Genomic DNA, 72,089 nt, shown 5'->3' with positions numbered 1-72,089 from the left:
TACCCTAGCTAAAAAAAAAAAAAAGAAAAAAAGGAGAGGAGGAAAAGAAGAAAGAATCCTAACATAACCAATCTGAAGCAGGGCTGCCTAGTTGGCTCTATGCACACTTAATTTTGCACTGTGCTAGGGATATATTATACTGGAAGACAAAGTGTATGGGGTCTGAGAATAATCCTAAATCTATGAGACCTTGACCAAGTCATTTAATATTCTAGGAATTGTTTGCTCAAGTGGAAAATGGAAAAACCATAACAATGCATATTCCACAGGGAAATGGTGAAGTCCCAACTGCAGAGGGTACAGGAGGCATTCAGAAGCAGCTGCCTCGCATATGTTGTTTCTTCTGTTTGCCCTGCTTTGGGTAAAGTAAACAGATCTGACCATAAACAACATTGTGAAGTTCATTTATCACCTGCTTTCCTGTACTTTTCTTATCCCTCTTGATGGTAACCCGTCCTGGCAGTTTTTTAGTTTTGTCCACTTATTCTTGCATTCAACTAATAGCAATTATTGGTATCAAGTAAGATGAATAATATTTAGCCGATGGCCTTCGAAAGCATCCATATATATCCTGCACAACAATAATCACGTACATGGCCTAGAAAATCATTTAGAAATTTAACTAATTTCATGTCACTCATCTTTATAATGGAAATAATTACATTCATCTCTTTTCAAGGTTATTGAGAAATTCAAAAAGTTTTTTAGTAAGATCTTTAAATCTTTAACTAAATAGCAAATGGAAGTATATGGTTTATTTTGATAATTTTTATTTAACATTGTATTAATATTAAAACTACTTTGAAAATAATATATAGACAATTGATTAGAAGTTTCAAGTAGTTCAAGTGAACTCTCAGAGCTGTCAATTAGATTCATTTATTTGTCTCTATCTGCTTACCTACATATTTATTTCTTCCCTCTTGCAAAAATTAAACTGGAGCAGCAAAACTAGCTCACATAGGCAGCATTTAGAAACCTGGCCCAGGTTAATATATATAGACTTAAAAGGAGAAAAAACTTCCTTTCTTTAATTTATACTTTCATTAATGTCATTCTTCTACCTGGTGTGTTTTGTGTTTTGCTTTTATTTTTTATAAGATAACCTGCTTAACAAGCTGCAGACAAACCACATAGGAGTATTCTATTCATTATGACAAAGTACAACAAATCAGATTTCTAGTTTCTTTCATATAAGTGCATTTACAAAACAAGTAACAAAAGATGCTAAATATAATTCAGAGGAGTTAATGCTCATGTGGAACATTATATTCATAGGAAGAAATAGATTTTTTATAAATTTTTAATTTGTTGTGTTTTCATACAACAGCATAATTAGCCAGGCTTTTTGACATAGAGTATTGGGATGAATGAAAAAGGATTGTTTTTACCTTCCCAGGGCCAAAACAATCTAGGGATTAGAACTGGCATGTGATGCACCATTAAATAATATTTCAACCTACACTTTATTCTACTAAGATCCATCACTTATTTTTTTAACTGATTTGAGACAAGAAAGGTTTCATTAACTTTCACCAATATTATTCCAAAGAAGAGTCAACTTCAGAAAAAGTCATATATTTTTAAAATTATGTGTAATTGTGCCAAGGTGTTCTTAGAGATGAAAAATAAAAAGCTCCCTCATAATCCTTGCTAAGAATCTTATCATGGAGACTTTACTCTTTTTAAAATTAAGAGTCAGTCCTTTATTAAATATATTCTAACTAGCTATTACTATTATAGGGAAATCACCTTTATGAATGAAAAATTTCGGGTTAGGAGAGGCAAGGAGAGTCCAAACTGGACTGCTTGTTCTTTTACAATTAATCAACACTTCAGAGAATTCTTTGTAAAAATATAAAGCATTATTTTACATTTTAAGCATTATCCTACACTGAAGTATGCAGTAAAATTTTGTGCTAGATCTTATAGATCTTAAACAAGGACTACATGAGCTCACTAGGGAATGAAATGAAGTTTTTGATAAATAAATTGGAAGTTTGTTTTTTTTAATTACAGAAGTGTTTAAAGAATTTACATTTGAGTTCTTTAAATGAGTAAAAGTGTTTTCCTATTTTGATTATTATTTATTCTATTTTTTTATTTGTTTTGTTGTCAAAATTATAATCAGATAAGATTTACAGGAAATGTTGATATATAATGTATATATATATGTGCATAAATATTTATACATACGTTTATATGAAGTGGCCTATTTAAACTCATAATGCTTTATGTGGACCTATTGGTTATATTTAAACATATATTCACTTCTTTATACATAGAATAAAAAGTATACACAAAGAATATAGTCATAATTATATGATTCTTTTAAACTCTTTTTAACTAAAAAAAGCTAAAAATTAACTGAAACAAAACTTGCATAATGTTTACTATTTTGCTTCTAAGTAGGATAGCGATCTTATTTTACTCTCTTAGATGTTTTATGACAGATGATTTGTACTTTTTATAGGTATGAAGTCAAATATAAAGAAAAAAATGGGTACAAATAAAAACCTCCAAAAAATTCATTGTTCAAAATAATGAAAACCACAGCCAATGATTTCCAAAACAGTGAGATATTTTTCAGCTCAATAGTAATATTTATCAACTAAAATTTAACAGTAGTAAAGAATATATGGCTATTATATCATAGTTCTCTTGGTTATCAGTCGTTCTGAAGGTTTAGGTTTACATCAATTTCATAGAATTTTGTCCAGACTAGTAGTTCATCTTTATTTTCTTATTCTCACAAAATGATACTACCTTTCTTCCCATGAGAAAATATAAATTTTTAATTGCCCCTTTATTTTCCAGAACCACTTCAAAATTGTTAAAATTGTTAAAGATTTCAGAAATAAAGTTTTCCCCCAGACACTTGATGCTATCTGCTTACTGTCTCCCTGAAGGTGGAGGAATAATCATTTTTAATTTTTTGTGCAAGATTATTACGCTTACTTCAAGTTAGTAGTGAGGAAATTATATTTGCCCTGTAAAAATGATTTTAAATGTGATGCTGACACTACTAGCTTGGGTTGCTTACTAGACTAAAGAGTTTGGTAGTTGTAAAGTTTTATTCTAAAAATACAATATTGAGAGACCAACCATGAAAATTTTACTCAACAAAAGAACTTTTCCACAAGTGGGTCCCATCCTTGCCTTTCTTTAATCATTAATAAGATAGGACTTTTTTTTTTTTCCTGGCTTAGTAAACATTCAATTTCTTCTTTTGTGGATGGTCTATTTATAACTTTGGGCATTATTTTATTAGAGTATTCATGTTTTTTGTCAATTTATACAAGCTTTTCTATATCAATATTATTAGCCCTTTAGCTTCATTTTAGTAGCAAATATTTTTCTATAGTTCCTTTGCCTTTTAATTATATGTTATGTTTAACTTGCAAAGTTTAACTTAAAATTTAGTATCAATCAAACATTTACTTTCTAACTATGGTGGAACTATTAATTATACACTTATTTTCAATGTTAATTTGTGGAAAATATGTTTGAGCACAGTTTTGGATCATATTTTTTTTATCCAAAAATCAAAAGATAGAAAATATAGCTGAATAGGCAAGTACAAGTCATGCTGGGGGCTTTGAATTCTCAGATAAAGAGATTAGACCAGTGTATATGTGCTTCATATCAACTTGGATGCAATTATGGATCATGAAGTGGTAAGGCATCAATGTATGTTAATATCTATGAAGGAGTAAGGTAGATTCCAAGTTACCTGGATACTGTCAGATTATTTCACTCATTTTTTTTAACTCTCATAGGAGCTCCCTCTGGGGTAGATCTTTTTATGGACTTATCCATATTACATCTAAACCCATGATTATATCTAAAAGGCTTAATATGTGAACATATCTCTTAAAGATACTTATTTAAACTAAAAAACAACAGTTCACTCATTTCTTTCACCCTCCAGCCCCTCTCCCAGCTCTGGTAACCACCAATTTGTTCTTCATACCTATGAGCTTGTCAGGGATGGGGGAGATTTTTTTTATATTCTACATATAAGAAAGAGATCGTATGGTATTTATCCTATTTTAGAAGTACAGTAGTCCCTCTCTATATTGTGGTTCACCTATCGTGGGCTCACTGTATCATGGAATTTTTTAAAATATTATATTTAATTATTTATCGCAGATTTTTTTGCTATATCACGGGACTTTGTGGTACTGTATACGTATGTTGTTAAAGTTACGTAGGTTTAAGAGTGTAGAATAAATGTAAGGTTCCTACTTTGCGGGGTGGGAGTCTAGAACATAATACCCACAATAAGTGAAGGAATCCTGCAATTAATTTTGTTTATTTCACAAAGAAATGTTAATTTTTATTGTTTTCTCTCTATTCTTTAAATCTACATATCATGTCTATGTTTCTACCTATAGGCCATAGTCAGGCCAGCTTAGGCCAATGACCATTGATAAACATAATACAGAAGTAGGTTCCTGAAAGGCTGCAAAAATTCTTATACATGGTCATAGAGAGAAACTTTGAAGGTTTCTACCCCAACATCTGACTCAAACCTTCTCTCCTAGCAGACTTCTCCTTCCACATATGCTGTATGTATGACCACCAAACCTGGAACTTCTAGGACATACCCTCTTTTGAAGAATTCTCATAAATATCCTTATTTGTGGGAGATTCAGGTTTGATAGTTTGGTAGTAAAGGAAAGTGAGAGCAACCTTGAACCTGGTCCAAATCCTCATCTTTGCCTTCTTTCAAACCCTGGGAGCCCTATGAGGTTGGAACTAGCTTACTGATATTGGGATAGCTTTTCAGTGGAATAATCCTTAAAAGGGCCAAAAAATAATGTACTTTTCCAGTTTTCAAATCTTCAAGCAGTATGTTTAAAGGAAAATACTAAGATAGCAACATTTAAACCAAATCACAGCAGTTTCTTACAGTTTAAATGATTGTAACAAAATAGTTAAGAGGGAATGAGAAGTTAATTTTATCTGTAATTAGAAGTAAATTTTCAATTTAAAAATGTAATACTATTCATATCCAATATGGGAAGCACTGTCCTCAAGTCAATCTGCAAACCATTCTACTTTCTATTATTCTCTCACCTTTCCCCAACCCTGCAATTTACATCAATTTAACCATCTTTCTTTCCTTTTTCTGTGATGATTTGTATATAATTAAAAGATCCAGTTAGTATTTCTTTTTTTTAATTCAACATATGCCCAGTAAAGATCTAGATATATCATATTCATTGCCCAGAACTTAGTTTTAAAAATTACATCAAAAGGAATCTACCAAATTAACTGAATCATCTTATTAGACCACTATTCTAGCCCTGCTACTGCCTTTTTTTCCCCCTCACTTTAATTAAGTCATTCCTTTTCCTTTCTTGATTTTTTTTCTCTCTTTTTAATATATTCTTGTGGATTTGAAGAGGGTGGAGGATAAGGAGGGTGGTGTATGATTTATGTACGCTTTCTAAAATACAAGAAAGTAATAAATAAATATTTCAAGATGAAAAGCATTATTTTTATTTTTATTGACTTTTGTAGATCCTACTTTATTTTTGTAAATCAGAAACTAATAGGATGTCAATATGTTAGGGAAAAAAGAATGAGTTCTTGACTATCACAAAAAGAAGGAAAAGCTGTGGGAATGCAGCTTTAGCCTATACAATTTGCAACTTCTCCTATAAGAGATAATGCAAAATACTCTCAGTGAATGCATCTCTGAGAAAAAAGAAGAGATATTTCAGGGAGAATAGGAGAATAAATATCAACAAAGAAAACAATAACAATTATATTACTTTTGATTCATAAATTACATTCAGTAAAAAGAACTTCTCAAAAAAATTGGAATATGTGAATTTGAAAGAAGAAAAAATATTTATACTCAGATAAGAACAATGTATATTTTTCCATGATTACTCCCATATTTTGTTTTCAAAAATTTAAAACATATTACCATGGATCTGTGACTTCAGTTTTTTGAAGTTAAGCTTGGGAAACAAACTAAAAATACCTGTAAGGAAACACACATGTAAATGAAAAGCAGTTGTTACAACCTCAAGAGTGACATGAACAAAATGATCAACATCTTCCTAACAGGCAGCGTAAATGTCAAAAGTACAAATAAGTGGAGGCTTCCCCCTGTAGATAAGGTGTGGTATGTGTACAATTTCCAGATAAGAACAAAACCATGGCACTTAAACAGTAGCAGCACTGTTAGTTACGTGTGATATCTGAAAAATATGACAACCATCTCAATCTGCTCAAGTAGCACTCGTGGTAAAGATGAAATTTTATCAACAATGGTTAACTTATTGTGTATTAGAAAAATAGCAAAGAGATAAATTGATGGATTAAAAGATAAACTACCCATAGGCAGACAAACAGACGAACAGATAGAATTACAATCAAATGTGTACTTTACTCAGGCAGAAAGTTAATAACCAGCCCCAAGAAGTGACACATCTGCTAGAAAAGCCTTGAACAGTTTTCTGACTTTTTTTTTTTTTTAATTTAGTTCTTCTGGAGCCATGTTACTTAAACTTAGGTATAACTTTCTAAAGTTTCTATGACATAGTTACCATCTGTTAAATGAACTGTATTATATTTTCATATAATTTTTGAGGGTAAAAGACATATGAAATATTTGGAAGATTGGAAGAAATACTCTCTATTAATTGGTACTCTGACATAACATCATTTTCTTCAGTAATTGGAGTTCAGTCAATACACAGTTCCACGATGTATCTGTGAAGTTATGAAGCATCTCAATGCATTACCAAGGGACCTTAGGGGACTCTTGGCTGAAAAGGGTAACTGGCTATCTTTCTGGGAATAATTTAAACATAGACTGAGGGTGGGGACATCTTCTAGATCCTTTCCCATTTAGAAAAATATTAAATCTGAGACCCATGGGATAGAAATGAAAAATCTGCTCTCAAACTTTTACTTTCAAAAATCCCATAGCATTTGGAGGAGATAGTCTGGATTCCTGTGACAGCACAGGTTGAGATATCCCTTGAAAGGAACCCACCTGCCATTTTTCTTTATATGAGCCCTTCCTCGTGTTACCTTATTCTACATACAGCACAAAGGAATAAGAGGGTTCTTTTTTGTTGTTGTTGGAGTTTTTTGCCAGAAAACAGGAAACTGAGTTTATTTTTTCACTTCTTCTCCTGCACTTCATAAAACTGGGAAGTTATACCTGCACATAGTTATCTAGCCTTTCTGGAAAAGGCCAAGATGGAAACAATTTCAGATCATTTTCTACAAGGGAGGCAAACCTGAATGTGGATAACCTTTGGGATCAGTAATCTGCCTGCTATGGTGAAATGGACGTCTTAGAAGGCTTGCTGGCATTCTCTCCTGGCTAACATTCTTCTACCAACAACTTGCATATGATTCAGAGCTGCTCCCCACACACTGTGTCCTTGAGACCTTTATCTTTCCCCTTCATTTGTCTCCTGACACCTGTCCACCCGAGGTTCCTTCTTCAGCAGAGAGGTGATCTTACTTACAGTTTTAAATGACTTTGCTATAGTAACAGAGATAGATATTAGAGTGTAAACTAAATAAGTAAGTAATAATAGGTAAAATCTCATTTCTCCTTTGAGCTTGGCATGGTTTAGCACCATAACCAGATTCCTAACAGGTTTTTCTAGATTTTATTCCTCACTCAACTTGCATGATCCTGCAATATGGCTGTTCTTATACTTGCATTTCTCTTTCGTCCTGGGATAAAACTACTCAAACCACAACCTAGATGTTTTATTCTCCCTTGAAAACTTTGGGAGAGAATCCTTATAAACTAGATTCCTAAGATTTTATATTAGGATCAGGCCAACCTAACAATCTATGCATTAACTTTCTTACTGCTCAAAAATGTCCCTGAATTTATCTTTCTCTTTTGTGGAATGACCTGCCCAGGGTAAATACTAGAGATTTGTTCTTCTGCTCTCTTTAATTCAATCATTTCTCCTTTCCTTCTCTCTAACACTTAAAACATTTCTGACTTTCTCCAAACCCCAGTTAATATATTTGCTTCTCTTGTCTCTGCATTTTCCTTATCTTTTTGAAATAGTCCACATGGAGGGTCTATATTTCTTTCCCCCAGAAGATTCTGACCATTCCATTATTTTCACTACCAGGTCAGTGTACTAGTTAACATTTGGAACATTAGACAAACCTGAATTCAAATTCCCACTGTGCCACTTAACTGCCTGTGTGATCTGAAGTAATTTCCCACTCAGTCTGCACTCCAGTGATTAGATGCTAATGCTCTTACCAGTTGGGTGACCTTGGGCCAGTGACTTAACAATGCCAAACTTCACTGTCCTCAGTTGTAAATGACAGTACCTACCTTATAGCTGATATAAGGAATAAATGTGATGATCAATATAAAAGTGTTTAGCACAATGGCTAAATAGACTAAGTCGTCGTCGGCAGCCGTCCGTCTCGAGAGACGATGGTGTAGCTTCCTAAGTGTCTATCTGCACCGCCGAGAATGGCTGTGCAGTCCGACTCGGGAGTGACACGGCATCTGTCTCCTCCCGTGTTGAATCGACATCTTGCGATGACGCTGGAGTGTCCTCTCCAGTGGAGCTGAAGCTACAGAGCCTGGGCAGGGTGATATGGAGGGTCTGCTGTTGCCCATGCAGCAGACCCCCCCTCTCTTCGCAGCTGAAGGGTCCAAGGGAAAGACGGAGTCGATACAGCTTGGCTTCAGGTGCGCCGCAGGAGTTGCCGGTGTTGACTACAACGTCAAACCGCCTTAGGGACTCCGGCTCCGGATTTTCTGTCGGGGTTTACTCCCTTAGCCTTTCCCCAGAAGAGGTATGCCGCAAGGCAGCGGAGGTTTTTTGGAGTCAGAGTTTTCCTTCTCTGATGTACCCTGACTGGAAGATCGAACCAGCGACACTTAGCTCGCAGGCCGACGCTCAATCCACTGAGCTAAACCAGCCAGGGCATAATAGACTAAGTACTCTATAAATATTAGTTGTTACCATTATTACTAATTCAAATTACCAGACTCATTTTGTATATACCAAGCTTTCTGACTGCACTTTGTTTTTAGTGCAAATGCTACGATTTCTTAAACCCAGACTTTATTATTCCTTATTAGGCACAGGCTTTCTCTCATAGTCCACATAAGTTTAGAGAAGAAAGCTTGGGGAGCCAGAAGCAGAAGCATTGCTAGACATTTTACACAATCAAAGCCATTTAAACATGTCTGAATTTGAGTTTTGGTGAGTCTTTACTTGTCCCACCTCTTCTGTATGCTACAGCTTGCTAACAGAGCAGCTGTCACCTGAATGCATCAAAACCTAAACATTAAGATTATTATAAGTATGAGAGTTACAACCACAGAACATCACTGAGCCAGAGATCTTCTATGAAACAACATGAAGAAGACCCTGAGGAGGAAATCAACATACATGCCAAGTGCTTCCCAATGCCATGGTGGGGAACTCAGTGCCTCAGTTAAGGAGAAACCCAGGCTGGGACTCTGACCACTGCGTTAGTCACTTCACTGAACTCCAGCTTGTTTCAGCTGAAGTGGCTGACAACCTCCAATGTCCCCTTCCTTCTTCATTGCTCCAAAGTTCATTCTTCCAAACAATGAGAGCCCATTTAAGAGATTATCTTCCCAGAAAGAAGTTGTTTCAGTTGCTGCAAACTCTTGCTAGAAATTCCAAGAAAGTTTACAAGGTACATTTTTAGGATGACGTGGAGTATGTTGGAAGCATTCCAAGTATTAATTATTATACAAGAAAGAGCTTAGCTTTTAGATTTTGTTTGTTGTTTTTGCAGTGGTGGTGATGGTGGGACCGAACCTACACCCCCCCCCCAAAATAAAAAGAATACATACAGTGATGCAAATTATTATTACTTGCAACAACTAAAAGGGAAGTTCTGTAGAAAGTGAAAACTGGCAGATTTGTATATTAAACTAAACGTTTTGTGTTTGAAAATGAAGATTATGCTGGCAAAAAAAAAGGCATTTTAAAATCAAAACAGTAATTGAATTTACCTGTAATGAATGTAGATTCAAACAATGATGTCAGGTCTGATAAGGATTTGCAAACCCTCACAGATTGTCAAAAAAATAACAATACAGAAACAATATTATACTCCTGAACTCACAGAAATGTTCGACTCAGTTTAGGGTGTCTCAATGGCTTTACTTTCTGAAATTGCTAATCAGAAGTTAAAAGAAATTCTGTATAGCTACTTTTAATGGAAGCTCAGATTAGTCAAAATACATAAAATATTTAAAGCAGCTTGTGTCCTATTTATTCCCACTACTGTAAGTGAAGTTAAACCATAAAACTATGTAGACTTTAGGGGTCTTTTTTCATTGATTAACCCAAAGTATTTCTTCTCTCTAATACCAATGACCATGTTAACACATTTTTTTCCTAATTCCAGATGTACTAAAATGAAGTGGTTACAAACAAAACCCAAAAACATAATTTTCATTCTAATGAAATAATCCTGAAATTATTCTACTTTTTACTATGGCTTTACCTGTTGTCCCACCATGCAGGTTCCTGAGGGCTTCCTCCTTGGAATGCCTCATTGTAGATAATAGTCAGAGTTGATTGAGGAGTCTTTGATTGGGGATTCTGATTCATGAGGCAATCTATATACCAATCTACTGCCTTAGTTTGTCTTTATTTACAGTTTGGTAAAGATGTTGTGGGCACATTTGCACACTCATTCCAACTACTTTAAAAAGGAATGATCAAAAAAAAAAAAAAGAAAGAAAGGAAAAGGAATGATCAAGGGAGAGTATTATCAAAGTAAAATCAGGTAGGCATTTCAGATTGCAAGAGACAACTGAAGAGGGAATATCTGTAAGATCCCCTGGGTTTGAGGGTAGTCTGTGTAAGTCTTCACATCTCTAAGTGTGTGCACATAATGGAGAGGGTAGGCCTTCCATCCCCAAATCAAAAAAAAAAAATCATTGAGAGATTTTGAAAGGCCCAGGTGTGCCAGAGGTCAGAGGGATCAACATACAGACCCTGCCATAGGAAAGAGGGTGAGGGAGAGGATTCCAACAGAAAGCTGCTGCAAAAAAGGGAGCCAATGGAGGTAAGGAAGTTTCTGAATAATTAAAAAGTTAAGAATAAGCAAACTCAGTTGCCATGGGGGAAGGAGGTGGGGTGTGAAATAAAAAAGTAGTTGATGTGGTAATTAAGAATTTGGTGAGAGCCTAGGCGGGTCACCTACTTTCTGAGATCAGAGCCCCATCAGAAATTCTTTCAAGTGTCCTTCTGCGTCGCCAAAGATGACAACAGGAAATCAATAAGTGCTTGAAATGAAAGGGGATGTTGGCGAGCCCCCAGGCTACAGATTTCCTGCCGACAGTCTTTTCTGAACTCCTAGCGTGCCTTTGCACCGCCTCTCTTAAGAGCTACCTTTTATTCCTATCCTCAGGACGAAGGTAAGTGCTCAGTTAGCATATCTATTAAATGTCGGCTCCAGTTCCAGCTTTCGGATCTTGCGCAGAGCGCGCGGCCGCCGCTGGTCCAGCCAGCCTGCGAGGCAACGGGAGAGGGGAAGGCTGGCCAGACCGCCAGCGCCACACACCTCCGGGCGGCCCAGCTGCTCCAGGATTTAGCGCTTCTGGGTTAGAGCTGGAAGATCTCTGCCAGACCAAAGGGCCTGAGCGACCTCGGCTACCAGAGCGCTCCTTCGACTTCGTTTACTTACAAGCACAAAATCATTAACAACAGGGTAGGACCAGTGCTCCAAAATTGAAGCTCAGAATCACCAAAACTCCGTTCGGAGTTCCAGACATTGGTCTGTTATCCTTCCAATACTCATCCCTCCCTAAAATGTCTTGATTGAAGAATCTTTTCAGAGCCTAACATCCCCAGGACTTTTTAATTAGCTAATTCATTAGTAAGTCAATACAGACATTTATATATTCTTTTAGCTCTTGTGGTTAAGTATTAATTTCAAAATGATTATAAGATACCGGAATAGGCAACGTATAATAATTTTAATTTATATGCAAATCAATTGGTTCATCTTAAATGCCTTTAAAAAAATTATTGTATTGTTACATCGGAAATTCGGATCAAACCGTCTGAAGAGACAGTTCGGAAACAAGACCTGGACTGGCGAGAAAATTTAGAACGGCCAACAAATCAATAATGTTTGAGGCAGTTAAACATCTCTAGCCATTGGTATTTACATACTCGCTTGTTGTCAGATAAGGAGCTGGGGAAATTGCCTGCCAGGGCTGAGATCATAATCCAGAGTGAAGAAAGTAAATGGTAGCACGCAGCCGGTCGCGCGGGCTGTAAAATAATACTGTACCTTTCTCAAATCCTGACGCTTGGGTGAGAGAGGGCTGGCCGAGGTCACCCACATTTGTCCTCGGTCTTGCCCCGCTTTGATCAGGAAATTTTATGTCTTCCCAGAGCTTCACAGCTGATTCTTGTTCTAACATTTCTGTCACTTGCTTCAAAATATTAGAGGGAAGGGTATAATAAAGAATCTCACTAAAAGTTATCTGATTCTGTTCAGCCAGTACCGCTCTTCTCTTCCTGGGTTGATTTGGGGGAAACGGTGCTTAATTCCCTGTGTCCCCGCACACACACCTTAAATCGGATAGTCGAAAAGACAGAAAAAGGGGCTAGGGGAAATGGTTATTATCTTTAGACTTGGTTCAAATTTTTGGAAAAGTAAAAAAGATGTATACATCCAAGGAAAATTTTTAAAAGGTAATCTAGAACACTTAGTCTCCATCAAGGATTACCAGGAGAACCGACTAGCGTTATTTATGCTGAACTGTAACATCCTTGAAATTCACAGATACATGAAGTCAGCGTCTCCCCACTCGGAGCTCCCAGCCCAGGCGACCTGGTCCTTAAGGAGCTTGTGGTACCTTTGATGCTGCAATTCTATTTACAACTGCAGGGCAGAAAGTGTTTGCTTTGCTTGGACGCTTCCTTCACCCCTTTCTAACTTGGAGTAATCGGAATCTAAATACAATTGCCACAGCCAGTCGCCAGGGCCCACTATTCCATTTCTTCTCTGACAGGGAAAAACCTGAAATCCACGTCTTACATCTGCTCTGTGGTTTGTAGCCCCCCAGCACCCTGCCTCTCTGCTGCATGCCTAATATATTCCCCGGTGGTTCTGGGCATTAATTAGTTGTTTAATAGGAGTATGACTAAAAATGTAAAAGAAGGATTAGGAGCGTGAAACGTATGTCCAGCTCCTTCCACACACTCGAGGAGGGAATGAGAATCATTCTGTATCTTCTATTTCTCCAGGAGCCATTTGCATTTCCCACCAGCTGCTCACTTCAGCTGCACTGGTGCTGGGCGAGGCGAGGACCCAAAAGCTCAGTGCGGTGTCTGCGACCGCCGGACTGGGGTTAACCAGACCCTGGCGGGCGAAACTCCAGACAGAAAGGGGGCGAGGGGACGAGAGCTTCCCGAAGCCCCTACATCCCTGTTTGAGTTTGCAAACCTCTGAATCCAGAGGGGGAGGGGTCTGCACACTCAGATCTGCGCTTCTTCCCAGCGAAGCCCCGTTCTCTTTCCCTTGCCTCTCAGGGTCTCTGAATCTTCCTGTCTCTGATTTTCTCACTCTTCCCACTTTTCCGGGAGATCTCCCATCTTTGCCACCAGATGAAGATGAAGCCATACTGTTAGGGTGTTTCTTAATATATATAAAATGAAAAGAAAAGAGGGGAGACATTAACCCATTACTCAGGAGGGGTGGGAGAAATCCTTGATAGGCAGAGATGAAAATGTTTCCCTTGGACAACATTTGCCTGTACGTTGTGACTTTAGATTTCAGTTGTAGGACTTGTTAATTAAATTTTATTTTCTTGTCAGCAAGATTTCAGAAATCGGAAATAAAAATTACCAGAGAGAGAGGGGAAGTAAGAATAAAACAGCACGTGGGCATTTTCCCCTCACGTCGCGTCCCTCAAATAAAACTGCCTTGAATTTTCACCTGGTAAAGAGAGAAAGTTTGAGTTTTCACAGATGTTATGTGAAGGTTAGTACACTGTAATGGCTTTAAAATGTAGACCTCTCCTCAGTTTTCTTCATGGCTGAAGAGGCTAACCCTTTCCATAAAATGAGTCCATCTGTCGACTGTTAGCTATTTCAAAGTGAAGGGATTTAACATTCAAAACAAATTGAGCAAGTTTGTTTGCCTGTTTTTACTGCTAACTCAAATGAATTCAAAACACGGAGTAATTCAAGAAAACACATAACATGTTCCAGACAGCACCGAAATGCAGGGAAAAAACCCACACCTATGTGGTGACCTGAGTTATTTTAAACGATAAGCCTTTTAAATGTACACAGTTCACACAAGTTCTCCCAACACGTCGTTTTTATTTTCTTAAAATTGCAAGAATTGGTACATTGATTTAGGAAGAGCAATACAACTTTTAGAGAGAACTTTATTCTCTATTGAGGGCCAAAAGGGAGGGCTCTTGAATGGAGGGCCTGGCTGAGTTTTGCTCATATGTAGGAACTGATATTGGTGGGAAAACCCAAGCAAGAGCTATGGCTGTTTTCCAACACTTTCCAAAAACATATATTAACAAGATGCCCTTGAGACTGGAAAAACTGTCCAATATGCCTGGCTGAAGCCTTCACACATGGTCTTCCAGGAGAATCATATTTATAGTCCTTCCATCAAAGGGCAGGACACAGCATAAGTACCCAGCACACTACCAAAACACATACCCTTGCTCTAGTCAAGAAATCGAAAAATCAAGGTTTAGAAGTAAGGCACACTTTCTGGGTGAAAATTACCTCTCTAACATCACATGTTCTTCGATTTTTAAGAGAAAATGTGGATTTGAGGGGAGCTTCCTTTCCCACCCCCAGCACCATCCCATGCAACTTAATACCGTGCTCGACAGGAACCTTAACCTCGTCATTTTAAAAAATGAGATATCCATGACCCAGGGTGAACTCTTGAGTGTAGGTACAGCAGAGGAAATTCTAGACTCTATGACGGCCTTAGCCTGTCCAGCGCAATCTCTTCGAGTACACTGGTCCCTGTGCGTCAGTGCCCACTTTCACGCAGACACTGGGTGCCACGGACCTGTTCCCTTTGCCTTGACCTCGGGTACCTGTGTCCCAGCCCTCAGTGATGGACCGAGGGGCCAGGCCTTCCCCGGTTGACAAGTCTCGATCGCTCTAAACTGCCCCCGTTCACCCCACTTTTCCATATTTCTCCTCCATCATCCTCTCTCAAATCCAATTTGCCAACCTTAACTCCAGCCTCCTGTCAGTCTCTCACTTCTCTCCGCATCCCCATCGCCACCCCCGCAATCCCTCGTTTCTGTGACCTCTTCCCTCAACCTTGCAAGCCTGAAAGAAGGTCACACACCCGCACACTCAAACTCACACCCTACAGGCCTCGTCTCAAACAATCTCTTGCACACTGTCCTTTGTTCCATTTCTTGGGCCCCACTTTCCCCGTCCCTTCTTCCCTATCCGTCCTGGCTTGCTCCCCAGGAGTACCTTTCTGTCTCCCCGCCGCCCTTGCCCTCTCTGTCTGATTTCTTCGAGCTCCCAGTTTGGCGCAGGTTCCTTTTTCTCCTCCTCCCTCCCATTTTCCCTTCGTGTTCTCCTTTCCACAGTGGGAGTTCGTGCGGCTGCTGCTTGTCTGCTCCTGTCTAAGCACCCTACCCGACTCCCTCTCCTTCCTTCGCTCTTCGGAGCTCGTTCTCCGTCTCCCGACTCCTCGGCCACCTCCTTCCCCTGCCTCGCTTCTCGGAGCCCCTGCTTGCTCCCCCCGCGCTCGCCCTAGCGCTGTGCTGGTTCCTGCTCGCCCGCCGCGCAGCCGGGCTCAGCCGCCCGCCCGCCTGCCCGTCCGCCACTGTGCAGTGGAGTTTGGTGGAATCTCTGCTGACGTCACGTCACTCCCCACACCGAGTCGGAGCTGAGGGAACAGAGAAGGATGAGAGCGAGGGAGGAGAGAGAGAGTGCGAGACTGAGCGAGAAAGCTGGAGCAGAGCAAAAACAAACTGCCAGTGACGACTAGACACCGGAGGCCCCTGTGCTCCAGTGGACTCCCTCGGAACTTGGCACCCTCGGGAGCCCTGCAATCTTCTAGGCCCGGCTTTCGGGAGCTTGCGGTGCAGCCCGCGCCTGGCTCGCTGGAAATCTCCCCGGGAAGCTGTGGGACACGGAGACAGCAGCTCTCTCCCAGTAGCCGGTAAGTGGAGGCCGTCTGTCCCTCAAGGATGTGAGATAATGTGAGTTTAGAAATTTGTTCCACTTTGTAGAATCTTCACTGTAGGTGATTTGTAGCTCTTGGGGATGCCTTCCCGCCCCCCCCCCCCCCCCACCGCTCCTGCCCCAGAGGTAACACAGTTGGCAAACAGAACTTGCAAAGCCTTGTTCCTTTCGTCTCCAGTCACAAACACTAACTACCTATGGGGAGCTGAAGTCGAGTGGGAAGGGAGACCATGGCTGGCATTGAAAAAGAGGTATCTTCCCTTAAATCTCGGTGCCAACGAGGCAGAGACAAATCTTCAGGCTGAGGATTAGCATTCTCAAGATAAAGGGCTGGGAACAAAGTTTCAGCTACTGGAAGATTAGTCCCCTTACCATTGTTACCAATTGGAAAAAAGATTCCATCTTAACTGGCAGTTAGTGACCTCTCAGGCCCAAACGAATTACCTGGGACCCAGGACTGGATGCCAAACACACACAATTACTTCGGATTATAAATCCTTTAAATTGATCACCAGTCAACTCCAGTCTTGCACGTCAGGAGATACATTTTAAATGGGTGCGTGGAAGAAGACTATTTTCCAAATGTCAAATAAGAAAAAAAATATGATTCTAAATCTGAGAAATATGATCCTCTTTTTATTCCAATGTAATGACTTTACTTTTCTAAGCAATTTACAAATCAAACCATCGTAGGGTAGCCTGATTCTTACTCTTTTTTATGCAAGTATTATGTCTTACTAAAGTAAACTAAGTGGGAAAATATTTTACTGTTATAAATTAAAATAACAGAGATTCATAAATTCTAAAATACTTTTACAAAAATAAATTAACTTAATTTAGAGAGATTTACTTGGATCCTTCTTAGGCTATTGATTAGAATTAAGGATGGTTTTGGAGGAAATTCATCTAAAACTCAAATACTAATTATGATCAGGAAATAAAGCAATTAAGCAAAACAGATTGAAGATTTTTGTTAATGTAACAAAATAATTATACAATGTTTCAATAACCAAACTTTCCCTAAAAATTAAATAACTACTTTATTTATGGAATGTTTTACTTTATCTCAGCAAAACTACATTTAAATTATTCAGGTGCATTGTTTCTCAAGTTGAACATGTTTGTTTTCAAGTGTTCCTAAGGCATCAACATTAATTGGTTTAAAAGAAGGCTTAAACTGATAAAATACAGAACTGCATTATGCAGTATTTTAATTTCCTTAAATAATTACATACTGAGAATTAATATACTGACTAATCTCACCAATTTAGTTCATTTAAAACATGTGTTCTTGTGCTGTTTATTTTTAAATTTTCCATGGAAGATTTTATTATAGGATAGCAAAGTGAAAGAAAAGGAGAGAGAATGTGAAAGAATCTAGAATTATTAGTACTATATTTTTTCCTGTAATTTTTTTTTCTTATGACAACCATTAGAAATTATTTTTAAGCAAATCGTTTTATTTCTTAGAGTTTGCCTGCCTGCTTTGGCCACTGTGCTTCCGTGTGCTCCATTAGCTGTGTAGTACTTTTAGCATGCTCACAATAGAAAACTCAAATTGAACAGAGCAAGATTGCCTGACATATACATTCTAACCAGGACATGAACTTTGGGGGTGAAACCTCTCTATCAGGAAAAAGCTGCACATCTTAATTTGTGATATTAGCCATTGAAGCCAGTCCCTAAATCCTGCAACCAAATTTGTCTTTAAGACTTGTCTTGACAGGGCAAGTTTAAGGATCAGCAGGCAGGAATTAGAAATTTGTTTTTAAATTTTATAAATATATTGCCTAGTTATTTAGACTCAATTTATCTATTAGGCCTAGTCATTATATGAAGTAAAATAAATAGATAAGTACAGGTTTCAGGGCTCATTTTGACTTCCAAATAAATCCCCAAGTCACGAGAACACTAGGGAGAGAGCTAAGGAACATGCCTTGACCTTCTTTTCAGTCTTTAGAGTACAGTTCTTGAAGGTTTGTTTTGTATTACTTTGGTCTTCAGAACTGAAGCTTAGGAGTGAGGGAGAATGTGTAATTAACTTTACATCCAGTGACCTGATTTTTTACTTCCGTATATTTCATTCTTTTAAAAAGTAAAAACTATTTGTAGTTACCATCTGCAATGCTTGGGTCACCGGCTAATAATACAGCCAGTTCAGACGTTTAAAAAAAAAGATTATCGAAATGATGATGACATGCAAATTTCCCCTGAAATTATCATAAGTAAACATTTGAAGTCTGGACTAATAAAATCCCATCTGTGTTACTTCATATCGAGTTAGTAGAAAGCTGTGATAATGAATTTTGTAATATCTCACGAACAGACATCTCAATCAGGGACTAATCCTGTGATTTTACAGCAGAATCACTAAATCTGGAGCCGCCAAACTGCTACTTCTGGGCCCCGGGGCCCGCAAAGATCGGTGAAGCCCCGCCTGCGTCCTCGCTAGCGGGTGGGAAAACCATTTGGCAGTCCCCACCCCTGTATACCCACGCTGCTGCTCCAGGCAGCCCCTCCACTATCGGCTACTTTGGCCAGAGGCCCTGGGTCCGGCTTCTTCCAGGAGAGGCCAAGAAGCAGGGAAATGCGACTCAGGCCAGAGGCAGACCGGCTGCTACCTGCCCGCCTCTGCCCCTCCGCCAACCCGGCAACGCCCTCGCCCACTCTCAGCGGTGGACCCAAGCGCAATGGGCCCTCCCGCGGCCGGCGTACCCTGGTTAGCGTGGAGCGAGGCAGGCGCTTATAGGGGACGGTCTTGGGGAGCATCGGGCCTCCTTTCATTTCTTCTGTCTTTAAAGCAGCCGCATCTCTTCTACACAAACCGAGAGAGCCCCTCACCACCCAGTTCTCCCGGTTTGCCTGTGGTAGAGAAGAAGGACCGCGTTAAACTTTTGGCTCGCTGCGCTGTGGTTGGAAATTTGAAAAAGATTTGGTTTGCCTGGGAGGAGAAGGGGGAGAACTGGGGAAGCCGGTCTCTCAGAGTAATTTCTACATCCTTAGTGGGCAATAAACCCTCTGGGGACGTTCGCCCTGCTCTCTTCAGTCCTCATTCAGGCCACACCGTTTCCCTCCTCTGTGATCTTAAATCATACTTTAGGGTAAATAAATGGTCGGGTGAGCATCTCCAGGGAGAAGTGTGGCTAAATATGGAAAAGTGGCTCCTGATGGATGAGAGGCCCAAAGCCAACTTGTTCCTGGAGACCCCTAGGCCGAGAGCCTTCGAGTCCTGTTCCTTTCAGAGTTACAGAAAATCAAGAGAAACTGCTATCTAGAATAGGAACAACTTGACTCTGACATTCTACAAATGTTCACTAAGTTCCAACTAACCGACGAGTACCGTGCTGAATGGTAGCCTCCACTTACAATTCCCCAAGATAAGAGGTCTCTCCACCAGCTCCCCAATGACTGTACCTGCTAAGGTTACCCTGGTGCCTGGTGTTCAGACGGGCTCTTAACCACTGACACTTTGTGCGCAGTTCCGCGGCCTAGGTCCCAACAGCCCCTGGGCCCATTCCTTGAGGATTTGGGGAGAGTTCTCCCCCTCATCCCCCGCAACCCGAGCTCGGGTGGAGCTGAAGTTGAGCAGTCAGTGAAGTCCAAGAACCTAGCACAGAGTAGGCGCCTACTAGCCGGTGTTAAAGTTGCCCCCCTGGGGAGCCTCCTTTGAGCCCTGTCCTTCCGCGGACCTCTGCTTCACACAGACCTCCTTCTCTTCTGTTTTCCAGATAACGGGGAATGGAGACCAACTGCCGCAAACTAGTGTCGGCGTGTGTGCAATTAGGTAAGACTCGCTTCTCCTGCTCGGTCCCCCGACGAGAGCCCGCGCCACGCGAGGGCGGAGAGACGGCACCCGTCCCGCGGTGTGGGGCGCTTTTCGGAGGGGCAGGCCAGGGCAGGAAGGTAACCAGACCTCGAACCGCGAGGAGCCGCGTCCCAAAGCCCCCGGCCTATTCCCCCGAGCGCGAGCTGCGGGCAGACCAAGAGGCCCAGAGGGTCCGCGAGACGGGAGTGCCCTCCGCTTTTCCTTCTAACTGGGCCTTTGCTCTTTGTCACTCTTTCTCCTCCGTCCTGCTTCCCCCACACTTCTACCCCGGCTTCTTTCCGCGGCGGCACGTGGGGCTGACGCGCATGGCCCAGGCGTGCAGCCGGCGGCCGTTGAAGGCCTCTTCTCCAAAGACTCCGAAATCAAAAAGGCCGAGTTCATAGACTCTCCCGAGAGCCGGAAAGAGGTGGCCAGCAGCAAGCTCTTCCCGCGGCAGCATCCTGGCGCCAATGGTAAGGCCGGGAGCGAAGCGCAGGCCTCGCGAGCTGCGCGCCCGCCGCGGGGCCTCTGGGCCTCCGGGGCTTAGGTGAGGCGCAAGCAGGCGAGCCTGCCAGAGCGGCGCTCCTGCCCCTCAAACTTAGATACTCGGTCTCTGGGTCGGACGGGAAGTCGCAGTCCCAGAAACATTCATTCCTTTCCCCAAATCATACTGCACTCTTCAGATCCAATGCTTCTCCCTCTGGCTTTCTCACTCTTTCCCTGTGGCCTAATCTACGCACAGGACAGCCTCTGTCGGTGCCTCAAACTGGCGTGAAAAAATTGTCCAACAGCGACCTCTGTCGCTCACCACTACTCACTGCGGGCAGCACTGTAAAGGGTCCACCCTGTCCCGGCGGCTCTCAGCCGCGCCCCGCCCAGACTTGTGGGTGCGGAGTTAACCTCTGAAGGCGAGCAAGGGAAGCTTGTGTTGGCGGAGATTTCGCCTGGCCGGGGAGTTGGAGGAGCTGACAGCAGCCTGCACAGCCAGAGGGAAGCGAGTGTGCGCAGCAGCCAAGGGTGGAATGGAGTGTGTGCGCCTGTCGACGCGAACCTACCTGCTGTGTTGATTTGCAGGGACTCGAGCTTTGGTGGTGTCGTTGCTGGATTGGCAGGTTTCACAGGTTTCACTAAAGACGAGTCGGGAACATTGCTGCTCAAAGTTTGCAGGCTTGTGTAAAACTTAAAAATACTCTAATCCATTGCACAGGCCTTTGCTAAATTGACACTTGTCCTTTCATTGTGTGTGTGTGTTTGCGTGTGTGTGTGTGTGTGTGTGTGTGTGTGTGTGAGAGAGACAGAATAAGATTTCCTTGGCATACACGAAAAACTCAAATTTACTGCTTCTCTATTCTCTGGGTTTTCCAGGCTCCTTCATAAATAAGTACCTAGCCTTAGGAGGTTGTTGACCTTTGATAGTGTGAAGAGATAAAGCGACCCCCCTCCACCCTCAGCCTTCGGCCCCTAACCCCCTCTTTCCGGATTAAAGAGTAAGGATACAAATGTAATGGGTGCCAGAGGGGGGCGAATTGGGACCCTGGCCAAGTAAATAAACCAAATTACCAAGAAGAAAACAAAGGCCCTTCATTCGGGCTTCCCAGTGAATCTGAGAGAAAAACATCATTTGTTGAAATAAAACGTCTAAAGTGGTCCCGAGCAGACCTTCCTCCGCGTTGCACAATATCGCGAGTCCTCCTGCTGGGCCAGTTAAATGCTCACTTGTCCGGGATTAACCCCATGGGGTTAAATGGGGCCATGCAGAGATAAGGTCGGGTGATTTCTGTCATTAAGATTGTGTTAAATTCTTCTTCTGTTTGATAATCGGTCGTAAAAATAAATTATTAGACCGGAGTATGTTTGGGATATGGTTAAAAATCAAGAGCAGCCATGACTCCTGGGGAAAATACTTTGTGCAGGTTCAGCCCTGGCTCCAGCCAGACTAGAAGGGCTCCCCAATCTGACTTCGCACAGGGCGGACTGGTCGCCGCCCAACTGAGGCTGACATTTCTCGCTTGGCTGGGAGCTGTAGGTACGCAAAATGTGTCCTCTTACCCATCCCCCAACACACACGGTTCTTTGACCCCAGGAAAGGTTTTTTTGAGTACAGGTGTCCCCATGCGAGAGAGGAAGGCAGGGCCCCTTACAGGAGAAGGCTTGGGTGGGATGGGAACTTCCTAGGTGGGGAAGTAGCAGACTAGTTGGAGAGTCCTGTCTACTGCTGTCACAGTTCTAGCAGAGAACATTGGACATTCGCTTTTGATAATTAGTAAATAAGCCAAGAACTAGAAATAACCATTAATTTATAAAGTCCAGGTTATTTTAATGCACTTGAGGGGCTCTTCCCTACGATGTCAATAGTCTCTTTTCTGTCTTTTAGACCCAAAAAGAAAATTGCTCTGCAAGTGTGTAATGTTATTAATGAAGAAGAAGCATGTGATAGTAAGAACTGCTGAAAATCTTGACTTTATTGGCTTTTAGGGATCTGATAGACCAAAAAAATGTAACACAAAATGAGTGGGAAAAACAATAGTATTCTTGAAGGAAGGTTGCCAGCATCCCCTTTACTGAATATAAGCAAATATAACTTATGTAATAAGCAAACTCCTGGCCACAGTCTGCTTCTAAAAGAAAGAGATTTTTCTCTTTTGTTTTTTTTAAATAGTTTTTATTTGCTTTTAAAAAGAAAACAATGTCTACAGTGACATGCGATTTTTCAAAAAGGTCCAATATATTCTACTATTGGCACTACCCTCGCCTCACTCACAAAACCCCAGGTCCTCATTGAAGACTAAAACCATTCTCTGAGTAGACAAGGAGGACTTCTGGGAGGCCTGGGTCCAGCGTCCCTTCCCAAAGAATCCCAGTTCCCTTGATATCCATTGGTCTGCCCCACAGCCTGGGTCAAACCCCAAACAGAGATGGGACATGAGGTCAGCTGGAGACTTCTTAGGTCAGAGCTTTGAGAGAGGGTAGAAAGAGAAATGACTGGGCATGGCAAGTGGAGCAAGAAAAAGTTGGCAAATTAGGCAATACCCCTGCCCCCAGAAGTAAGGGGCAGAGGCCCTTGAGGACTTCTCCCTGGAACAGAGGTCCTTGGATTTTCCTTGTTTGGAGTGTCCTGAAAGGAACCTCTTTGTGAAATTTAAAAAGTGGTCTTGACCTTCAGGAAAAGAATGGGCTGGTCTGCCATTGTCAGTAAGCTTAAAGTTTCAGAGCAGTGGCTCTGGATTCCGGGCTGAATTCAGTCCAAACTGTTTCCCCTTGGTCCTGGCACATGGCTTCCCGAAGACCTGAGGTCGGGAACCTTTGCCGGGCGTCTCCCTTTGCGACGCCATGAATTTTTAAATAGCTTTGGCACAGTGACTGGGTTGAAAGTGTTTGACCTGGGTCTCTAGTGTGCGAAAACTTCCTTCTTTGGGAGGGAAGCTCCAAGGCCTGGTGGGACACACACCCTCGTACGGGGCAACAGCTCCGTCCCTGGCTTCTTCCGAAGACCCGGGATTACCCCGCCGCCTCGGCGGCCGAAGACTCCCCAGTCATTCAATCAGCAAATGTTTGCCGAGCACAGACTACGTGGGTTCTTAAGTACCACCTGAAAGCAAACAATCCTGGTTCCCTCCACCGTTATGAAGCGACTTTAATGCTACCCGGGACACCAGAGACAGCAGCCCGACCCTCGGGAGCAAAACGCCAAGTGGTGGTGCCCCGAGAGGCGTTGGGGTCCTGAGCACTGTCAGAAAAAAAATAAAAGGGGGGGGGCTGTTTAGAAGGGTAAAGAGCTCTAAATGTGACTAGGGGTCTGCCTGCCCAGGCGCCTAACGTCTGAGCAAGAAGCAACGAGAGAGGGGAGCTGGGCAGGCAGAGTAGATTCCCATTTTCTTTTGACTCTCCTCCCCAAATAGGCTTTGTTGGCACAAGCTGCCTCTCCGTTTTGTGTTGTTGTCCCTCCGCCCCTATCACGGATGTTCTAACAGTGGTCCCAAGGTAGTCAGTCCTTGAAGACCCACGCCCTGCAGAGGCAGGGGTTTACAGCTCGCGTTCCTTGCTCCCGACTGGGTGCTCACTTAAAGTTTGGTCCGGCTAGTGCGGCCGTTTCTCCGCACCGCCTGCCGCTAATATATGCAGCAGTTGTTAGCGGGGGGTGGGGGATGGGGAAGAAATGTATAACTAAAGCTTATTCGTGAGCAGGAATATACTAATGGAACAATCTGATGTCTTCTTAATCCTATGTAAAAAGCTTTGTGGTCTTCCTAATATTGACTGAATGGGTAATTAATGGCTCTTCATCTAGCCGAATACCCTGTAATCCAAAGATAGGAAAAAGACAACAAGCGCAAGGTAAAGACAAAAGACCCAACTGTGGCTACCCCCCACCCCGCCACACCCCCTTCCCATCACCACTAAAACTAGGGCTCCAGATGGGAAAGTTTTCTCTCAGGAGAAAAAAAGGAGTGGTAGAATTTACGTACCTTTCCTGGGCTAAACTTCACACAGAACCTGGCCACCCAGCTCAGTCCTCCACTACTTGGTCTTTACCCTAACGATACTTCTCTCTTCGTTTCTTTCTTCTCAATTCCTCTAGGAAGTCACCCTCATTATGGCTCTGAACAGCATTTTTTTTTTCCCCAAAAGCCCTTATCTTTCATTTAAAGAAGTGATTGGTAACAGAGGACCAACACACAGGTCCTCAAAAGGCTCAGGCAAAGGAGTAAGCACCTTTCTGATCCAGGTGGAGTTTCCTTTCTTTTACAACCCAAGACAGAGAGTCTGTGAGGACTAAGGTCGCTGGAAGAGGAGGAAATAAATTAATAGGAGAGAGCGTGCAAAATTGCGTATCTGTGTTGAAGTGATCAGGAGTGATGGAGTCAACTTCATTGTGGGGATCTGACATGAAGAGTGCCCAAGATTCTCTCAGCATGTTTTAAACAGGCTGACATTTTAATTCAAACCTTTAGAAATAATATATTACTTGGGTTACTACAATGAGCTGGGTTCCTTTTTTTGTCAGCTGACAGCTTTTAAAATATTATTTCACTAGGGAAATAAAAGCTTCATCTCAGATTATAGGTGGGTATTTTTGGATTTATGTGATTTATGGTCACCATGACAACTAATGCTGAATGTTAGCTACCAGCATGTCTGTGAGAGGGAAGACAGAGAAGAGAGAGCAAAAGAAATAGAAAAGGAAGATGAACATAAGCTGCAAAGAGAGAAAATAGAAAGAGAGAGGAGCATTTTAATCCAATTGTTGTTTTGGTTTTTAAGTGACTTTAGTTAGTCCCTTGCTACTTCTTTCTCTCTTTCTGGACCTGAATTGATGTTTATCTTATTCCTACTTCTCTCACTCCCTCACCCTGACAAACATTTATACATTATTTTATTTTCCATGACTGGTTGCATTGCCTGATTAAATAAGCACTTAATAAACCTATAGGGCTAGCATACTAATGTGAAAAGACATTACAGCACATGGGTTTAGTGACTTCAGCAGCCCCTTACTCCCTTGCCTCATCTAATCCCTTGATCTTCTCTTCACTGGCCTGTGTGGGGGTACCTATACCTGCCACCTCGAACCCCCTTATTTAGTCCACCAAACCTCCAGCAGAGTGTGTTGGGACAGAAATATGGGGACCAATTGCATAAACCCAGAAAGGGTGAGTGTTACTCAGTACATTTACAGACTTCTGATTCAAAAAGAATCCACCCCTTTATTATTTTTTTTTTAACAAGCTAACACTGTTTAATTCCATTTAAAGAATACCAAAAAAAAAAAAAAAAGCCACAGTAAAGCCTTTGATTTCTGGGTTAAAGCTGGGGGGATAAGGATAGAGAGGGGTCTCTTTCTAGCTTGATTTGTGTGTGGAGGAAAGCCAGGCAAAGGAAGAAGGGGAGAAAAGACCACTTCTTGGACAGAGGGCAAGGTCTCTTTCTGACCTCTGGGCCTTACACCACTTCTCTGGCACACTGACACCTGTCACGTGGCTCCAAGCGGAATCTGGGTGGGTCTTGTCCTTGAGTTGGCCTGCACCAGAGCGACACTCCCACCCCTCTACAACCTGACAGCACAGGGGGACATCTAACTGAGCCATTTTCCAGGTGAGCTCTAAGAACACATTTTTTTTCCAAATGTCGCGGGTCGCTTGGTAGAGTCCCAAATCTATGCCCAGACCGCTGCATCTGAGAGGTTGACTGTGCAGCCTAACCAATTTCACCGCGATGGCCAGCGGGGTTTTGTGCAACTAACACTGAAGAGTGTGAAATTAAATAAAACCTTAAGACTGGTAATCGGTGGCAAATACCAGCTCAAAACTCGTCTGACCCCATGTCACACATTTCCCTCCTCAAGGGTAATTAATAATCAAGAAAATCCAATTGAGACAGTACCAGAAACCCGCACTGGGCTTCCTGTCCTTCCGCCCCAGGAATGGTGCACCTCCCAGCTTCCCTAAACGGACCACACGGAGTTTTTCTGGACTGAAAATGTCTGTGAGGATGCTGAAGTCCTACTATCAATAATTTCTAGAACCAGTTAAAGAAGGGGCAGTAGTGCTGAACCAAAATACATAAGATTTATTTCCTTCCAATTTCTTCCTTATTCACACTACCTTTACCTGTGTACCTACCCACGAGGTTTCTGTAAATTAAATCTCCAAAATTGCCCACAATTTTCATTGAAAAGTGTTTCCTGGTTGCCCACTACACACTTGCTTTTCTGCATCTAAATTGTTCGCGTTGTTGTACTCCTATCATGCATGGAGTGAATGTTGTTGGGTCTGGGAAGTGTGTCACCCAAACTCAGAGCTTGGAAAATGATTAATTGATTAAGAGAGAGTTGAGACTCTGACTGAAAAAACAAAAAGTGAAGAAATACCTTACTGCCTCAGTTGTTTAGAGATCTGGGGTTGGCTGTGTGTGTAATATATTATTTATGTGTATGTCTAGATTGATAGTCATACATATATACAGTTGTGCTTTTACTCTAACCATAGTGCTCCACTTGACTTTGCAATGGATCAACCCAATTTAAGATTTCTTGACCTTTTAGGCTTTTAGACTGCCTGAAGATCACCAGCATTTCCAACATCTCCCACATTTGGGCACTATGAGATGCTGTCACTTGCCCTTGGGGTTTTCAACCATTTTGGAGGATGACTTAGGTCCTTTGCAGTGTGTATTTGTCCAGATGAAAGTTCTATTAGTCAAGCAGAGCCAATGCAGCTTAAATAAAAATTCTGCAGGTTTAATGAGAGATGTGGTTAGAAATCTATATGACTCTGTGGAGTTTCTCAGCTTTCCCAAGTACGGAGTTTTGAAAAACACCCCGAGCTTGCACCAAAAATTGAATGCTCACTATGATGGAGAATCTTTCATTCTTTCATGTAATGGAGTTTCTTTGTGACATGAGGCTTTAGGGATGTGATACTGTGGGGATCGCCGTTATACTTAGGTTTAAAAGAAGAAGCTGGAATATGATTAGTAAACACATTGGGCAGAAAAGAGCTGGATTCATATTGACTTAGTTATATAGGTCATCAGCTGGCAGTACAATAGGAGGAAATATTTACTTTACACATATACTTTATGATCTTGGGGGAATTAGAGGAAATTCAATAAGAAAATGGCCAGAAACATCTAAAACCCTTATTTAAAAGACTTAAGCAAATTAAAGTCTTATCAGATTAAAACCCACTACAAATGTAAGAGCATTGTCTTCAGTGAAACGCTGTGGGGTCTGAGGAGATTCTCCTCCAAATCTCAGGGATAAAATGCGTCATTTAAGCACCAGATAATGAACAGAATGTAAATTAATTTAACCTTCTTTACCAACAGGCTGCTGGTATAATGTGTATAATTTAGTGATAAGATTGCAGGACCTAATATAATGGGATATATGAGCCTCAGCCAATGCAGTCCTGTCACACAGGGATGTGTTCTGCTCTAAGTAGGTGTGTGTGTGTATGCCTGGAATGGGGGTGAACTGAATAAAAAGTTAAAATCAGAAATGCTGATTTAAAGCTTACTATGAAGAAAATCCCCCCTTCTAGGTAAATTCTTCTTAAAATGGGATGGTATTTTTTAAGAGGGACTGAAGAACAATTCTCATTTCATTCCTCAAACTGCCCTCAAGCACGTTTAAAAAGGGGGAGGAGCTGCAGTAGGGTTTGGGGGTGATAGCAGTGCAAAGGAGATACACACAGGTTACAAACATTTTTGTAGTCTGTTTCATCCACTCTGCCCCAGACTGAATAAGTTTCCCAATCTTGTGAACAAGGGCAAGGAGGGAGTTTCCTAAAGATACCCTATACTAGTGTTGCAAATCATTGACTGTAATGTCAAACAAATACACAGTCAGGGATGATAACACTAACTCCACAATAAAGCAATCGCCAATGCAGAACCTAAGGGAGATTAGTTTGTGTTCTCCAGCTGACCTAAGTCAGAGGACAAAAGGACTTTCAAAAATTAGTTTAAATGATATGTTTGTATTTCTTTTAAAAATTTCTTTGGAAATCAAATTTCTTTGGAAATAGTGCTGCTAAGAGTTGGATGTCCCCAAAGGTGTTTAATTTTCATTATACGTGAATAAGGTTTTGCTCTACCTAGCTGAGTGTGCTCCTAAACTTTTGCCCTTCACTCATACCCTGCGGCCCTCTGCCTGCTTGGACTTTAACAATTCAAGATAGCCTTGAGCTTCCTGGGGGTGGGGGGGACTTAAATATTATCCTTGAAATTGGTTATTTGGCAACACTTTTAATTGTATGGAAACTCATTAAAGCACATTTTATATATAATTAGCTCAAGGCTGTTGATTCTACAAGCTTTATGGATTTCAACCTGATTGATAATAAAGTAAACAAGAGAGTCGAATTTAAAGCTCGTCTCTCTCTCGGGTTAGGACGAGATTAATACAGTGTACAAGGAATTTGAAAGATCTAGGATATGTGTCTTAATCAACGTTAAGTAGAATGGATAAGCTTTCAGCATTTTGAAAATGCTAGGTTAGGGTTTCTATTCTATTGTGTGTTTTCTGTCTGGGAACTAATAAGCATTACAGAGAACGTGATCTGAGGCGACTTTTTATTCTTGTATAAATCCAGAGTGAACCACCAAACAGTTGTTCGTTTAAAGTCAAGGTAATTTTCTTTTGACGGGTCCATTTGCTTCTTGATTTCTAATTTATTAGCCTGCCTTCTCAGGGCTCTGTCTTTTTTGCAATTAAAATAAAGCTTCTTCAGGTTAGCGTAGCATTGACCTGACAGGCTGTTTGGGAAATTTAAGATCAGAGAGGTGATTTGTTAGTGTTTTTTACCTATTTCTGATTTTAAGTAGCATGTCTCCTTTCCATACAGCAGGAAAACACCTCTGGGTTGAAAAGGAATGTGACGAGACACAAAAGGAAGGGGTGGGGGGTTTCTTGTTGATCCGTGTACCTTCCAGCTCCTTTCTCCCAAGCTTTTTACTCCCAAGCTCATCCTTCCACCTCCCTGCCCGGACAAAAAGTCGCTAGTCTTTAGCCGGTTGGAGCCCGCGGGTGTAGACTCTGGGTGATGAGAGGTATTGGCCCAGCCCCGTTGAGCTGATAGGTGCAGGCAGCAGAGTCCCTCCGCCACGGCTCGGGGCTTTCTGATTGGGTTGGAGCCACGTCACTCCCTACCCGAGAAGGGTCTGGGAGGAGGCGGAGGCGGGAGGGTCGGGAGGGTTGTGGCCGTGTGACGTCTACGCACCAGGAAGCCCGCCTCTGGTTTTAAGATGTTAAGCCAACAGGGAAGCGCGGAGCCGCAGTGCTGGTCCGTCGCTGGCCCAGGTGCCAAGAGCTGAGCTGCGGCGAGGCCGAGCTCTAGCTCGAGGATCCGTAGGAGTGTGCGTGTGCGCGCCGCGGAGGGTGCGACCTGAGGCTCGCGCCGCCGTCGCAGCCGCCAGGATTTAATATCAACTACCTGTCCCTGTCACTCTTGACACTTCGCTGTCAGGGTTGCGCGCGGGGCGGGGGGTGGGGGGGCGGGCAGAGCGCGCTCTGCGTTAGCTTTCCTTATTGGAGGGGTACTTGGGAGAGGGAGGGGGAAGAAAGGGGTCTTTGCCCACTCTTGTTTCGCTTTGGAACTTGCAAGCCTGCTCCCCAAAGACGCTCGGAGCTGTACCCTCCTGCCCACATTCGCATGGCTCCGTTTGCCCGCTGATTTTCGGTCGCTGGAACCTTTTGCTTAAGCCTTCCAAAGGAGACGAGGCGGCGCGGCCGGAGGACTCGGCGGGGGTTGTGCTCCCTGACTCTGTCCGCGGCAGACAACGCGGGGAACCTCCGCGCGTTGAGCGCATCGCGGCCCGGGATTGGTAGGGCAGCGCGCTCCTTCGTCCATGAACTGCATGAAAGGCCCGCTGCACTTGGAGCACGGAGCAGCTGGGACCAAGCGGTTGGCCACCTCCTCGTCCTCCTCCTGTCACCATCCCCAGACACTGGCTATGGCTTCAGTCCTAGCTCCTGGTCAGACACGCACCTTGGACTCCTCCAAGCACAGGCTGGAGGTGCACACCATCTCTGACACCTCCAGCCCTGAGGCCGCAGGTAAGGAACCGCGCGGCCCCGCATTACCCCCACCCAGCCGCCTCGCGTCGCTCGACCCCTCTGGCTCTCAAGGAAGTCGGGCCCTGCCGGGGAAGGCTTGGTGGGAGTGGTCGTTCAGCTTGCTGCCGGCAGAACTTCCGTCGCTTTCGCTCTACCTCCACCGCCCAGCTGGGGTAGCGAGAACGGCGAGGGCCATTCTGCCGCCCTTCCTATTCCTACTTTGGTCTCCCTTCTGTTTCGTGGGTCACAAAAATCCCAGCATCTACATCCGAGGACGTTCAGAGGTCGCTCCCCATCTCCCACCCCGGGTGCAGTTCTCCTGTGGACTTTCAGCTCCTGAAAAGCTCCGCTTGTTAGCAAAGTATTTCCGAAACTATGCCTCAGAAGAAGAGGAGGTCATTTTAAAAAGCGGAGGAAGTTGGGGTGCCAGACCGAATCCCAAAGTCCACTTTCCTAGCCTTCCGAAACCGCGTGGAAAGCTGAGCTCTCTTCGAGGGGGTTCTGTACAACGCGCTCGGGTGCGTGTCCCTGGAAATTTGGTGTGTCTGCACAGAGGCGTAAGAATTATGGTCGAAAGTACAGGCTATAAAAAGTGAATGTGCCGCCGTCGCAGGCAGATAAACATGTAAATAAAACGTACGGCGCCGGGGAAGGGGAGGAGATGGGGCGCGCACACCCACACTCACGTCTGCACCCTCCCGACACAGCGCTCAGCGCCACAGTAGCTGTCGCTCACACTCTCCTCCCCGCTGGCCGCCCAGTTCTCCCGGCCAGTGCCTCCTGGTCCAGCTGGAATTCGCGGGTTGCCTGTAGGCATGCTGACGGGAACCTCTGTGTGTTTCATTCTCAGAGAAAGATAAGGGCCAGCAGGGAAAGAATGAGGACGTGGGAGCCGAAGACCCGTCCAAGAAGAAGCGGCAGCGGCGGCAGCGGACTCATTTCACCAGCCAGCAGCTGCAGGAACTGGAGGCCACTTTCCAGAGGAACCGCTACCCGGACATGTCCACGCGCGAAGAAATCGCAGTGTGGACCAACCTTACGGAAGCCCGAGTCCGGGTAGGAGCCCGCGTGGAGCCCGAGAGGGCTAGGCGGGTGGGCGTTGTAGAGATGCAGGCCGTGTAGACTGAGAGGGCGTATGGAAGGCGGCGCCGACAGGGAGGGCGCGGATGGGGTGCCTTTGCGAAGGCACAAGGCCTCTCGAGAGGCAGGCCCAATCGCGAGGTTACAGCTCCCCCTTCCGAAGCTGCCGCGGCCCGGTACTGGGGCGACACCGCTCACTGCCACGCCACCCAGCGCCCTCCCAAGCTGGGCCGCGTGGCATTCCCTTGCAGAGGGTATTGTGTTCCCGGCTTGCAATCGCCAGGCGAGCGCTAATTAAATCCCTCCCAGGGCAGGAGCCGAGAACAGGCTCCAACCTGTGCGCCTTTAACAAGGAAATCCCAGCCAGAAACACGCTAGGGTTGGCGCTCCCTGGGAAACTTTCGCGCCCGGCCTGGCCCGGCCCTTTCTCTACTCGTCTCGCCCGCCTTACAGGGCCTTTGCGTTTATCGGCCATTCAGGTCTCTGACACCCTACCCCCTGGTTTTGTGATCCCCGGAAGCCATTTTAATACACAACTACTATCTTGCTAGTCTTAGAAAGAAAAAGAAAAAGACTTTTCGGTTTCGTTTATTTATCTTTTTTTTTCCAGGAGATCGTTACACCCTTCCTCCCAGTTGTAATAGGTTTATCAAAGAAAGAGCTTACCTTTGTAGCATATCTGCACTTTATGGATTGGCAAAAATGAACTTAAATCAGTTACCCAGTAGCAATATCCTGTTTTATGCTGGTCCGTGGAAAACTTCAAAATTGCTAGGATTCTGGAAACAGAAAATACTCATAGGATCCAGAGGCTTTGCTGTAAATAATAAAAATTAAAAATGCTCTGGATAGAAAAACAGAGCCCCCAGCCAGAACAGAGAAAGCAGAAAGAAGAAAACATAACAGTAATAATGAAAATAATTAAAGCCAAAATGCACTCCCAGAGCAGAGGGAATGAAGGCACTCTCTGGGTGGCATTTGTGTAAGGTATGAAGCTTTGCCTTTGGTAAAAAGAGCTGGATTGAAGTTGGAAGTGGTTTTAGTTTAACTGCGTGGAGCTAGAGCTCCAGCCGGCCAGCGTGGTTTTGCGAAAGGTCAGTCTTTCATTAGCTCTCCAGCGCAACAGGAGAACGGGCCTCTCACGTACTCTTCTCGCCTGGGCAAAGTTTAGACAGCGTAGGGTAGAAATGGCAAGTAATTAAAATAAAAACACAATCTGTGGGTTCTGTGGAATCCTTCGGAAAAGCCCTCCCCCAGTTCCCTGAATTCTCTTCAGTCCCTCCCAAGTCCCCCGCCACCGCCCACGCTCAGCTCTTGCTCCCTCCCGCTACCTTCTTGCAGGCCGGCGGCTGGACCAGCCAAGTGGGAGTGAGGCGTGCTTTTTATAGCAGTCCGGTGCAAAAGAGGAAGGGGGATACAAAGGAAATCGAGAATGAAAGGGGGAAAAAAGCGGATTAGTCGGCTGGACCCGTCTGAGATGTGTAATGTGAAACATCATCGGTGTCAACTCGGAAATCTCAGACCAGGCCTCGCTCCAATACACAAAAGCCGCCGTCTGGGGCGACCTGCGGTCCCAATGTGGATTGAGAGCGGGGTTGCGGCGGGGCCATCCGACTCGGGTGGGGGCTGGCTGGACTGGGTGTCCGCCTGCGAAGTCAAGCACCGCCCCCCCCCTCCCGCCCCCCGACTGGGCCCAGCGGGAGGGCCTGTGGCCCACAGGCCTGGCCTGAGATGGATAGAGGGTGTAAAGGGGGTGGAGGGGAGCCAAGGGAGGGGGAGGCTGCAGAGCGACCCTTTCTGAGTTCGGAGATTTACGCGCCAAGTTCGTTGAGTTTAATGAGCTGACGAGGAGGTGGCCCTTTGCTTTTTACTTGGTTATTTGGTGAGGACGGGAGTGGAAGCCCGGCATGTTGAGGGGACGGTACAGGTTCCCTGGAGTTGGAAGTGGCAGTGGAGATCCGACAGAGGAGGAAGGAATTGTATTGGGAGGGAGAGCGGGCTCGGGTGCCTTCTCAGCCCCTGGGCCAAACAATTGAGTCTGTGGCTTTGGAATGGAAACAAGTTTGCAAGGCGGCCGGGAGGAGTTGGTTGGAAAGCCCGCTGACCCACGTTTATTTTTGCAGTAAGTGTATTTGGACCCCGAGGGGGCCTCAGAGGGGTTACAGAACAAGCTGTGGCAGGCCGCCAGGCTTTCGGCTGGGGTTTGTGGCGAAGCCCAGAGCTCGGCTCGAAGGCCTGAGCCACCAGGCCTTCCTCGTTTCTTTCGAGCTCAGGACTGGTGCCTGCACGAGAGCTACCGCAGCTTGGGGCTCGGAGAGGTGCGGGGGGTGGGGGAAATGGTGGCATCTAGGGTGTGTGGCGTGCGTGCGTACGCGTGTATGTCGGAGAAGAGGCAGTGGCCTCTGGTGCTCTCCGGGACAAGGGTTTACTTATCCGATTTGTGGCGTCTGTTTGCTCTCTGCCCTCCACCTCAGGTTTGGTTCAAGAATCGTCGGGCCAAATGGAGAAAGCGGGAGCGCAACCAGCAGGCCGAGCTATGCAAGAACGGCTTTGGGCCGCAGTTCAACGGGCTCATGCAGCCCTATGACGACATGTACCCGGGCTATTCGTACAACAACTGGGCCGCCAAGGGCCTCACGTCCGCCTCCCTGTCTACCAAGAGCTTCCCTTTCTTCAATTCTATGAACGTCAACCCCTTGTCCTCTCAGAGCATGTTCTCCCCTCCTAATTCCATCTCCTCAATGAGCATGTCGTCCAGCATGGTGCCCTCGGCGGTGACCGGTGTCCCGGGCTCCAGCCTCAACAGCCTGAATAACTTGAACAACCTGAGCAGCCCATCGCTAAATTCCGCGGTGCCTACGCCCGCCTGTCCTTACGCGCCGCCGACTCCTCCGTACGTTTATAGGGACACGTGTAACTCGAGCCTGGCCAGTCTGAGACTGAAAGCAAAGCAGCACTCCAGCTTCGGCTATGCCAGCGTGCAGAACCCAGCGTCCAACCTGAGTGCTTGCCAGTACGCCGTGGACCGGCCGGTGTGAGCCGCGCCCACAGCGCCGGAATCCTGGGACCGTGCGGGACGGGGCAACTCTGCCCTTAAAAGACTGGGAATTATGCTAGAAGGTCGTGGGCACTAAAGAAAGGGACAGAAAGAGAAGACAGAGAAAAGGAAACCACTGAATTAAAGAGGAAGCTCCCTTGATTTCAAAGGAATCTCCTCAATGTCTGACATCTTTCCCTAAAAGTATTCCCAATAGTTGCAAGGACACACACAAATGTTTGACTGGATATGACATTTTAACATTACTATAAGCTTGTTATTTTTTAAGTTTAGCATTGTTAACATTAAAATGACTGAAAGGGTGTATATATATCGAAATGTCAAATTAATTTTATAAAAAGCAGTTAGTAATATCACAACAGTGTTTTTAAAGGTTAGGCTTTAAAATAAAGCATGTTATACAGAAGCGACTAGAATTTTTCGCTTTCGAGCAAAGGAATGTATATACTAAATACCACACTGTATGTTTCTAACATATTATTATTATTAAAAAATGTGTGAATATCAGTTTTAGAATAGTTTCTCTGGTGGATGCAATGATGTTTCTGAAACTGCTATGTACAACCTACCCTGTGTATAACATTTCGTACAATATTATTGTTTTACTTTTCAGCAAATATGAAAAAAATGTGTTTTATTTCCTGGGAGTAAAATATACTGCATACAAATTGGTCTGGATTATTTCTGCCCTCCTCTGTCGCCTGGTGGGGGTTTCTCAGTCACTGCCTACTAAACAAACCAGTTCCCTCCCCTTGCCTAAACACACAAGGCAGCAGTACTTACTTAAATTTGGTAGAAATACATTCAGGTCATTCATCAGAAACAAACGAAATAGGCATTCCCAGAAAAAGAGCTGCAAAGTCTAGTCTTGTCTTTCATATTTTTCTTTGATTGAAACCCTGAAGATCCCATTATTAGTAGTAAATAATATAAGAGAAAAAAGAGAAAGGAAAAATTTAGAAAGTACGCCAGCTTGAAATTACTCCTATTTCCTCCTGGGGGAGAGAGGTGGGGAAACTGCACCTCCAGTAAACTTCTGGAGAAATATGTGTGTATGTGTATCTGTATATACATTCCTCTCAAGAGGACTATATAATAAGTTTCAAGGAAACACCTCTGGTTCAAAATATTTAGTCCTCCACTTTTATCTTTCAGGCTCAAGTAGAGAGATTCTTCATGTTATATTGCATTACTATTTCCAAATCCCTTTGAGACATTAAAAGAAACAAAGACAGTTTCTAATAACTACAGCCCCTCAGTTTCTCAAAGACCCCAGGGGTTGAGAGGTTAGAGTGGAGTTTCCTGAGTCTTGTCGAGCAATATGTAGTTGAGACAAAGGTCATGCTCCCCTTGTTTTGTTTTAAATAATATTGACCCATTAATTCTAAACCTGCTTGTTCCTGAAATTATACAGGATTAGTTTGCAAACTACGGGACAATGATTCAAATCAAGATGAATTACAGCCTTGGCCCTCCCATACTCGGACTTTTAAACAGGGAATGAGGATCTGTGAGTGTTTGAAAGAACTTTAAACAGCCGCTCTTCCTTTGTCGGTGGTTTTTAGTTTTTGTTTTTGAATGTGGAATTTGATTTTTTAACAAACAGTAGCAAATACAACTTCATCCCAAAGAACCCACCGCTAGGAGAGTCGGTGGGGGAGAAAAAGAGTTCTGAGGTCTTTTGCTATTCTGGTCAAAGCCACCCCAGCACCCCACAAGTGGGCGAGGACAACCACCACCCCTGGAATGGGGAGCGAAAAGTAGCCGACAGTTTTGTAGAGCACAGAAAAACTGTTTTTGTGCTTAGGTTTCTTGTATCTGACTGAAACTTTACCTATAATCTTTTGGAACGCAGATACTGAGTCTTTGTTGTGCAGGGAACGGGCTGCTGCCATTTAAAGAGATCACAGATAATGTCCCCGATTTAAGATCAGTGCTCTAGGCACATTAACTTTCTTTCTTTCCCTTTGAAGCTCTGCCTCCAACCTGTGAAAAGATCACGCGGCAGTGGAGGGCAGATAAAAGCCCTTTGGACGAGGGTCACGTCCGTCCTTGTTGTTCACTTGAGAGCACTGGAGAGGAAAACGGTCCCCACCGGCGGACTTTGGCTTCTGGAGCGGCGGGGCCCACGGTCCCGGCGGCCCTGAGCCTCCTCCTGGTGTGGGGGAGGGGCCGGGGGAGGGGCCGCGGGAACTGGGAGAAAGGATTTGGGGATGGGGGCTTGAAGCTCTAAGGAGACCCGCTGGATGGATTTTCGTCTCTTCTTGGTCCTGGGGTGACTTGGGAGCGTTGGGTACAGGAGGTGGATCTCGGCCTATTTGCTTCCTGAAGTAGAACTTTATTTCGAGGAAATCGATCAATCTGCAGGAAACAAAAAATGGAAGTCGAGGTTTGGGAAGAGTTGTCACTTCCCCGACTTGAGTGGTGCGGGCTGGGGGCGGAGACTCGTCAGCTCCTTTCCCTGGACTTCCATAAGCAAGAATTACTATCCTCCTCACCCCTTCCTCCTCACACCATCTCCACTAGTCTGCTGACCCCTTTGAGCACCTCTTCCCTTCAAGTGAAAAAAGCCTACTTCCCCAGCCAGTGGAGTCGGTCCCCTCGCTCCTCCCGCTCCCACGACGTGCCCCCTCCAGCCTTTGCTACTGCCACCAACTCGGTTCCACTCAATCGATTTTTGCTGCATGTCAACACTTATTACCGGTGAGTGTGAGGGTAATTTTTCTCCTTCTCTAGGTCTCTTAATGATTTCTGAGCTAGTTGTGTATTAAAGTGCTTAAATGAATCTTTAGGTAATCTATAGCATGAACACCAACCTCCTCCGCTTGAGATCGAAAATGGCGAGCTTGAGGTCGGCGGGCAGCCCAGGCCCCGCTGGCCTCCTCCCTCCGAAGCCACCTCTGAGCGCCCAGAGGCTGGTGCCTGGGCAGGAACCCCCTAGACTAGTCTCAGTCTAATGGCTTCCCTCCCCCCACCACCTGGAACTCTAACCCTTTCTCCGGCCAGTCCTCGATTTTTAACCTTTTAAAAAATTCTAAGGCCCCAAATTCTTCCTTCCCCTAATTCAAATTGGTGGATACCTGAGTAAAGGTGTATAAAACTGACGTTTGTCTCAATTTTCTCCCAGTTCCTAAATCTAAGTTTTACTGTCTACAACTACAACTTGGTTAGAAATTTAATCCCCGCCCACACACCCCCCAAAGTTGGGTAGCCTGGGCCGAGAGGGTAGCTTGATTAGAAGGCAAATCCTCCCCTCTGCCTCTGGGTCCTCTTTTGTCCCATCCCCATCCTTATCCTGAAAGGTGCTGAAACCCAGGAGCAAATGTAGGAGTGTAACAACAACAACCACAAAATTAATGGGAAAAAAAATAAAGAGCGTCTTAAAAGTCCCAATACTCCTCAAAAGCCCCATAAATTAACCCTGTAAAGAGGGCGAGCTCTTCTAAAGGCGAGTCTATAAAAATCCGGGCAATCTCGAAGGAGGACACCCTCCCCGCCTCCCTCGTCTCCAATGTGTCCAAACAAAGGTCTGTCCTTCAATCCACATCCTACTCCATGGGTGCCTCGGTTGCTGTCGCCGGGCTCCTCAGCCTGCGGTCGCCCACAGCCTACCGGGACAACGCAGGGAGTCGGGAATCTCCGGCTCCTGGTTTGAATTTGGGGGAGGGGGGATGAGAGAGGGAATGAGCGGGAGAGAGAGAGAAGTGGATAGTGGATGTAATCAGATCAGAGGACTTTATGAATATAGAGTCTCTACTGATTGACATAAAACCCGGCAGGCTGCAGTTGATACAAGCTCACAGCAAAGAAGAAAACGTGGCTGTCTGAGAGAGAACAGGTCTCCAAGTAAAGAGGAAAAATTCTTGCAGCAGGTTTTTCAGAAAGAATCTTTTAAAAAACTATCCTTTCTCTCTAGTCTTCCTAATCTGAGGATTGCATTTTAACTGAACTTGAGAAAGTAATGATTGAGTACGGGATTTAAAGTAAAAAACAATGAGTTAAGTAGAAAAACTATTGTAAACACATAACTATCTTTCCTAATTTTAGCAGGGGAAAAAAGGGTAATTTTACTCTAACCTTAAAAATTTATTTATCACCCTTGTTCCCCCAAGAAGAGTGGCCTTCTCATCGTAGACTTTCCATCTGAAAAGATAGAAACCAGAATTTATTGTGTTTGAAATGCATAACTTCATTCACTTCTGTGTTGAGTATTTTATGTAACTGTTGATTTTAGATTTTGTTTGTGGATTACAGAAGGCCTGTAAGAAACAGAATATCCCATTAAATATTTAATTCTACTTAATTACCTTTTAAAAAATCATTGCTATTCTTGTAACAACAATGCCTTAACATTTCAGTGGGAATATGGAAAATAGAATTTGAGGCTTAAGTTACACAGCCAAAAAATGGCTAAAAGAGCCATCTAAATTCATTTTTTAAAATATTTTTTAAAATTTTAATGAATATATAATAAAGATGTTTACTCTTGTGGGGCTGTGTGGGAGACTGCATTTTTTTTTCTTCTCTCAGAAGGGCTTAGAGAAGTTCAGACTCACTGAGCCTTCCCTGAGCAGGGCGTGTGTCTACACTCCCTGACTTTGATGGATCTTTGCAGACCTAGTTAGTTCTACTGTTCTTACTGAAGAAAAAAAAGTTGATATCCTTCTTCCCTTGCTCACTCTGACTCTTTCTTCCCCTTATCTTCTCCTTGTACCATATTCTTTATCCAGTCCAAGTGGTCCACCCCTCCTTCCCACCCCCTCCTATCGACTTAGAAAATGGCCCGCTGATGCTGGAACCTGATGTACTGGGGCTACTACGGCTTGGGTGGCTCCTTACAGCCCAAGGCGTCCTCTACCAAGGCTTCTTCCGTCCACACGCAGCAAAGCTTTTCTGCCTCCGCCTTACAGTTTGCAGCACTGCGGCACCCCCCTGGCATGCAGTCTTTGGCAGGAACCTTTATTCTCCTAGCTCCAGGAAGATGAGACCTAGAACTGTCTCTGCTGTCCCTGAAAAGGCGGTGGAGCAGCATATGAATGTAACTTGGAACCCAAAATAGTGGCTGGCAACCCAGTTCCTGGGCGCTTTCCTCATTCTGCTTGTGCCAACAGCTCAACTCTGCTTCTCTGAGTGGATATCTGGGTGAGATTGCTGCACCCAGCTGAAGTTTGATGGCATCTTCTCGGTTCTCCCAGATGGATCTCAGGGACTTCTCGTGTCACTTTACATGGCTGCTTGCGTTTGGCTGACCGGGAGTCTTTCTGACTGATTCACATCTCTATGTGGGTTCTCGGGGAGCGGGATGGAGGGGCAGGGGGAGAGGGCCGGTGGTTACTAAGGTGCACAGAGATGGATACCCTGCAGGTATTCCCCAGTGTCAAGGCGGGAGCCTGGCCTATCAGAGCCCAAGGCCACTTTCTTAGAAAATAGTACTAAACAAAAGAAAGTAAAGTAAGGCCCCTCTTCTGTGGGCGCCGGGCCTGGGAAGATATTCACTCACTGACCTCAGCGCCTTTAGCCCCCGCTTAAAACCGGTGAAATGGTTAGGAGCCACTTCTTATCTGATGAGGCAGGGTCTTGTTTATTTCTCTGACGGAGCAGGGGTGGGGACAAAACATCCCGCCTGCAAATACTGGGCTGCAGCTCCTGGCACAAAGCTCCGTCCCCAGCTCGGAACTTCCTTTCCTTGTGCAGCCATCCAGACCGTCAACTGCCCAGCGCTGGGGAATAGCTGTGTGGACAGCTAGCCAGGCCCTTTGGGACCCATAGATTCTGTAGGGCCGGGTGGCTCAGCTCTTAGAAAGACCCAGGTGCCGCTGCTTCACCTGAACGTGCCCCCAGGGCGCCTTCGCTTTGGGCCTCGCTGACCGCCGGAACTGTGCCTTGGGCACAGCCTTGTCCTGCTGCAGTCTGTTGACCAGAACAGCTGCTTTATCTTAATGTTCATCATTGGCTGGCGACCTGGAATAAGGGTGGTGGCAAGAACTGCCGCCTCGCAGTATCCTGACCGTATTTTCAGAGGGCCACCCACGCACCTCCGGAGACCCCTCTCGGGTCAGGCACTCCTGTGGGCATGTCCCTTCGGACAACAAAACCGGAATCTAATCCGCAGCTGCCGCTGCCCCTCCCCCCCTAATATCCCCGCCCGCATTCCAGCCCACAGCCCCAGGCGAGCGTGGAAACCCCTTCGCAGGGGCGGCCCAGAGGGCCCTCAGTCCGGCTTGGGCGTAGCGCCGCCCCCGCGCGCCCTCCCGCTGTCCCCGCACGCGCCGCTCCAGGCTAGGGCTCCGTCATCGTGGGCGGTCGGGCCCAGTCGGGCGCGGCCTTCAGGCTGGGCTTGCCGGGACGCGTGCTGGGCCCAGGTCGGGGCAAAGGAGTCTCCCTCCCGTCCCCTCTCACCCTCTCTCTACCTTCCGCAACTTCACTCCGGAGCAGCCATATACCTTGAATGGGTCATCCCTGCCTGGCTTCCCAGGAGCTGCTTCTCGAAGCCCTGGGGTTGAATATTAACTAGCCGGAGCTATAGAGTGGGGTAAAACGTTACATATAAAAATGAATCATCTATCCGCTCCTGGGAGAGAGGCCCTATAGCGAGCTCTGCGCCCAGAGCTGCCCCGGCCTTGTCCCCGGCCCAATGCACCGACCCTTATGGCGGCCACTTCTCAGGGTCCATACGCCCTTCGGCGGCTGAGGTTGGGTGGGGGAGGGAGGGATGGAAGTCATCCAACCAGCCTTTCTCCTTGAGTAGCCTGAGGTTAAGGTCTTCTAACACAAGCGAAGTTCCTTTCCTTTCACACTTAAGGTATATAGAAAGCTGTCTGGAACAGCTTTCGTCTCTTACATAGGTTAGCAGCTGAACTTTTAGAAGAGGCTGCCAACAGGGTGGAAAACCCAGGCTGAGCAGTGGACTTCGGGGATCGGCCGCCAGACCCGGAGCTCGATCTAGGACTGGACTCTAGGAGGCAAGACTAGGGGAGGGTGGGGGTGGGGGAGTGGAGGCTGAGGGGAGGCGTGCAGTGGGCGGTGCAAGTGGCGCTGGACCTGGCCAGGCGGGGAGCTGCGACCACCGGCAAGACCTGGCTCTGGTCGCACCTCATCCCCTACTCGCCTGGGCCCTGCTTCTTTCCTACCCTGACCTATTCGTTTCTTTAAACATAAGCAACAGAAAGTAACTGGTACTTCGGCACTAATTTTATGTGCTAGAACCACGTGCCCAGTGTCAAATATACAGAACTTATAGAAAAGATTAGAACTGGAGAAAGAATTCGGGACAGTGCACCCCTTAAGTTCTTGTGCGCTTACCTGCTAACAGCAACTCTTGGTGCTCAGCAAATTCCTGAATAGAAAGGTGATTCCGCTTCTGTATCTCTGTCCTCTCTCTGTCTTCCTCTCTCCCCTTTTAAGAAAAGTGATAAACTGAATGTAAGCCAGAGAAAGATGTGATATCACATGGGAAATTTCCAGTTGACATGCAGAACAACTGCACCTTTTGAAAAGATTGGTTTATTTCTATGCAAAATCGGTACTACACTCAAAATGCAGTGCCTGACTGCTAATAACCTCTCAGTAAATATTTTTGAAGAGGTAACACCCCTCCACTGGACACCCCTTAGACCCTACCTCTGACCTGTACATTGATGAAGCATAATTTTTACTGAGAGAATTCACCCAAATCTTTGTACTTAGGGGTGTGAGTAGGTGGCTGTGGTAGTGCGTCTGCCTGGTATGAACTCTGCATCATTAAGCCCACTGCTTCTCCTTCACAGCCTCTATAATGATTATGAGAATTTCTAGCAAAAGTTGGAGGGTGGCCTCAGGAACATGTGGGCAACCAGGTTTTGCAGAGACTCAGCAGGCATCAAATATGTGGTGAGTACCATGTATGTGTATTACTTGGACATTAATCAGTTCCAGGAGAAATGGCTTTGAATTTAAGATGTGGTTACAGCATGCTCAACTTTTCACGTAGTAGTACAGCTCTAACTTATGTGCACGCAGGTTCCATGTCATCTTCATAAACAAATACAGCCCAGGTTTGTCCTCACTCACCTTTGCATCACTCCACTTCCCCAAGAAAAATAGAATGGACTCAAATGTTCTACCAGTTACCTCCTGAGAGATATTAACACATCAGGATAACTAAATAAATACAAATGCATGAATCACATTAAATTGCCCACCAGTGACTTAGAGACACAAAGAAACATAAGTGGGGAAAGGACATTTACTTTTAAATGTGTGGGTGGTTGGGGGAAAGGGTATTATAACCGGTATTGCAGCACTCATTCAGTCTTCTCTCCACCAAATTACCATGTTATCTGACACCCTCAATCTATTTGTGTCCTGGTTTACAGACAGTTTGACCAAGAGGTCATCGACTAGAGGGCTTGGGTGACTGCAAACAAGTTTGACAAGAAAGGAATCAGGGTGGGGTGCCACCATGGAGGTAGAGAGAGGATGAGACCACAGTGGTTGGAGCAGCCTGGCAACCCCAATTTTCTGCTGGCCCCTGCATCCACATACAATGCCATGTCAGACAGCAGGAGATTAGAAAGAGCTGTCAACACAACTGGGATAAATTACATCTCTCCCCACATTCCTTTCCTTTCCCTTTCCTTTATTCCCTGCCTCTTGTTTCCCCTCCTTTTCTTTTTGTCCTTCTGCCACCTCAGTATGCTCTCCCCCAAATTCTGCCTGCTCCTGGATTTTCTGCTTCTTTCCTCCTTGAATTAAAGCTTCAGGTTCATTTTAGTGTTTACCAGATATGAAAAGTTTTTATCCAATCAAGGGTCTACCTGTAAACTATCTGTATTTGTATTCATAAATATGGAGTGCTTGTATGAATCATAAAGGTATTAGGACCAATGAATAAAGCATGCAATATTAGAACCTGTCTTTTCATAGCAACAGAAGGACTGTGCAAGTTCTTCAATAAAGTCCCACTGGACACTAGGCATCCTGCAAGTATCAGTGAGCACACTCCTTTCATTCCAGGCAGCATTACCTGGGTATTATGACCACCAAAGTGGTAAATCTCAGTTCGGTTTATAATTCTCAACTTAGAAGCTCCTCTTCCACATGAAACTACCACCTGTGGACTTGCACACATTATCAAAATTTTATGTTCCAAGAGACCACAGATACAGTGCTGTGTAGAAATGATATGCTACATCATTCCATATTAAGGTACTTATTTTGCTTAGGCTGTATCCAGTTGTTATTGGCTCAACAGGATTTTATGGTGTTCTTCCTTTTATAGTTGGAAAACACTGTCATTGTCATCCTGCAACTCTTTCCAATTCAAACATGGTAGAAAGATGCCTTCCTCCACAAAAGAGCTGAACAAATTCCACTCTTTTGATCCTTTCCTTTTCTAACTTCTTTCAATGTCTCTTTTTAGAGGTAATTCTAAATCTTGCAACTCTCTCTTTTTACTTTTTAAATTTCATTTCTGGGCACTCATTGTTTTTATACCTGAGAACTACCTTTGTCCATATTAGGACAACTATCACTTGAATTAAGAGTTTGGTGTCCAGGGACAGCCAACTGACCTGGAGTGTGCAAGATCCTCCCCCATGAGGGAAGGCCACTCTCCCCTCCACACCCCCACTCTTATTAGGGATTTCTGCACCCAAGGGTAGGTAGAACGATGACCATGTCCAGCTTAAAGTAGCTAGAGGAGCATGAGACCTCCGCTCATTGTCCTGTATAAGATTATAAAGAGTCTTAAGTCTGAGAGGGGGATATTGTTATTTTTTATTGTTATAAAAAATTAATTAATTGTTTTTTTTTTAAAGAATAATATAGGAAAGGGTGAAGCCAGAGAGCTTATATGCACGATCCATGGACATGAACTATGGGGGAGGGGAATTGCTGGGAGAAGGAGGGTACTGGGCGGAGGAGAGAGAAAGGTTTAAAAATACAGGGTGGGACAAAAGTAGGTTTATAGTTGTTCATAATGGAAAATGATACAATAATTAATAAGTAATACAAAAGTAAACTCTGTGTTCTACCTACTCACTACTGTAAACCTACTTTTGCCGCATCTTGTCTATAGCTTGGGCAATGTGTGTGGTGAGGGAGGCAGATAAAGGTGATATATGTGTGGGAGGAGGTGAAGGGACACATATAAAACAAAAGCTTCCAGCTTACAATGATCAGAACCAAGGATCATTTTACTAAACAATATGATCTCCAATCCCTACAATTATGTTATACTTCAAAAACTTTTACTATTCATAATAAACTGTAAAATATAGTTCATCAAAATATACTATGGACAATATTGATTTTCATTTTTATAGAGACATGAAAACTTGAGAAGTTAAGAAATAATAGTCAACTCAAAAACAATAACAAAAAGTATTAACCCAATCAGACCTTCATTAGCTTCACAGATCAAACAAACCATAGGTATCTTTATTTCTGCTAACTGCTGACCAATAAGCCTCAAATATTTTTAATTAATTTATTGGTGGCAAAATATTCCTTAGATCGCTTACCTCATCCACTCCCACTATCCAGCTGCTACTACAAACACAAATCATCAGAAACAGTGGAAAGTGTGGCATTTGATGAAACCACTAAAACACTTAATAACTTTTATTATATACCATAAAAAATGTTTTGACTTCTTATTATACTAAAAAGGAACAAATACATATATGAACAAATAAACAAGTAAGTGTGGGGCTGGAGTGGTGGCGAGTTAGAATGAAGTGAGTTTTCCTAGAGGGCTTTCAAAGAGCCTAGACTACTGGAGAATCACTAGTCCTAGTCTTGCTGGTTCTTAGAAGGAACTCCAGGGAGAGTCAGATGGCTGGGGATTCAAAAAATCAAGGGGAAGAATGACTGCAAACTTAAATGCGATAGAGTAGACAAATTATCTTTGATTGGCTTAGGGACTACAATTGTCATTTAAAAATTATCTACACACCCATGAAATGATGATGGGCCAGTATTTTTTCATAACACTCTTAATATCCTTTTACCATCATATTTTGACTTTGTTTAATGTGCAACCTTTTCTAAATACAGGGTTTGGCAAAAGTAGGTTTACAGTTGTGAGTATGCAAAACAGTTTATTCTTGCTTTATTAATTATTATTATATTATTTTCCATAGGAACAACTGTAAACCTACTTTTGCCCCACCTTGTATAACTACAGAGTTGTGCAGAAGCAATTTACTGAGTACTTTTTAATGAGCCAGGCACTGTACTAAGTGCTATCATATATTATCTCAATCAGTTCTCACAGCAACCTTATAGATACTATTATTTCCTTATTTGACTGATGAGAAAACCGATGCTCAAAAGTAACTGGCTTCAGGCTGCCTACTTAATGAGTAGCAGAGTCAGACTTAGAATAGGACTCAAATCAGGCACAATATGACAAAAGGTTTGTTCTCCCAACCACTAAACAAACTACCATTGTGAAAGAATTGCTCTTCTTCTGTATCATTTTATGTTGCTATCATGATAAAATGCCATTCATAAAATAAAAATATATTAAAAGTGCTATGAAAATATATTGCCTAGTGATTTTATAATATGAAATGTTTGAATAAACGATTTTAGTGACTGAGCCAAAGGTAAAGTACTCTTTCACGTGTGTTTCAAGGCATGTTTTTAGACTGATGCAATAGACTTAAGATATTTTAAAATGTGGCAGTTTAGAAATGATAGAAAAAGGAGCAAAATCTTGCTTATACTAAAGAAAGGATATGCACACACTCAGAAACACACACATACATTTATCAGTTGGCTTATGGTTAAGTGCTTTCTTTGGTCTTGTACATTACAGCCTACTCCCTTGTTTCTGGACTCTTCCCACCCTCATTGTCCCTTTTCAAGGCTAACTCTAGATCTGAGCTTAGACATTATTACCCTGGGAAAGGCCTCTCTGACATCTTGACATTGGGTTAGGTGAAGGTGCCACTGTTGTGTGCTTGCTTCTATAGCCATATCAAAGCATATAACACACTTTCATGAACTTAACACTTTTCAGCTGTTTTAGACTTAAATAGGCATGCTGATTTCAAAACTGCAGTTAGTTTTCTTCTATCACATCATTTTTCTGTATAGCTTATCTTAATGCAACCACTCTAGGTTGGACGGAGCTTGGATGGAGGGAAGCACTAGTGCTCTCCTATTGGCTGAGAGCAAACCTCCCTCGAGTGGAGAGGGGTGGGGGATGACCTTGGAGACCAGCGACAGGTCCATACTTGTCTAGGCTATTCAGTTACACATGAGACAGTGTGGTGAGAGGTTGTGTGCCACTCTATACATAGTGAATTGTATTCCATAATGTAGTCCGAGTTCTCCTCTGTATACAAGGAGTTAGCAGAGTTTATTTTTTTGTTTACATACATACTTATTTCCTTTCCTTCAGATCATGTCTGCCTCTGCTGTTTCTTATCTTAAGTGCCTAAACAACCCTGATTCGTTTTGTTATATCTGTGGCAGTTTCACCATTCCCAGTCAAAGGACAAACATCAGCGCATTTGTCAGGCAAGTCCATTTTGCATATTTTAAAGTAAAATTTGGTGATCAAGATAATTCTTGGGCCCCCCACAAGGTGTGCAAGCAGTGTGTCGAGAGTTTATGGATGTGGACGAAGGGAACACGTGATAAATTGCCATTTGGTATACCTATGATTTGGCGAGAGCCCAGAGATCATTCAAGTGACTGTTACTTTTGTATAGTGAAAGCATCAAGATATAACACGAAAAATAAATGTAAAGTAGAGTATCTTAGTCACCATCAGCTAACTATATGCCCAGTGCCTCATTCAGCTGAAATCCCAGTGTCAGCTTTCATTGAACTACCCTCTTTCGAAAAACAGGAGTATGGTGAGAACTAAGTGACAGCAACGATGAAGATTTTGAAATTGAAGATGACTCAGTTTGTAAGGGATTTGATCAACATGAGTTGAATGATTAGGCATGAGATTTGGGACTATCCAAAAAAACTTCAGAACTAGCATCAAGACTGCACGAGAAGCCCTGGCTGCTGTGGCTCAGTGGATTGAGTGTCGGCCTGTGAACCAAGTGTGGCTGGTTCGATTCCCAGTTAGGGCACATGACTAGGTTGCATGCCAGGTCCCCAGTTGGGGGCATGTGAGAGGCAACTGCACATTGATGTTTCTCTCCCTCTCTTTCTCCTTTACCTTCTCTCTAAAAACAGATAAATAACATTAAAATTAAATAAAATAAAGTAACCTTAAAAAAAAAAAAAGACTGCATGAGAAAAACTTGCTTGAAAAAGAAGCGAAGGTATCCTACTTTCGATCAAGAGGAAGTGCATTTCTGCAGTACTTTCGAAGTGACGGTGGCTTTGTGTATTGCCATAACATGCATGGTTTAATGGAGGAATTGGGAATTCCAATCTATAATGCAGCTGAATGGCAACTGTTCATCGATAGCTCAAAGTGGAGCTTTAAGTGTGTCCTCCTCCACAATGGCAATTTATTTGGTGCAGTTCCAATTGGCCATTCAGTTTGTTTTCATAAAGAATATGAAGACATAAAGAGAGTCATTCATCTGTTGCAATATCACAAGCACAATTAGATCACCTGTGTTGATTTTTAAATGGTCTGCTTCCTTCTTGGTCAGCAATGCGGAGACACCAAGTGTCCCTGTTTTCTGTGTATGTGGGACAGCAGAGCTCATGAGAAGCATTGGGTGGCATCAAATTGGCCTCAAAATCTGACCTCAAACCTGGTGATCCAAACATCCTAAATGAGCCACTTTTTGACAGAAATAACATTATATTCCCACCTCTGCACATAAAACTGGGTCTCATGAAGCAATTTGTTAAAGCTTTGCCAACTGAAGGAGACTGTGTCAAGTATCTCATTTTGGCATTTTCTAGCCTGTCTGAAAAGATAAAATACCTTAATATGTATGTTTGGTAACAGAACTTTATTACTTGTACACAGTTTGACTTACAGTTACAATATATAGCCTTCATATAAATAAAATAACTCCAAATAAACAGTATGTTCAGGTAACTTTTTCTTTATTTTCCTTTGTATGTACATTTTGTATGATTTTGGGGACAAAGGGAGGGTATCTTGTACCTTAAAATTTTGATGTGATAGAGAAAAACTGGGGTCATTTTTGGATTCCGGTGCCAAAAGTTAGTCAAAAACAAGTGTCAGATCTGACTCAACAAAAATTGTGTTCCCCAGTGTTATAGGCCAGTTATTTGGTGGAATGTCTCTCAATTTGTGTTAGTTTGTGTGTGTGATATTCACATGATTAGATTCAAATTAGGTATCTTATGCTATTCAGGAATATCACAGAAGTGATGCTGTTTCCTTAGATACACAATGTCCAGTTATATATTTGGTGATGTTAAATTAATTACTTGATTAAAGTGGTTTCTGCTAGCTTCTCTATTGAATTACTATACTTTTGCCCATTATAGTTAGTATTTCATAAGCAGCTTTATGGTGAAGAATTGAAGCCTCCTGCCAAAAACCATGTGAATGAGATTGGAAGTGGATTCCCCAGCTCTTCAAATGACTGCAGCCCTGGCCAAAAGCTTGACTTCAACTTAAGCTGCTCCAAGATTCCTCACCCTCAAAACTGTATGAGAAAAAAAAATGTTTATTGTCTTATATTCTAAGTTTTGGAGTACTTTGTTACATTGCAATAGATAATTAATATACTGCATTATTTATTACCTTTCAAAAGTTTTTGTCCTTTTTTCTCTGTTATAGTCTCTCCCTTTCTTCTTTGCACTTAGGGGTTTATTCTATTTTCCTCCCTTTTTAACTTCGATTTTAATAACATTTTGGGGAAAATAGGGATAAATAAATGTGTTCAATTGACTTTTTTTTTTTTTTAACCATAAGTCCAAGAGGTGAATCTTTAGCACAAATTTGAAGGAGGGAAATAATAAAACTTAGTGGCACTGTGTAAGAAACACAATGAGACAGAAGAAATATGAGATAAACATTAACAGTCAGAGAAAGACATTTATAGAAAATAATGTTAATGAAAAGATGTTTTTACTTCATATTTAATAAATTTAATTCTGATTTTAAAAATATAATTTTAGGAATACTTTTTTTGTCTGTCCGCCACCACTCTTTCTGGAAACAGGACTGTCCTCCTTTTGGAAGACCTGCTCTTCTCTTTACTTAAACTGTATTGTTCTCACAGAAGCTGCCAATTATAGAACTTATCTTTTTATTCACCAGATGAGGCATATGACTGAGGCTGGCCCTTTGGTCCATTCCTGAAACTTTTCAAATGGGATTTAGAAAAGAGAAGTAGTTATTTTTATGGTGAGGAGATGAGATATCAAAATCCCATTCTGGGAAGAATGTTTCAGTCTCTGTTAAGACAGAGAGTTGACTTAGAGAGACGTGCTGACGGGAGTTAGATGAAAGGAGGATCCTGGGAATGTCCTTGTTCCTGTGATCCTTGAGGTCCAGTTAAAACCATACCCCTCCTGAGTTTTTGCTACTCAGTTCAGTATAGTTACTATTTTTTTCCAAGATAGTTCAAATTGGGTTTCTGTTACTTGCAACCAAAAGAGTTCTTGCTTCAAAAATGTCCCCATGGTGGACCCAAGATGGTGGCTTGGGAGGACACAGAACTTACCCCCTTCCCTAGATCACATCAAATGTACACCTATATATAGAGCAATCCCTCCTGAGAGACAACTGAGAACTAATTGAACAGCTTTGGCACAACAAATGAGAGAGTGACTTCATAGAGAAGGTTGAAAAACTGTGAAAGCTCTGGCTACTAAGACCCATAGTATATGTATGCATGGGGCACCTCCACCCCAAGATTTATCCAGTGGCATGGAAAGGTGCTGCTGCATACACCCACTAAGTTACACATGCAGGTTGGGCTCCCTTGCCTTGAAAGAGCGTGGAATGAGCAAAAAAGCCTGTGGTACCGCATATAGAACTACTAGTATGGAGCTAGTAGGGCACTGCCATATGCACACACTAAGAAGCCCCACCCACACTGGGCAGTCCCAACTGGAGCAAAAGGGCAGGGAAGCATGAAAACACCAGGCTACCCTGCCTGTAACTCATTCTTGGCCAGGCAACACACCAGGCACTGCAGGTGCCCACCCTGACTGTAGCTAGCCTGCCAAAACTGTCAGGATAGTCTAAAGAGGCCACATTTCCCATTGGAAGACATATCTAGTTTATCTAACTCATAGGAAAAGAAACACAGAAAATCAAACAAAATGGGGAGACAGAAGAATATGCCCTAAATGAAGGAATAAGAAAAAACAAAAAAACAAAAAACAGGAAAAAAGCCCTACTGAAATGGTAATAAATATTTTGCCTCACAAAGAATTCAAAGAAACAGTCATAAGAATGCTCAACAAACTTCAGAGTAGAATAGGAGAACTCAGCAAGCATTTCATAAAAGGGTTAGAAGCAATCAGTGATGAAAAATACAACAATTGAAATGAAGAATAAATAAAGAATCAAAAGCAGATTAGTTAATACAGAAGAATGAATATGTGACCTAGAAGACAAACCAGAAAGCAAACAAAAAGGAGAATTAAAAAAAAAAAGGGTTGTAAAATGGACTTCTGAAATAACATTAACATATATAGGTATTCCAGAAAGTATATTCGAAGAAATAAAGAGTAAAAACTTTCCCAATCTGGAGGAGGAAACAGACATCCAGGTCCAGGGAAAATGGAATTCCACACACAAAATGAAACTTTAGTCCCACTTTCATGAGTGTTTTTTTTTAATATCATAAATAAGTGCTGGATTGTATCAAATGCTTTTTCTGCATCTATTGACATGTTCATGTGATTTTTCTCTTTCATTTTTTTAATGTGATGTATTATGTTTATTAATTTGCAGATATTGTATCATACTTGCATCCCTGGAATAAATTCCACTTGGTCATGGTGTATGATCTTTTTAATGTATTGCTGGACCCAGTCTGCTAATATTTTGTTGAGGATTTTAGCATCTATGTTCATCAGAAATATTAGCCTGCAATTTTCTTTCTTTGATGTGTCTTTATGGCTTTGGAGTTAGGATACTACTGGCTTTGTAGAAAGGGTTTGGAAGTCCTCTCTCTTCTTGAATTTTTTTGTAATAGTTTAGGAAGTATAGTACTAGTTTTTTTTTAAATGATTGGTAAAATTTGTCTGTGAAGCCAACTAGTCCAGGGCTTTTGTGTGCCAGGAGTTTGTTGATTACTGCTTGTATTTCACTAGTTGTTATTGGTCTATTCAGGTTTTCTGCTTCTTCCTAATTCAGTTTTAGAAGATTGTATGTTTCTGAAAATTTATCCATTTCACCCAAGTTGTCCAATTTCTTGGCATAGAGTTGTTTATAGTAATTTCTTATAACCTTTTGCATTTCTGTAATACCTGTTGTTACTCTCCCTTTTCATTTCTAGTTTTATTTGAGTCTTTTCTCTTTTTTTCTTGATGAATCTGGTTAAAGGTTTGTTAATTTTGTTTATCTTTTCAGAGAACCAGCTCCTGGATTCATTGACCTTTTGAATTGTTTTAGCCTCTATGTCATTTATTTCTGCTTTGATCTTGATTATTTACTTCCTTCTACTTGCCCTGGGATTTGTTTGTTATTGTTTTTCTAGTTCTTCTAGGTGTAAGGTTAGGTTTTTCATTTGAGATATTTTTATCTTCTTTAGGTAGGCCTATAATGCTATGAACTTCCCTCTCAGGACTGCTTTTGCTATGTCCTGTAGCTAAGAGCTGCTTCTCTGAAATTATAAATAAAACTTACAACCTCTAACAAGGCTCATAAAGAAAAAAATTAAGAGAGCTCAAATCAATAAAATCAGGAATGAAAGAGTAGAGAGTACAACTGACACCACAGAAACACAAAGGACAATTAAGAATACTATGGACAATTATATGCCAACAAATTGGACAATCTAGAAGAAATAAGATAAATTTCTAGAAACATACAACCTTTCAAGACTAAGCCAGGAAGAAATAGAAAATCTGAATAGCCTGATTACTAACAATTAAACTGAAGCAGTACTGTAATCAAACAATTCCCAACAAACAAAAGCCCAAGACCAGTTGGCTTCACAGGTAAATTTTATCAAATATTTAAAGCAGAATTAATACCAGTCTTCTCAAATTATTTCAAAAAATTCATAAGGAAGGAACTCTTCCAAACTCATTCTACATAGCCAGCATCACCCCGATACTAAATCAGACAAAGACACTAGAGTGCAAAAGAGAGAAAGAGAGAGAGAGAGAGAGAGAGAGGGAATAGGAGGGAAGGGAAGGGAAGGGAAGAAAAGGGAAGGGAAGGGAAGGGAAGGGAAGGGAAGGGAAGGGAAGGGAAGGGAAGGGAAGGGAGAGAACTAGAATTACAAGCCAATATGCCTGATAAATATAGGTGCAATAATTCTCAACAAAATACTAACAAACTAAATGCAACAATACATTAAAAAGATTTTACACCATGGTCATGTGGGATTTATACCAGGGATGTGAGGGTGGTTCAGCATCAGCAAAACAATTAATGTGACTCATCACAACAACAAAGCCAAGGGTAAAAATCATATGATCATCTCAATATATATAGAAAAAGCATTTGACAAAATTCAACATCCATTTTAAGTCTCAACATGATACAGGCTATATATGACAAGCCCACAGCTAACATCATATTTAATGGTGAAAAGCTGAAAGCTTTCCTCTATGATCAGGAACAGGACAAGTATACCCACTTTCACTACTATTCATCAATATAGTATTGGAAGACATAGCTACAGCAATTAGATAAGAAAAAGATATAATAAGTATCCAAATTGGAAAGGAAGAAGTAAAACTTTCACTATGTGCAGATGAAAGATACTATATGCAAAAAGTAGTAAAGAATCCACTGAAAAATTAATAGAACTAATAAATGAATTGATTAAAGTATCGGGTACATAATTAATATACAAAAATTTATTGTTTCTATACACTAATAATGAATGACCAGAAAAAAAAATTAAGAAAACAATCCCATTTAAAACTGCATCAATATGAATAACTTAATCAAAGATGTGAAATACCTGTACTCTTAAAACTATAAGACACTGAAGAAAAAAATTGTAGGGAACATATATAAATGGAAGTATGTTAACATGCCCATGGATTAAAAGTATTAACATCATTAAAGTGAATGTAGTATCCAAAGCAACCTACAGATTCAGTGCAATCCTATCAAAATACTAATGGCATTCTCAGAACTAGAACAAATACTCTTAAAATTTATGTGGAATCACAAAAGAACATGAATAGCCAAATCAGTCCTGAGAAAGAGGGAGTTACGATGCTCCCTTATTTCAAACTATATCACAATGCTATAATAATCAAAACAGTGAGGCACTGGCACAAAAACAGACACATAAATCAATGGAACTAAATAGAGATTCCAGAAATAAACCTTTACATATATGGTGAATTGATCTACAACAAAGGAAGCAAGAATATACAATGGAAAAATGACAATCTATGCAACTGGACAGATACATGCAGAAGAAAAATGAAAGTGGACCAATCTCATATCATATGCAAAAATTAGCTCAAAATGGATTAAAAACTTAAATGTAGACCTAAAATAAAGCTCCTAGAAGAAAACATAGGTAGTAAACTATTTCACACCAGTCTTAGTAGTATCTTTTTGGGGAAACAAAAGAATAAACAAATAAGAGTATATCAAACTAAAAAACTTCTGCACAGGAAACTACTGACAAAATAGAAAGACAACCTAATGAATTGGAGAATATATTCTCAAGTGATATAGCTGATAAAGGTTGATATTCAAAATGTATAAAGAGCTCATACAACTCAATAAAATAAAAAAAAATCCAATAAAAAAAATGAGCCAAGAACACTAAAAAACATTTCTCCAAAGAAGACATATAGATGGCCCACAGATATATGAAAAGATGCTCAACACCACTAACCGCTAGGGAAATGCAATTCAAAACCACAATGAGATATTACCTCATGCCAGTCAAAATAGCTGTCATCAAAAAGTCAACAAATAACATGTTGGTGAGGGTGTGGAAAAAGGGGAACTCTCGTGCACTGTTGGTGGGACTGCAAATTTGGTGCAGCCACTATGGAAAATAGTATGGAGATTCTTCAAAACACTAAAAGATCTATCAGCAATTCCACTTCTGAGTATTATCTGAGGAAAACAAAAACACTAGTTCAAAAAGATATATGCACTTTTGTTTTCATTGCAGCATTATTTATTAAAATAGCCAAGCTATGATAGCAACCTAAGTGTCTATCGGTGGATAAATGGTATATATCTCACATATATACACACATGTATATAATGGAATATTAATCAGCAATGAAAAAAAGACAAAATCTTGCCATGGCAACATGGATGGACCTAGAGGGTATTGTGCTAAGTGAAATATGTCAGACAGAGAAAGACAAATACTATATGAGTTCACTTAAATGTGGAATCTAAAAACAAAACAAAAACAGAATCATAGAAACAGAGATCAACTGATGGTTGCCTGAGGAGAAAGGGTGGAGGAATGGGTGAAAAATGTGAAAGGAAATATAGTCAATATTGTGATAAGTTTCCACAGTGACAGTCATTACTAAACTTACTGTGGTGATCACATTTAAGGTTTATAAATACCAAATCACTCTGTTGTAGCCCTGAACTAATATAATGTTGTATACCAACTATACTTAATTTTTTTAAAAGTATTCCCTTCCCCACCTATAAATAGGTTTCTCCTCTGGAGAGAGCAGAAGAAAGTGCATTTGGAGCCATGATTTGAGATAACCTTTGGGATCATAAGAGGCTTCAGTTTAAGTCAAAAAATATCTTCTACTGGCCCTCTGCTAACACTGCCTGGGAACACATTGAGGGGGATGAAGGAGAGTTGTATACACACACACATAACTGTTAAGCATTTTTGCTGTTACAATATTTATTGAAGGCACTTTCAAGAACAGCTGTCCTGCATTAGTTCAAGAAACTAAATTTTCAGATCATTCCTAATTACAGATGAGATAATACTTTTAAGATAAAAGATGTTAAATATTAGTCTTTACAGAATAGAAAAGTTAGGAGCAAAGATCATAATCCTGTGCACTTTCTGTATCTTTTCCAGGTCCAATGCTATTTGAATGTCACTTTTGTTTTCATAATAAAAGTTTATCCCAAGAAATTTGAAATAAAATTTCAAATGCAAATGCTATTTTGGTATTTCTCTTTGAATGACTTGTTTCTAAAGATATTTTGAGAAAAATTATAAAACACGAACAAAAAATCCAAACCAAATTATAATTGAATAGCGTGACTTGCCTTGAAATTTTAGCTTTATTCATATGAGTGCGTGTCTTCAAAGAAATGAACAAAAACAGTAAGCCCAAATCTATATAAACAGACTAAAGTTCGGGATAGTTGTGGTGTAAAAGGCATTAATTCCACCTTTCACTATTACTTTGAAACTTGGAAAACTAGTGTTTGTCCAGTAATTTCTCATGCGTTTTTTCTCCCTCGGTCTTACTCAGGGAAAATGGTTACAACAGCTTAGAGCTCTCTTTTAAAGAAATTTCCACACTGGCAAAGGCACCAACTTTTCACTTTCACAGTGGGTGGTCTGACACAGAAATTCCCCAGTGGCTGAGAATCTGGAGTCTGGCTGGGTCTCTTATTAGCTGCAGTATTTAAACATTTTTATATGTAATTTAAGATGTGAACTGATATAATTAAAAATAGGTAATTGGACTTTATTCCATTAGAAAATTGTAAAGAATTTTCAGCATATTTTATAGACTTAAGACTATAAATCTATGTCAAAAGTTAAATTTCTTCTTGTTCACTTTAAAATATATATATTATATCTTGATTCCTTACTTTGTTCTTCCATTTTAACCTATCTTCTATACTCCTCTAATGTTTTTTCTTAGTTGTTAAATATGCATGTATATTTAAAATGAACTCATAATATATTTTTGTTTTCTGAATAATATATTTATTTAATCAAAAGTTATTGAACAATGCCGCAAGTCTGTCTAGAAACAATAGGAGATAAAAATAATTTATTAAGGTAAGTGTTTTATACTCAACACCTCATTTAATTCTGACAACAAATCTATGAAATTGGCACTGCTTTCCCATTTTACAGGTAAGGAAACTGAGGCACCAAGAAATTAATTAATTTTCCCAAGATCATCTAACTAGAAACTGCTAAAACTGAATTTAAGTATGAAATTGTTTGACATTCAAAGGTTTTTCTCTTAACCACGTGATGCTGTGTTTCTACTCACCACCCCAAAACCAATGTACAATACTTACTGAACTCATTTCATGATGGTTCCAACTCAGAAATAACCATCTATCTCTAAGTAAAGGAGATGTGCTAACTACTTACACATGGAATGATACAACTGATGTTCTCAGGAAACTTAAAATATACAAGAGGAGATAAACTATGTAGGCATATAGCCTAAGTTAGAATTCAGCGAGTACCTTATAAGTGGTACATTGTACCTTAGACTTTCAGAAAAGAGAGAATGCTTCTGGCTGGGAGGATCAAGATATCATGTTTGAGATTCCTTTTGGTTTTGGCTTTGAAAGAGGCAGGATTTTAATAGATGTAGAGGGAGAACATTTCAGGCAGAGGAAAAAGCGCAAGAAAGACTTAATAGTAAATACGGAATGAGTTTGATAAATCAAGAATAATGCAGGGTGGAGAAGCAGTGGAAGATAAGTCTAGAAAGCTAAATTGTGGCTAAAATGTGGCAGACATTGAAAGCTAGATTGGGAAGTTTAGAGTTCATTGCATAGGTACTGAGTGGATAAAAGTGAGATTTTGAGCAGTACAATGAATTAATAGTTGCTGGCTTTAACAAGTTAATGTGGCAAAAATGTGCAAGCAAACTGCAACAAGAAGTAAAATAAAAGGTTTAAACTGGAGTATAGTAGAAAGAAAAGAGATAGAGCTGAGAATGATAGCCAAAGACTATACAGGGTGAGATGTTTTAGGGAATGAACATATTCATATAAACAAAGTTTGTGAGTTTGTGTGATTGATTGAATGATGAGACCATTAACAGAAATAGGGAGATGTTATTCATTTGAAACATTTTTAACTCAAGTGAACAAGAAAAGGAATCATGGCAAGGCAGATATTGAGAAATATAGTCTTGAAATCTCAACATTATAAAGTCAAGGTTTTCCTGGTAGAGAATTTACCAGCTGGCATATTTAGCCAAAACTGATCTTACTAAGAAGTCAAGTTGATGCTAACTTATGGTTTGCAAGGCAGCCAAAAGCTTGCCCCCAAATTTTAATTTGTCAACTGTATCAGATAATCCACACCATTAGATGCTCTAATATAGATTTAGGCATTGACAACAAAAGGTGCCTAAATGTTATTAGATTGTTCAACTTCTTCCTAATCAAAATAAATCAAATTTTAATTAGATATGAGATTGAAAAGATTTCTATCTTGGAACACTGGGAAGACTGTGGTAGGTTGCCAGTACAAGCAAGCTTGCCAGTACAAGCTTGGGGGTGGGGCATTCATAATCTGTCAATAAGTTATTAACTTATGCACAAATTTAAAAACATTTGTTAAGAAATGACTGGGGATAGAGCATCTTGCTAAGTCCAATGAGAGAAAATGACAAAAATCTTGTTTCTATTCGTTTTTTTAAATGTTTTATTTATTTATTTTTTAGAGAGATGGGAAGGGAGAAGAAAGAGAGGGAAAGAGACTTTGGTGTGGAAGAGAAACATCAATTGGTTGCCTCTAGCACGTACCCCAACCAGGGACCAAACCCACAACATAGGCATGTGCCCTGACTGGGAACTGAACTGTGGACCTTTCAGTTTGTGAAACAGTGCCCAGCGAATTCAGTCACACAGGTCAGGGCTCTGTTCTTAAGAAACTTAGTGAGTAGAGGATAAGGGATTTAGCGTACCTCATAATCTTACCAAAGGCTGGTATTTTGTGTACAGCCCTAGCAATTAAGTTATATGTTTCAGGTTTCCAAATTAGAATATTTTAAACATTGTAATCTTCAGCATCACTTATTGAGGGGTTTGTCTGTCTAATCAATCAATCTTTCAAAACACATTAAGAGTTCCTGATGAAGTGGGAGCTGCCTATTGCTTAGCATACTATATCATCAAAGTGCATGAGAGAATGGGATCCCTATTTATATTTGACAAAGAATGGATTTATTGCAAGTGTCATTTTATAATGATGTAGGTAAGAATATATGTACTTATTTTGTCAACTTTAAAAGTATAAATAGACCTAGAGACACAAATGTTTAGCAACATTTTTATCAATAAATTGGATTTTTTAAATCCATAGCTTAGAATACTTACCAGTAATTCAAAGCTGGGGAGTGTTGTTGATATGACAGCATTAAAATTCAAAAATATCTGAATATATTTGAACAGAATTGAAACTATGATCAAACTTTAATGATAGATATAGAGAATATCTAGATTTTTTAAAAATCAATAAGTACCAAAAGAGATGAAGCTAGCTTAATAAAATCCCTAAAATTAAATTATCAGGGATTCTAGTGACTGTAATAGCTAGCTTTCATGATGTCCCCAATAATTCTATAAGTTCCTATATCCATATATTCTTGCTGTCTCCTCCCACAATAAGGTTGACCTATGTAGTTTACAGGATATTGTGGAAATGATGATATGTGGCTTCTAAGACTAGAGCATAAAAGATATAGCAGCTTCCACCATGCTTTCCTTTGGATCACTCTCTCTGGAGGTCACTCAGGCGGGTATCGTATCTTTTTGGTTCACAGGTCTTCAGATCACAAGACTGTTCTAAGGAGCTGTACTTAAGAAAGCACACCCCAAAGTCTCATCCACATCTTAGCCTAGTTGAGATGATAGGATTCTAGACTTTGAGATGATATTTTATAGGATGAAATTCTTGGTGGCGTTAAAAAATGTGAGTATATTTTACATGTGGGAGAGAAGTTATTTATAAACTCTCTCACTGAGGGATAGAGGATGCACTCTAGTGCTAGCCTCCAACCTGCCCCTAAATAATCCCTAATTCCTAGTATTCAGTCTCTGTATAGTTTCCTCCCATATTAAATAGGGCCTACCTGTGTAATCAATAGTATATTATGGGAATGACAATGTGTGGCTTCCAAGACTATGATGTAAAAGGTATTGTGGCTTCTGCCTTGCTTTCTCTTGGATCATTTGCTCTTGAAGAAGTCAAATGTCATGTCATGTTTCAAGGATCCTCAAGCAGCCTTCAGGATGGCTCAGTAAGGATGGTAAGGAACTGAGCCAGCATGAACCTGATGGCCGTGTAAGTGAGCCATCTTAGAATTAGATCTTCCTGCCCCAGCAAGCTTTTAGAAGATTGTAGCCCTTGCTGTGATTTAAACTATAATCTTATGAAACACACTGAACCAGAATTAGCCAACTAAGCTGCTCCAAATTCTTAAGCCACAGAAATTGTGTAAAACAGAAAACATTTGCTGTTTTAGCCACTATTTTGGGGGAGGTAGTTTTTTATGCAGCAACAGATAACTAATACAGTGATTTACCACTTCAGTATGAGGCAGTAGTATGAAATAAGTACTTAAAAATGTTATGTGTTTTTTTCACTACATCATTAATTAAGGAAAGTCATATAATTGTTGATGGCAGAGTTGGAAAAAAAACTGACAATTCCTAATTGTTAATTCTCAAGGCAATACTGATAATTTTGGGGTCTTTTAAAGATATATTATTTTTCTTAAGTAATAAAAATAAAACTACACAGAAGATGAATTGATATCCTCATCCTCAAAAATAACTTAGAAATTATTGTTAGGATAGTATTTGCAATTGTAAAACAATATATCTGCAACATTTTATTAATTAGAAAATTTTATCTAATAATATTTCTTTAAACAGAAATTCAGAAAAAAATCCCACAATCTAACCAATTATCTGAAGCTGTAATCTTTTCTTAGTTTTGCCATCTATAAACTAATATTCATGCAGAGCATATATGAATATTATGCAAATATTGATTTGTTATCTACTGTACTTTGAAAATGAAGGTCCTGATAAGCATAATTATATTTTTTAAATATATTTTATTGATTATGCTATTACAGTTGTCCAAATTTTTCCTCCTTTGACCACTTCTACCTGGTACCGGATTCCCTCCAGCAATCTCTCCCTTAGTTCATGTCCATGGATAATGCATATAAGTTCTTTAGCTTCTCATTTCCTATGCTGTTCTTAACATCACCTTATTTTGTACCTACCAATTTGTATTTATTAATCCCTGCACCTTTTTCCCCATTCTCTCCCTTACCACACCCAATTGATAACACTCCAAATAATCTCCATACCTATGATACTGTTCCTGTTCTGCTTGTTTGATTAGTGTGTTTTTTCAATTCAATTATTGATAGCTGTGAATTTATTGCCATTTTTTTTTCTTTTCTTTTATTTTTTGGTTTTTCAATTACAGTTGTCCCATTTTTCCCCCATTGCTTCCCCCCACCCAGCCCACCCCTTCTCCCCTCCCCGTTGCCCATGTCCATGAGTCATTTATACACGTTCCTTGACTAGACCCTTCCCTTACTTATCCTCCCTCCCCACTATTGACTACTATTCTACTCTTTGTCCTATTTAGTTCGTTTGTTTGTGTTGTTCTTTAGTTTCCTGTATTAGGTGATATCATATGGTATTTTGCTTTCTTTGCCTGGCTTATTTCACTAAGCATAATTCTCTCTAGTTCCATCCATGTTGTTGCAAATGGCAGGATTTCCTTCTTTCTCTCTGCTACATAGTATTCCATTGTGTAAATGTACCACTGTTTTTTGATCCATTCATTTACAGATGGGCACTTAGGCTGTTTCCAGTACTTAGCTATTGTAAACAGGGCTGCTATGAACATAGGGGTGCATAAGTTTTTTTGAATTAGGGTTTTAGGTTTTTTCGGGTATAATCCTAGCAGTGGAATCGCTGGTTCAAAAGGTAGTTCCATTCTTAGTTTTTTGAGGTAATTCCATACTGTTTTCCATAGTGGCTGCACTAGTCTGCATTCCCATCAACAGTGCAGTAGCGTTCCCGTTTCTCCACATCCTCGCCAACACTTGTTGTTTGTTGATTTGTTGATGATGGCCATTCTGACAGGTGTAAAGTGGTATCTCATTGTGGTTTTTATTTGCATCTCTCTGATGGCCAATGATGTTGAGCATTTTTTCATGTGTCTATGGACCTTCTGTATGTCCTCTTCGGAGAAGTGTTTGTTCAGGTCCTTTGCCCATTTTTAATTGGGTTGTTTGTTTTCTTGATGTTGAGTCATATAAGCTATTTATATATATTGCCATTTTAATGTTCATTGTTTTGATCTTCTTTTTTCTTATATAATTCTTTTAACATTTCATATAATAATGGCTTAGTGATGATGAATTCCTTTAGTTTTATCTTGTCTGGGAAGCATTTTATCTGCCCTTCCATTCTAAATGATAACTTTGCTGGATAGAATAATCTTGGCTTTAGGTCCTTGCTTTTCATCACTTTGAATACTCCTTACCAGCCTCTTCTAGCCTGCAAAGTTTCTTTTGAGAAATCAGCTGATAGTCTTATGGGAACTCCTTTGTAGGTAACTCTCTGCTTTCTCTTGCTGCTTTAAAGATTCTCTCTTTACCTTTAACCTTTGGCATTTTGATTATGATGTGTCTTGGCGTGGTCCTCTTTGGGTCCATCTTGTATGGGACTCTGTGCTTCCTGGACTTGTATGTCTATTTCCTTCTCCAAATTAGGGAAGTGTACTGCCATTATTTTTTCAAATAGATTTCCAATTTCTTGCTCTTCCTCATATCCTTCTGGCACCCCTATAATGCAAATGTTAGTACACTAAAATTGTCCCAGAGGTTCCTTAGCTTATCCTCATTTTTTTGAATTGTTTTTTCTTCTTGCTATTATGACTGAATGCTTTTTTCTTCCTTATGTTCCAAATTGTTGATTTGATTCTCAGCTTCATCACTTCCACTGTTAGTTCCCTGTAGTTATTTATTTATTTTTTAAATTTCACTTAATGTAAACTTCATTTCTGCCTGGCTCTTTCGTATGCTGTTCAAGTACCCAATGAGTTAGTTGAGCATCCAGATAACCAGTGGTTTGAACTCTGCATATGATAGGTTGCTTATCTCCATTTTGTTTCGTTTTTTTCCTGAAGTTTTGTTCTGTTCTTTAATTTTGGCCATATTTCTTTGTCTCCTCATTTTGGCAGCCTCCTTGTATTTGTTTCTGTGTATTAGGTAGACCTGTTTGACTCCCTGTCTTAGTAGTGTGGCCTATTGTAGAAAAGCACATTTGTAAGTTGCATGAGACAGAGCCTTAGGTAATTGCCAGGGTGGGGCAACTTGTGTCACTGCTCTGTTGTTCTGTGTTGGGGGCAGGGCTTGAAGAGGGGAAAATGCTGTTGCCTGGCCACTGCAGTTTTGCTCAGTAGGAAGCTGTCTCCGGCACTTTCCCTATTGCCAGTCACTTCAATTTCTCCCCTTATGCCACTAGTGCCCTTCCAGCTGTTGCCCTGGTGCTGAATCCCAGAGGAGGTGAGTCTGCATTAGTCTTAAGGCCATTGCACGCCTTTTAAGAGGAGTCACCTGAGAATCCCATAGTTTCTTTTGTTACTCCAACCCCCACTTGTTTTTACAGCCAAAATTTATGGGGACTTATCTTCCTGGTACTGAAACTCTGGGCTTCATGGTCTGGTCTGGGGCAGGGATCTCTTGCTCCCAAGGTGTCCCTCCCAATTTTTATCTACCACACATAGATATGGGACTGGCCATTCCACATCTCCATGCCTCTCCATGCCACTCGAGTCTTCACACATCTCAGCGACCTCTCTACACTTCTCCATGTGTCTCTGTGTCTCCACCCCTCCTACCTGTCTGGATGAATGTGGCTTCTTTTAATCTTTGGTTGTCAGATATCCATATAGCTCGATTTTCTGAGAATTCTGGGTGGTATTTGTTTTGTAGTCTAGTTGTAATTTTTGCTGTAGTGGTGCAAGGAGGTGAGACATGTTGCACCTACACCTCCATCTTGGCTGGAAGTCAGCATAATTATATTTTAAAAAATATTTTACTTTTCAAATTAGGATAGTAATCATATTATAACAAGGATAATGTATGTTAAAATGCTAGCTTTAGTATAAAGTAAACATTTTTTTTGATGCAACATAGACTCAGTGCTTTGAGCTCTTCCTCGAGAATGCAAAATCCCATTCTTAAATTGCTTTCTTTGAAAAATCTTAATGTAAGAATTTTTCTTATCATTCCCCTCTAGACTAAGCCTCTCAAGTTACTTTTCTACTATTATTATTTTATTTTATATTACAAGTAAAAATTAAAAAGAAAAATATATAAGGCAAAGTATTCATAAATACATCAACATTCAAACAAGAATACTTGCCTTTCAAAATCTTAGTTAATATGCCAAGATTTTCAGATTGTAGTTCAAAGTTCTTAAGTTCTTTGCTTTCTAACTGAGGAAGAATGTTTGCTTTTTTCATGCCTTACAAAATATGTTCCACCAGTCCCTGGGATCCACTGGGATTAAGATTTATAAACTGCAAATACACAAAAGGCCAAGGACCAAGGTCTTCCAAATAGGTATAAATTTGTTTTCCTTGTGGTGGTAAGATAAGGTAATCTTAATTATCATTAAAGAGAATGAAGAGCACTCATTTTCAATGTTTACTGCAATTTTAGTTTCTTTAAAAACTTAGTTGTGTCAGTTTAGAATCTGGAAATTTTCTAAGACAGTATATTTCTGATCATTATAGGAGTACCCACTTTTCATACTGGGTAGCTAGATGCATGTTACAATATTAAATATGTAAAATACTGAGAATTAATGTAGTTACTTATTTTTAAAAATATTTTTGAAAATTTATTTTTAGAGAAAGGGGGAGGAAGGGAGAGAGGGAGAAAAACATCAGTGTAGGAGAGAAACATTGATTGGTTGCCTCTTGCACACCCCTAAACACGACCTGGCCCAAAACCCAGGTGTGTACTCTGACCAGAATCAAACCAGTGACCTTTCGCTTTGGAGGACAATGCCCAAACCACTGAGCCATACCTGTCAGGACTAGTTAGTTCCCTTCTTAAAGAGGCTGAGAGCTTTTTAATTTTAAAGCTACTGTTAAACGAACCATGTTTGAAGATTAAGGACATTATAGCATAAACCAAGTAAAATTTTAATACTGAGTATAATTTTACTTACTGCTATGTACTTGTTTTCTTTAATGCGAGGTAATCTCATGTAATTTTAAAATAAAATAAAATTGTAAATGTAATATGAATGAATGTATTTCTAAACTGTCACTATAACTTAAATGTCAGTATCAAAATATCTAATTGTTATTGGTATGTAGGATTTTATGGAAGTTCAATATTCTTTTTAATTTATAGTTTAAAGTGAGTTTTTACAGTGTTTGACTTCAAAAAAAATTAATCCATTCTCAACTTCTGTAACCATTAGTCTTTTAATATACTTCAGTATGGTCTTTCCTTTGTAGCTCTGATATTAACACTTAAATTCATAGAATAGCATTTGGAATGACACTAACAGTGCAACAAAGGATACACAGCTTCATATTTTATAATGTAATTTCATAGACACTTTGATACATTATTACAGTTTATAAAATAGTATGATTAATTCAGTACATTGTAATACTGTAGAAATATATACTGTTTTAGATAGTATAATAGGAAAGGAGAGATTTACCTGACCATTACCAGAGATTCATAAGTCACCTATCCTCTTTCTTCATTCTTAAGTGAAAACAACATCAAAACCAATAATTCAAGGACTTCTGGTCAAGATGCAGGCAGAAGTAGACACGCTTTGCCTCCTTGAACAACCATAAGAAGGATCACAACTAACCTCAAAACAAAAAACACCCAGAACTGCCAGAAAGTCCAACTCTATGGAAATCCATTTAAAGGCACATTCATCCAGACATATAGGAAGGACAGAGAGGAGGAGCAGGGACAGAGAGAACAATGTGGTATGACTGGGTGAGGTGGTGGCAGCGATGCCAGTGGAACAGGTAGTCCCACATCATGTGTGATGGATAAAAATTGGGAGTGGGGATACCTTGTGAGTGAGCAATGCAAGCCCCAGGCCAGACCACACAGCTGAGGGTTCCAGCACTAGAAAAAATAACGGACTAGCAAGAAGTATTCAAAGTGATGAAAAGCAAGGACCTGCAACTTAGATTACTCTATCCAGCAAAGCTATCATTTAGAATGGAAGGGCAGATAAAGTGCTTCCCAGACAAGGTAAAGCTAAAGGAGTTCATCATCACCAAGCCTTACTATATGAAATGTTAAAAGGTCTTATTTGAGAAAAAGAAGATCAAAACTATGAACATTCAAATGGCAATAAACTCACAACTATCAACAACTGAATCTAAAAAACCAAAACCAAAACCAAAACCAAAAACAGACCAAGCAAACAACTAGAGCAGAAACAGAATCATAGATATGGAGATCATATGGAGGGTTATCAGCAGTGTGGTAGAAAGGGGAGAATGGGGGAAAAGGTACAGAGATTAAGAAGCATAATTGGTAGGTACAAAATAGACAGGGGGATATTAAAAATAGTATAGGAAAGGGAGAAGCCAAAGAACTTATATGCATGACTCATGGACATGAACTAAGAGGGAGAATCCTGGAGGGAAGAGGGGTACTAGGTGGGGGGGGGGGCAAAGGGGGAAATATTGGGACAATTATAATAGAAAAATCAATAAAATATACTTAAGAAAAACAAAAACAACCACTAATTCAATAGTACAAATATTCAGATTACATTCTTTTGAGGCGTGTTTTAGGGAAACAAGTTTGGAGAATGCAGTGTGAAGAACATCTGGCCCATCCACATACAAATAAATGGTAGTAAATACTTGATGTAGAGCTGCCAGATTGACAATTTATATTCTAAACATGTATCACATATTGGAAGACTCTTAAACTGTTCTATAAACTTAGAGCTCCTATGCTGGTTTCCTAGTGAGGGGGGTGGGGGGGAGAAATAGAGAGAGGGGGAGGGAGAGAGATCCCTGGCTGTGGCTCAGTGGATTGAGCAACAGCCTGCAAACTGAAAGGTCGTTGGTTTGATTCCCACTCAGGGCACATGCCTGGGTTGCAGCCAGGTCCCCTGCTGGGGGCATGTGAGAGGCAACCAATGGATGTAACTCTCACACATTGATGTTTCTCTCCCTCTGTTTCTCTCTCCCTTACCCTCTCTCTAAAAGTAAATAAATAAAATCTTAAAAAAGAGAGAGTGTCACTCTTTTCAGTAAAGCTTTTAAGAAAGCTTTTTATATATATAGTTAAGAAGCATAAATATAATTATTAGAGTAAATTTTATTTTAAAAAGATCACTACATTGTGAGCTAAAAATGGATCTTATTTATCATTGTATACTCAGATTCTAACAGTAGCAGCATCAGGTAGAACTTCACTAAATATGTATTGAATGAACTATTTCATAAATAAAATTATTACCATTTAAAAATGTGGCATCTTTGGTATTATTAAATTTGGGATTAATTCAATAATAACAACTGAAAATTTATTTAGTTTTCAAGGGCCAAATCTAGGTCATTAAACATTAACATACAACAGGTGATCAAAACTTAATACAATTAAGCACAATTATATAAATACAATTTATTAATTGCATATTTATTTTTGCTTAAAATATTTTTTCTGGCTAAATCCTAAGTATTAAATATATCAAATAGGATGCAAATCTAAATGAATTGTTTGAACAGATTAAAAAACAGAAATGTATAGCAGAAATGTGATAAGTCTGAACATCTGTCACTTATTTTATTAACTAGAATAAGTATCTTCATTCAATTGAATCTGAAGTTTGTTCACATTTATATCAGACACTTGGAATCTAGTTATTGTTACTGTTATTGATGTTGAACTTTTAATAGATCAGTTGCCAGTAATTTCTTGAAGGTAGTAATTTATTGTCTAAAAGTACAAGTGTGTGAAACTTAAAATTTAAATGCTGATAGATGTTTAGCTTGAGTATTACTACCTTGGATTTAATCTCTCTTGTGTTCTCAAGCTCTCTTTTCTTCTCAGATGCTTTAAATAAAACCACTAAACAAATCTGGGAATGACATTTTCACTGAAATCTCTCATAAATTCTGCATATTTTTACTCTCAAATTATGTTAAATGTCCAAACCCAGTATAGGGCTACTTAATATATAGAATAAAGTAAAGTAATACTAACTTATTAAAAAGAATTGCTCCCTCTAGTGAATTCACAATATTACTTCACTTTTTGGCACTGTTGGCACTGAGTAAAATAAAATAAATTATATAAATGATGATGACTATTAGGTTGATGAGAGTGGTCTGGCCTACTTTTGTGATTTTACATTTTAATGTTTTCTGTGATTGGATATAGGAAAGTTTCATAAGGATTGATTAGAGCTGCTTGCTGGATATTTTAGAACAGTACATTTAAAAACCCTGTATTGAAAAAATATTTCTAAAAATCTTCAGATTACTTTTGAATCCATTAGGAATCATGTTATTTTGAGAGCAATGGCCATATTGGCATTACCAATGTAAGTGGGGGAATTTAAACAGTTGTCCTAATAAAGTGTTATGGTGGGAATAAGTTTACTGTAACTGGAAATCTAATTCTAGATGTAATGGCTGTCTTTGCTCTGGTTACCTTAGACCTCAGGAAAATTAGACATTGTCAACCTTACTTCTCTTTCTTAGTTAGAAATGCTGAGCAATCAATGATACAGATATAAAAATATTTCAAATTCTTTGGAGTTTTATTTAAATTTAAATTACTATAACCAAATATAAAGGAAATTACTGGAGCTGCTGTGAAAGGAAGAGCATTATTTAATTCTCCAATTGTTAATACAGACCTGGTTTTAAAATTATTCCTTTTAAATCACAGGAAGGAGAAATTAAAATTGAGAAGCTCCACAGGTGATTATGTTTATGCAACTGATTAAATTAAATATGGCAATAGTAACAGGGCAAAACAAAACAAAATTGATCAGGAGACTTACTCTTCTTCAAACTAGGATTCCATTTTCTGTGAAATTTAAATTACCTGCATAATTATTTCTATACTCAACCACTTTGCTTGAATAGGCAAAGCCTTTTTACAATGTAATCTCAGTTAACATAGCAGATGGCATGGATTACCAATCTCTCAAGTTATTGTTTTTCTGTATCAATAATAATAGAGTAACTCCACCTTCCAAGTGCTCAGCAAATATTAATTCACCATTTTAGCACCCCTAGGAGGAGGAAGTTTTAATAAATAAAATATAGTCTAGATTAATTTATTTGAAAGCACCTGTGAAAGACAAGCAGAGAAACTCAAAAATATTAAATGATTATATTAATTATGTGAAAGAAGGTAATATTGTTTGATGAATCACTTTCCTTTGAAGTAATTTAAGGAGAAACCCATGGGAGTAAGGGGCATGTCAAGTTTTTAAAATTTTTGTTTCCACTCTTTTCTCAAGTGAAGAAAGAATTAGCAGTATTTCCATGGAGACATGCCTAAGTCCAGGCAAGGGACAAGCCTGCAGACATGTCCCGGGCCGGCGCGCCTCCCGGGTCCCTGGGTCCCTCACCCCACTGCACGCCGGGCCCGCCTGCCGCCCCCCTCGGCCGACCCCGGCTCAGCTTGGCGAGGCGAGCCCACCTACGTCCTCGTCGGGGTTCCGGTCCCCTTTACGTTCGTCCCGAGGCTTCCTCCTTTGCCTCCTAGATCGAGCGCGCCATTTGCTGAGGAGACTGAGGCTCTGTCCTCGTCCTCTGGGCCTCCCAGACTCCCAGTTGTGCGCTGGAGCGCGCTGTGACTTGGAGGTGGACCCGGGAGCAGGAGGCTGCACGGAGCGCAGAGGCCGGCCACGCGGCTGGGCGCGGGGGTGGTCCCGGCGGGCGGGGCGCTGCCCCAGCCGGGCCGCCGAGAGAGCAGAGGAGGACACCCTCTGGGGCTCCTGAGAACAGGGAAGTGTGTTCGCACACTCGGGAGGCGCGTGAGGTCTCTGGCCTCGCCGTTCCAACCTTTCCAAATAATGGAGCCTGATCAAAAGTCGAGGGAGGCAAGGATATGTGAAATTCCGTGCACGCCTCTCTCCTGCAGCGACTCATGTCTTGTTCCCTAGCACTTTCCTTTGGGGAAACTTAAAAAAGGTCTGCCCTTGGATATTCATAGAACGTTCTGATAGTTCCTGTAGGCGCTGTGTCTTGTGAGCATTGTCTGCACCAGTGCAGTAGAGCTGTCATTGTGGGCAAACCTTACAACCCAGTAGCACTCCTGAGTTTTATTCACAGGTAACATTGGTGTCTTTGTAGAAATAATTGATGAGAAAAAACATTTTATTTTTTTATTCATCTTTAATTCCATAAGTGATTAGAAACAAAGGGTTTGGATGAGTATACCAAAGGTCAGAGGAAGGAGAAACACAGGGTTATAAAACAAGTAAATATTTATTTGGTATATTCTCAGCCTTTCTCTTGCCTTGTTGGAGAAAAGAGCCCCTTTTGAAAAGATGCGATGAGATTCGGGTACACTCGCTGTTTCTCAGGTGGTGGGGATGTTTCTGTTTTCCTCAAAGTATTTCTACTTTTGGCCACTCCTTATTCAGAGAACTGGAAAAGCCTAAGTGAGAGCTGGACTTCAGTTCATCAAACCTATCTGTCTTCATTTAGGTTTTTGTCAGTTGGTTTATTCCTTACAATAAAAAACTCACTTCTTTCCCATGACTCAGATAATAGCTCATTCAGTTGATAGTCTATCTCTGTCTACAAAGAATTTGAGGCAGATTTTAAAACTACGCATATAAAAAAAGAATACAAATAAAATATAAGTGTTAAGAACACTCAATGTGGTGAAATTGTATAATTGCTAAAGTTGATTAGCAGATTTGGCTCTGAGCTTCCTCAGCTTCCGTGGATGAAACATACTTTTTTCTCTAAGCAAATACAGTCATGAACTGCTTAATGACAGCAGGGATGTGTTCTGAGAAATGCATTATTAGGTGATTTCACCAATGGGCAAACATCAGAAAGTGCATTTACACAACCAAGATGGTATAGCCTGCTACACATCTAGGCCGTATGGTATAGCCTATTGCTCCTAAACTACAAACCAGTCCAGCACACTACTGACTTCTGAATACTGTAGGCAGTTGTAACACCATGGTAAGTACTTGTGTATCTAAACATATATAAACATAGAAAAGGCACTGTAAAAAATATGGTATAAAAGATAAATGACTCATCTGTATAGGGCACTTTCCATGAATGGAACTTGCAAGAGTAGAAGTTGCCCCATGGGAGTCAGTGAGTGAGTGAATGGTGAATGAGTATGAAGGCCTAGGACATCACTGTTCACTGCTATACATTTTATAAACACTGCACACTTAGGTCACATTAACTTTATAAAACAACATTAGGTTAAACCAAGCACAAGGTAAAATGATGGGATAAAGTGATGTAAAAAGGAAGTATATAAGGCTGTGTGTGTATATATATATATATATGCTTACATATGCATAACACTGCATTACTGTTGTACAGCAAGTTTTATTTTTATAAGTAGAAAGGGTACAGTTTAAAATAACAATAAAAAGTAGTAAATGAATGGTGGTTTCCAAAAAGAAAAGAAGGTGGAGAGAGGAAAAAAAATGGGTAAAGGGCATTACATATATGGTAATGGAAGGAAACTAGACTTTGGGTGAGGAGCACACAATAGAGTACACAGATGTCAAATTATAATCTTGTACACCTGAAAATTATATCATTATTAGTGTTTCCCCAATAAATTTAATTTTAAAAAATTTTAAAGTATAGTATAGTAAATACATAAACCTGTAACGTAGTCACTTATTATAAATATTATATACTGTACATAATTGGGTGTGCTATACTTTTATATGACTGGCAGTACAGTAGGTTTGTTTATGCCAGCGTTGCCACAAACATATGAATAATGTGTTGCACTATGACTTTTAGACAGCTATGACACCATTAGGCATAGGAAATATTTAGCTCCATTATAATCTTCTGGGACCGCTCTCACATATGCAGCCATTATGTGGCACATGACTGTTTTGGTTTCTGTAAGGCCACTTTGTAAAATCCTTTACCTGCCACTAGAGGCTGCTCTTAATTCTTAATATGTGAGGACTAATCTAGTTAAAAGAGCTTTTTTCCAGAGTCAGGAAGGAACTGGCAATTACTTTGAAAATTGTGTTTCTTTGCCATTCACATTTTGATTTTTCCCCCCATTAACAATCCTTTCCTTTCTTTATTTTAAACTCTTATT

The 72,089-nt window shown here is 41.1% G+C and overlaps 1 protein-coding gene and 1 long non-coding RNA gene across 5 annotated transcripts; one reads left to right on the top strand and one right to left on the bottom strand.

Moving 5' to 3' along the window:
• The first annotated feature begins 15,918 nt into the window (after positions 1-15,918).
• Positions 15,919-35,380, top strand: PITX2 (paired like homeodomain 2). 3 transcript variants are annotated; one of them, XM_090266422.1, is made up of 5 exons: positions 15,919-16,194; positions 19,946-20,001; positions 20,358-20,495; positions 31,431-31,636; positions 34,135-35,380. In XM_090266422.1, exons 2-5 carry the CDS (start codon positions 19,956-19,958, stop codon positions 34,696-34,698), a joined length of 954 nt encoding a protein of 317 aa, XP_090122548.1. In that variant the 5' UTR covers positions 15,919-16,194; positions 19,946-19,955; the 3' UTR covers positions 34,699-35,380. The 3 variants fall into 3 exon arrangements, with proteins under 3 accessions (XP_090122548.1, XP_090122549.1, XP_090122547.1); XM_090266423.1 differs by lacking the exon at positions 20,358-20,495; XM_090266421.1 differs by lacking the exons at positions 15,919-16,194; positions 19,946-20,001; positions 20,358-20,495 and adding an exon at positions 30,077-30,580.
• An 885-nt stretch (positions 35,381-36,265) lies between these two features.
• LOC150019452 (uncharacterized) lies at positions 36,266-69,749 on the bottom strand. 2 transcript variants are annotated; one of them, XR_016509051.1, is made up of 4 exons: positions 69,459-69,749; positions 42,021-42,114; positions 38,796-38,861; positions 36,266-37,079 (listed from the first exon to the last, which is right to left on the bottom strand). It is a non-coding gene; the product is annotated as an uncharacterized LOC150019452 (long non-coding RNA). The 2 variants fall into 2 exon arrangements; XR_016509050.1 differs by lacking the exon at positions 38,796-38,861.
• Between the last annotated feature and the right edge of the window lie 2,340 nt (positions 69,750-72,089).

Source organism: Furipterus horrens, unplaced genomic scaffold, assembly GCF_987537825.1.
Source record: "Furipterus horrens unplaced genomic scaffold, mFurHor1.1.pri manual_scaffold_2, whole genome shotgun sequence".
NCBI classification, from domain to species: Eukaryota; Metazoa; Chordata; class Mammalia; order Chiroptera; family Furipteridae; genus Furipterus; species Furipterus horrens.
Note: the sequence above shows the minus strand (reverse complement) of the source record. Positions and strands in the feature narration are given on the sequence as shown.

Coding starts and splice junctions, on each gene's coding strand:
- PITX2 (XM_090266421.1), top strand. CDS start 30,373: ATGAACTGCATGAAAGGCCCGCTGCACTTGGAGCACGGAGCAGCTGGG. Junction 30,581..31,430: donor CTCCAGCCCTGAGGCCGCAG/GTAAGGAACCGC, acceptor TTTCATTCTCAG/AGAAAGATAAGGGCCAGCAG. Junction 31,637..34,134: donor TTACGGAAGCCCGAGTCCGG/GTAGGAGCCCGC, acceptor CCTCCACCTCAG/GTTTGGTTCAAGAATCGTCG.